This window comes from Centroberyx affinis, unplaced genomic scaffold (genome assembly GCF_046629955.1).
Source record: "Centroberyx affinis isolate AG114_WGS23_722 - 3 ecotype Tasmania unplaced genomic scaffold, CSIRO-AGI_Caff_v1 ptg005098l_1, whole genome shotgun sequence".
Classification (NCBI taxonomy): Eukaryota; Metazoa; Chordata; class Actinopteri; order Beryciformes; family Berycidae; genus Centroberyx; species Centroberyx affinis.
Window position 1 is genome coordinate 55,543 of NW_027282523.1, and position 68,913 is coordinate 124,455.

Here is a 68,913-nt window from a genome sequence, read left to right on the forward strand (position 1 = left end):
CTGGGCTACATCTGGGACTAATTTGGTGCTTTTAGACTGATTTGCACGAACTTAGCCTCATGTCCTAATAATAATAATCCTAATCCTGCATCCTGCATGGGAATTGCAATACAAGATTTTACATCGTACATATAACGCCTGTACCTAGACACAAGATGAATTCCAATTTGTGTAAATGTAGTAAATGTCCAAACTCAGAGGGAACCCTCATAACCTGCCTGTGGAACTGTGCTATAATCCAAGGTTTTACAGGAGACTGGTAGTATTTTCGGTTGCTTGGCCCAAAGGCAGGTATACTTGGAATTAGAGAAGCTCCCCCCTGATTGGGCATACTTACTAGAAATACTTTTACACTGTGCTTGCAAATGCATCTTATTATTATGGATAACCGACAAAGGACCTTCAGTCAGTCAGTGGAATCAAGTTATTAAGGGTTTCATTCCCAACAAAGCTTTTTCTGCATCTCTCAAAGACTAACCTTTATGTTCTTCAAATATATTTTAAAATATCTCAGTCCCGAACAAACGCACATTTTGACAGTAGGGCTGACAGGCTTGGCCTGGAAGGAGGATAGAGGTTGAAAGAGGTTGAATACACATTGACATATATATATATATATATATATATATATATATATATATATGTGTGTATTAGCTGTACCTGTATATTTGTGTTTGTTTGTTCTGTTTCTGTTTCTGATATTGTTTTTGTACTTTATGCTGGTATGTATGTGGTATGTATTTTTTTTAGGAACGTCATTTGACTATGATCTTATGTTACTTTTTGACCCTTTTAAGGCCATTAAAACGCAATAAAAAAAAACTGCTGGAGGGCAATATCTGTGCGCACAGAGCCATCATGCGACAGGCTAAACTGTGGTTGGTCTACCTGCACAGGAACACAGCCATTGTACAACAGGTTAAACTGTTGTGGGTAAATCTCCGTGGGCACAAAGCCATCATTCAACAGGCTAAACTGTGGTGGGTGAACATCCGTGGGCACAGAGCCATCATGCCATCGGACAAGTTAAATTATGGTTGGTCAACCTGCACAGGAGCACAGCCATTATGTCAGGCTAAACTATGATTGGTCAACATCCGTGGGCATAGAGCCATTATTCGACATGCTAACCTACACAGGGTCAACGTCTGTGGGCACAGAGCCATCATATGTCAGGCTAGACTGTGGTGGGTGAACGTCCATGGGCACAGAGCCACCATACAACATGTTGAACTGTTGTGGGTCAATCTCTGTGGGCACAGAGCCATCGTTCAACAGGCTAACTTGCATTGGGTCAACCTCCGTGGGCACAGAGCCATCATAGAACAGGTTAAACTGTTGCGGATCAATCTCGGTGGAACACAATAAATCAGTCCACCTCCAGAAATCTAAGTCTAGTCAGAGAGTATCCAGGCGCAGTGAGAGGTTTCACTCCTGCCTAATGCTGTCTTTGATTAAATCCCATTTAGAAACTTCTGTTAGGGTCTTGGAGTCAACAAGAGTGTTTTTGTTTTACTCCAATATCTTCTTTTATGCAATTTGATTTTGACAAAATCTTGTATTAGGTCTTAGAACTGATTGCAAGCTGAGATCTATATATTAAATGAATGAAAACAAGATTCTCTCATTTGACCCAGCCAGAGTGAATGGCAGCTGACAGCTCAGATTCTTCAACAGCTACTCCATTAAAGATAGGGCAACAACTTCATTAATGATTCCAGTGGGACGTAATACATAATCATTTTCACTATCAGACTCCCACCAAACACAACATTCATTGCTTTAGACAGTGAGTGAGATAGAAAGATAGATGGGTAGAGAGTGAGAGAGGCAGGAAGAGACAGGGAGAGAGAGAGAGTGAAGAGTGATGTGATTGGTTATTTACAGGGCCAGTAGCTGGCTTCCATTAGCCTGCAGCCATATTGGATTTGTCTCATCAAAGATTTCTCTCAAGGAGATCATGAGAAAATTCAAGATAAGTTTGTGAGAGACTTTGTACATCAGTGATGGCATTTCAAAATGTAAAATGTATTCATAGTATTCCCATGATGCCACATGCATTTCCTACCAATATGGTGCTTTACCATATCCACAGCTCATTGGCTGGTTGATGTAGGAGTCCTTTTCAAGATAAAATCAATAATTTTTATATCTATACTTTAGTTAAATTCACATCTGTTCTTGAAAAGTTTGTCTTCTAGATGAAAAACAGATTTTTGGGACTATCATAACCTATCAGATATCTCTACATATCAAATACATATCTCTGTGTTACTGCAGTGATTCCACATTACAAATGTAAACCAACATTTTCCAGCCTCTAAATCCGTGTCAAACTATTGTTTTGTTGTAACATACTGCAGAATTGAACATGGTAGATAAAGTTATCTGAGCCTATATTTCTGGAAATATTGTTATTGATACCTGGTAATGATAGCAGATTGTTTTAAAGTCATTCATTTTGGGTGGTTACTTTTACTTTTGCTTGGTGGTTTGATGTTATTTAGATGTCATTTTGGTTTGTGCTTGTACTTAACATGTCATTTTGATTGGGGCTTTTATTCCCCTGCCTCCCCTCTGCTACTGCCTGCAGGGTGTCCAGCCTTTTTCACCTCTTTCCCAATGTCTCAATGATATCTGTCTTTCTCTTTGTTCTGGACCCACCTTTTCCATCTAGCCTATTGGTTATATCCAGTGCAATGATTTCAACTCAGGAAAGGTTTGGTGTTGATTTGCTGGCTGTCTGACAGACTATGGGACACCTGATTAACTATGCATACCAGGGCATTCATTAAAATCTGGGCGTAGGTGACATCATTTATACTAGGAAGTAGATTGGAATTTTAAACCTGATTGAGTCTTTTGACAGCCAGAGGCAGAGTATTTCAAAGGGCACTAGTCAGATTTCACAGTTATAATATTTTGTGTAATTTTACATTAACAGGTCTTTTGTTAAATTATACCATGAAATTGAGAAATACAATTCTCATTGTACTGGACCTTTAAGGCGGAACTCTTCTACGGTGCTCTGTTGCAGAAGGGTGTGGTTATAAACCGGACACTCTTGGTTTTCGAGCAAAACAAAACACAACAACCCAGGTTTCTACATTTATATTTTAGGTAGTTAACGTAAACCTAAGGATAATGGGTAACGTTAGTCACTGAGCTATATGATATATATATATTGCTAAATGATACGTTGTAGTTGTTATACAGGAGTTATCAGTTTCTAGAAATAATTTTAGAATAACGTTATTCTTGCTAGCTAGCTAGCCAGCTAATGTTAGAAGCTAGTCACGCAACGTTACAAATTTAGCTTACAGTTGGTAGCGGTAGTAACGACGTTACATGAGGTAACGAAGTTAGGCTACGTGTAAGATCAAATGTCAGGTCGAAAATCACAACACTGCAGGTGACATTAGAATTACAGGCCGTACCTAACTAGTTAACCCACACACACATTGGCTGCTAGATAACTCTGCTTAACGTTAGCTTGTTAGCTGTTTCGACACCGTCAAGTAGAAATCATCAGAGCTGATCAGGAAACGTACGAAATCAAAATGTGACAGCAATGGCTAAGGCTCGTTGTTAGAGTAGTTTCTGTGTCAGGAAGTCATGCATATTGACTGGCTTGAAGTGGCCATTGCTCGAGAGAATCCTGTCGACTTTTTAGTGGCTAACCAGTTACATTACCATCAGTGAGGTAGATATTTTATCGGTTGGCTGTCAAAATGCCTGGGATGGTGGTGTTCGGTCGGCGTTGGGGAATCGCCAGTGATGACCTTGTTTTCCCCGGCGCCTTTGAACTCTTCGTCCGTATACTTTGGTATGTAATGTACACCCCCATATCTACACGAATCACTCAGGACCTTTGCAACCTACCTAAGTCAACAACCAATAGTTAATATATCATACAAAATCTGATATGCATTGTTGTCTTTCTTTGCTGCCCTGTTGTCCTCAGGTGGATTGGGACATTGATCCTGTACACTCTTCATAAGGGCAGTTTTGGTTGTAAAGGCGGAGGAATCCTCCACAGCTACCTGGTCGTACTGTTGGTCTTGCTAGCGCTGATCATCCTGTCACTATGTGCAATTGTCTATGTCAGTGCTCAAGGTAAATCACAGTTTGTTGTCCTTTAACTACAGTTTGTTAACATCTTTAGATAACAGGTGTTTAAAGATGACTTGGCATGATCAGTCACAGTGTGTTGCTGGATGTGGAAATTTTAGTAATTTAGCTGATGCTTTTCTCCAGAGCAACATATAATGAATGAGCACATAGGGGTTCAGTGCCTTGCTCAAGGATACTTTGACAGGACATGCAGCTTTTGATGGACAAGTAAACCTGAGACCAAGCTTACGGGACAGTATCTCTAACCATTAGACCACCCTGCCACCCCTTGTATCATTGTCTGTCACTGTCTGTTCTTCGCAAACGGCTTATATGAACATCCGTGGTGCTGGGCGCAGGTACAATTTCACTGATTTCAGGGATATCAATGATGTATTGTTTCCCAGGTACCATTACGAACCCTGGCCCTCGGCGCTCCATCCCTGCGCTGGTGTATCTGCGAGCGCTCCTGTACATCCCTGAGCTGGTGTGGGCCTGCCTGGGGGCTGTGTGGGTGTCTGATGACAGCCAGGGCTGTGATCCTGCCACGGTGGGTGCTGTCATCGCAGCAGTGGTTGCCAGGTGGGTTGATCAGGGATATGACTTTTATTTATTCATTTATTTTCATAATTTCAGGTTGTTCAGGTTCAATTTCTCACAGAGATTCTGTTTTTTTTCTGTTCTGTTCTGAGCTTGTTTACCTTCATGGTACATAATGCTGTCAAGGGTATGACTGCAGTTGAAGAGGTGCTTTAATCTAGTATCTTTCATTCTTTGCCACAACAGTTGGATCTTACTGCTCGCCACGGGCATAGGGGTGGTGTTTGTGTTCGACCCGTTGGGGAACCCCCGTCCTCAGCCGGCCGCCGTGGAGCAGTTGGGCGTGCGAGACCTGGAGAGCAGCGAGGGCTCCCAGTTCCTGTCCACGGCTCGCTCCCTGGCCGTCAAGGTGTGGGAGAGCAGGCTGCGGCTGCTGTGCTGCTGCCTGCCGCAGGACGAGAGCCACAGAGCAGCGTTCTCCAGCATCGCACAGCTCGTCAGCGGCTTCTTCTCTGTAAGGGAAACCCTGTCTCTCAGTGTCTGTGCCTGCCTTTGCAAATCACATAGAGTACATAGGGTGGAAAATCATTGTTGCACTGCTCTCTATCCCCCCTGTCCCATCACGGCCCCTAAACACTCTGCCTAGACACTAACCCTCAGATTTGCGCATTCAAGGGAGTCACCACTGTCTCATTACTAGGGTTGCAAAATTCCGGGAATTTTCAAAGTTGGAAACTTTCCATGGGAATTAACGGGAATTTATGGGAATTAACGGGAATTTATGGGAATAAACGGGAATAAACCAGGAATTTACTAAATTGAAGGTATGCTCTTAATAGGGAACTTAAATATAGTTGGGGAAAATATATTGTAGCATAATCCTGACTAAAACAACCAGATATCATGCAAGTACAGTTGAATATCTATGCTATTCCTCAATCACATGCACACATAGCACACTGCTTACTGCAGGGCTATTGAGACCACGCCCCCTACATGCACTGTGCAATCCTGTGCATTTTTGTTAATTTTTGAATGGGTTGGGTCGGGGGATGAGTAATATTTAACTCAACATTCATGTTTTTGTTCTTCAATTAAAGAATTGATTGTTCAATAAAATATTTAACACTTGATAAAGTTCTACTTACAAATAAATATTTTATTTTAATTGTATTATTTTGGATGGATGTCTGCTTATAACAAAACAAATATTTATGCTTGGATATGATACCTTTCCATTAAATTACCCTCAATTCCCAGTTAATTCCCATAAATTCCCATAAATTCCCATTAATTCCCATAAATTCCCATAATTCCCATGGAAAGTTTCCAATTTGGAATATTTCCAAAATTCCCCAGCTTAACTTCCCATGGAAATTTACTGGAAACTTTCCGGAAATTTACCGGAAATTTTCCACCCCTTTGCAACCCTACTCATTACCAAGTGAATGAAACTGATGCAATTTAAGTTCTGGCTTAAAAGCGAGGGTTGCTCCACAGGCATTGCGATACCATAACCAACAACTGTGGAAACTTCCCGCAAATTATAAAAAGGAGAACATGGTTACACAATGGAGAAAACAAATGAAAGGGTAACCTCTCAGAAGCATAGAAGCAATTCCACCATTAATTTAAATTAGGCCAGGCTGATTATTTTTTACTTATGTTTTAATATTTTGGTTGCTGCAGTACAGTCTAGTGGTGTGATACTGACACAAGACACATTGTAAGATGCTGTATGATTTGCTGTGTGTGTGTGTTGCAGGACACAGACCTGGTTGCCAGTGACATAGCGGCTGGCTTGGCTCTGCTTCACCAGGAGCAGGATAAGATGGAGCAGTGCAGAGACCCAGCTGACATCGTCATTCACAGCCCTTCTTCCCCCATTGTAAGTATAGGAGTCAGTCAGTCCTCTAGGTAGACACCTTCACAGAGGTGCAAGTTGGTAAACCAGCTGGTTTATTAACAGATTCTAGGATCCACCAGTGTTTCATTGGGAGGGAATTGTTCTTGACACTTATAACTTAGCCAAAGTTAGCCTCACTTTGTTCAGTCTTAGTATAGGTAAGAAGTCATTAGTCAATTGATACAGTCTTCTATTTTTCTAAATACTTGCTGTTTACTTGTGTGTCTTTTACTATTTGAAGGGTGAGGATTTGGAGACAGAGTTGGAGAAAGCAGCCCACTGTATGCAGTTTGCTGCAGCAGCCTATGGCTGGCCAATGTACATTTACTCCCACCTCCTTACTGGGCCCTGCAAACTCAGTGGAGACTGGTAAGATGTTCTCTTTGTTTCAGTCAAGTCATGAGGCCTGTCAGGTTGGGATGGCAGCAGACTACAGGTTGAAACAGGACTGCCCCAAAAGATTGAAATTGCACTATTAACTGCAGCAATTTCTAAATGGCTGGCTAAAATGGCTTTTTTGTCTTTGTAGAGAAAAGTGTTTCAAACGGCTTCCAAAGCAAAATATTCTAGTGACTGTGCAGATTGCTTGGCCTACAAGTCGGAAAATCTTATTTAAAGCTGAGCAACTCCTAACCATTAGAATTCTACCTTGGTAGTAACCATTAGTATCTCGTTGTTAGTAGTATTATTTTAGTCAATATCATGCAGCCATAGCTGACAAGCAGAAGCAGATTCAGGTAGTCTCTAAGTTAGCTTAGTTCATTTGCAGTTGGTAATAGGAAATCCTAAACTTTTCAGTGGGAAAAGTGTGGATGATGCTCAATTGTGAATGTGTTTGTGTGTCAGCTGTAGGAGCCAAACCGCTGAGTATGACATTGTAGGGGGAGACCACCTCGGCTGTCATTTTTCATCCATCCTACACAGCACTGGTCTGCAGTACAGAGACTTCATCTACGTCAGCTTCCACAACCAGGTAGAAACAAACCTCACTGCTTCCCCTTCTTCTTGTCATGAATGTTCAGTTTCCCTCAGTGTTATTATTTGGATGACAGCACCGGCCCTACACTGTCAGTGATTTGACTTGTCCATCCATATTGATCATTAAACAAGTATGTTTTGTTACAGATCTATGAGATCCCCTTCTTTGTGGCTCTGGATCATAAGAGGGAAGCTGTACTGGTGGCTGTCAGAGGAACGCTGTCACTCAAGGTGGGCTCCCAGCGGTCACAATTTTGTTTTGTTTTTTAATTAGGTGAATTCTAGAAAATCAAAGGTCTTTAAAAGATATTGCAAAAGATTGGGCAGCCTAGAAAGTGTTTGAATTTATGAATTCAATGTAAAATATCTCTATCAAGTTTGGCAGTTAAAACCATTAACTGGCACTCTTTTGTAGTGTTCATAAAATTACATTAAACAGAGCTATGATTTTTCAGTTTTTCTTCAGGATTATTATTTTTTTTTTTACTATACAACTCCTGTACACTAGCTGGTAAGTCTCCATCAGACTTCTCCAATCACAGCATCAACATGTCATATTCTGGAGAAAACAATACACCAATGATTTTATGTAGAAGCAGTGTTCAGTCCTGCAATTATTTATTTGTATAGTTGACAATATTAGGTTATGCCTTGTGTCAACCAATGAAACGCCTAGCCTTAAAATCTGCTCAATTTGAGCCTAGTTTAGTTTATTTATTTGCAGTGATGAAACATAGAAGTGAAATGAGGAAACACAGTGATACAATACAATGACAAAAACACAGAGACAAGAGAAAAAATGCATATCTTTTGCACCAAGGGGTGCATGAGAACATCAGATCCCAAAACAAAAGATAAAAGGATGAATGAAAATCACTGACAACACAGTACATGGTGGAAAATTCAGACAGCAGTAACAAAAGGTGAAAAATAACAAGGAAGGGAAACAAAAGGAATTAAACTAGCGTTGCAGAAAAAGAAGTCATAGTGGGAAGTTGGAGTGTGACAGTGAGTGGGAGGGTGTACATTTGTGCATAGGAGTGCATGTTGAAATAAAGAGTGAAGGAAGGAGAAAGAAAATTACAGTATTGACAAATTAAGGGAAAACGTAAAGTAGCTTGGTTCATTTTGGCTTTATTATAGATGTCATTAACTGGGTTCACAAGGAGCCTAATATTCCATTACTAATCAGAATAATAGTCTGATCAGAATAAAAATGCTAGAATAGACTGGCCTATTCTGAATATCTTGTTCTTTATTTAGTTTTTATATAAACAGTTACAATTTGGAATCTTAAATTGCAAGAGCATCATTCGGAATGATTAAAAATTATACATGGAACACTGAATTTGATGCGTGAGTAAGTGTGGGAACTCCAAATGTGGGTCATTCAATTGAACTACTTCTTTCAGTGGTTGCTATCCATTTGAAAGTGTGTTCTGGACTTTTCTCAATCAAATTCCCCCAGTTTTATTGTTTATTTTACACACTGTCTGTCCCGCAGGACGTCCTGACAGACCTGTCTGCTGAATGTGAGAACCTGCCTGTCGAGGGAGTGTCTGGAACCTGCTATGCTCACAAGGTGAACCGACATTCAAACATTTCTTTCCATCTATCCGTGTTTAACGTTTACACCGGTCTCAGGGGGAAAATTGTGTCGTATGATGTGTGTGATTCCCTAGAGAGTAATGCTGCTGTGTCTGTGACTCCTGCAGGGCATGTCTCAGGCGGCGGGATATATCTACAAGAAGCTGGTGAATGACGGCATCCTGAACCAGGCTTTCTCCATTGCACCGGTAAACTTATGATGAAAACAAATCCTAATCATCATTATCAAGATACAAAAAGTCAAGTTTTGGAAGGAACAAATTTCAGTCATGTGTTGGCATGGGCAAGAGACCATTTATTGTCATGAATGAAAAGAAGTTTTACAGAGGGAATAGATCATGAGTAGGGCTAGAAGTATGGACTGTGTCTGTGTGTTTGCAGGAGTATAAGCTGGTCATCACTGGTCACAGTCTGGGCGCCGGCACAGCTTCCCTGCTGGCCATCCTTCTGCGCAATTCCTTCCCCACCCTGCAGTGCTACTCGTTCTCTCCACCAGGGGGACTCATGAGGTAATGAATGACTAGGTTGGGACAAAGTGTACACTAGAGTAATGACTGTTTGGTGAATGTAGGCAGCTGGCATTGGCAGGTCCTGGTTCTCTGGGCTGAAAGCAGGAGCTTTCCTCCAAATGCAAAATGCTGCTGAGCTACCCAGTAATTATGAACAGTTAATTCAAATTCATTAAAATTTCCTCTATACATGATCAAAGATGTGCAATGAAGAAATTGATTTTGTTTGAGTTGTTAAATTCAAACAAATTCAAATTCAGTATTGCATTTTCAATAATTAGGCATGTTTCAGTCCACCTAATTCAAATATTTGAAAACAAAATCATGAAAACTGAATAATATGGGACCTTTTAATATTACATGTATGACTTTGCAGGTCTGAATGAAAGTCTACAGTGTTCACACACAGTTTTGCTTCATTTGCCCTGTTTAATATTGGACATGCATCCAACCTAACTGGGTTTTCCAACATTTTTGTTCTCTATTTTCTCTTTCTGCAGTAAAGCCTTGGCTGATTACTCCAAAGACTTTGTGATTTCTGTTGTGCTGGGAAAGGATCTGGTGCCCAGGTAAGACAAATAGGACTTTTTTTTTTTTTTACAATATACATTTCATTCTTTCCTTCCATTTATTTCATTAAAGTAACATTAATTACAATGAATAACTATGTTGATACTGGTGAGTTTCTTTATGCAGTTTCATTTATGCTGTCACTATTCACTGTGAGTCACTGATGGTAAACCTGTGTGTGTGTTTGTGTGTTAGGGACTCTAGAAAGTCCTCTATTCAGAGGGCCAATATGAATGTGCTGTGGCGTAGAGACTATTATAGACTCCTGAGTGATGGAGAGGCTATATTTGGCTCTGCCCTGTTATTACTGGCACAGAGAAAATTAGTGCGACTCACACTTTCCTTTTTTTTCTCTGTTCTTCTCTTACTTGAGTTTTTCATTTGCGATATACCATCCTCTTTCTCCTATTAATTGTCCTATCACTCTCACTTTTTGCGCAGATTGAGCATTCCCAATATGGAGGATTTGAAGAGACGGATACTGAAAATGGTCTCAAACTGCAATAAGCCAAAGGTGAGAACCATTCAAAGCACTTGACACTGGCACAGCTTGACTGGACAAAACAGAGAAGTCTCTTTACATCCATTAAATCTCCCAAGTCTTTCTCCGTCACCTTCAGTGTTTTGCTCTGTGCGTTCCAGTACCGCATCCTGCTGCAGGGATGCTGGTACGAGCTGTTCGGAGGAGACCCGGACGACTTCCCGACTGAGATGGACAACAGGAGGGAGGAGGAGCTCAGCCAGCCGCTGCTGGGGGAGGAGTCGCTGATAATTCGCCGCTCATCGTCCTATCAGAGCCTGGCCTCGGAGGACTCGCCCGCCCACACGGCCGCCCACCTACCCCTCTACCTGCCCGGCCGCGTCCTGCACATCACAGAGGACGGGCCGTCGCGGAGGTTTGTCCCCAACCCTTTAGTCTCACGTTGCGTTCACGTCATGCCAGATTTACCGTAAATACGAGCTGCCGACTGAGAAAAAAGTCAATGTAAACCTCCCAGTGGTAATTACACGTAGGCTGTGTACGTTTTTTTGTAGGCTCTGATATCTTCCACTTCCACTATCTTCCAGAAGTGTGTCAAAACAAGTGGCAAACACGGCAGCACATCCACCAGTGTCGACTGTCCAGATAAGAAAAATAAAAAATGATTAGTTATATTCATACTAATGCAATCAACTCTACTCAAGAAAAGTGACCAGTATCTGCTGCAAAATATACTACTATACTCCTGGATGGGGGAAAAAGCACGATGAAGTGTTTACTATCAGTTTATAAGGATTGAAATATTATCAGAAAAAGTCATGTGTATGGCAATCCATGTTTTGGCAAGGGAAAGAGAAACCAGATTTCCATTCCAGAGATGCATTTTAATGTTAACGGCAAGTGTAATAAAGCTCGCCCATATCTACACACAAGCTGGATACAAGACCCATGTCAATGCCAGGAGGAAAGAGGTTCTCAGATAACTCACTCATAGAGGTGGTGTGTCATTGTGAGTGGGACCCGTCGCCTTAATCTCTCCTCCCTCTCTCCTCCTCCCTCTCAGATCCTGTTTTTCCCAGGTCCGGTACCGCGCCGAGTGGTCCAGCGAGACGGCGTTCCGGAGCGTTCTGATCAGCCCCCGGATGCTCGCGGACCACATGCCCGACGCCGTGCTGCGCGCGCTCGGCAGCCTGACCGCCGACAGGCCCTTCTCCCTCTGCCCGTCGTCCACAAGCAACAGCCGCCGCGACGTTATCTGAAACGCACTAAAATAGACGGACCTCCTCATGCCTACGTCTCTTCTCCATATGTAAGCCACACTCTGCTGTCCTTCTCCATGCCTGGTCCAGGACTGTGTGAAGTACCGCACCCGTTTCAGTCCCGGGTCTGAATCCTTAATCCCTCTCTCGAAACCCAGACGTTTGGAAAATGATTGTCACCCTCCGTGGAAGAAATGAAGCCGTTCGTTTCTCTGAACGAACCGGACTCATTAGGACAAACGTGTTGAAGCAATGTCTCTCTTTTAAGGACGTGGGGGCGTTGGATTGCACTTTTAATTTTATTTAATACATATGATTTATCGATATTTTATTGCTTTCCGTGTTTTCGAATGACTCCATGAACATTATGCCATGATCATTGAATGTGCTTTGTGTACAAACTTTAGATAGTGATGCAGTTTTATTGTAATTTCAGTGTTATACATTTTTGGTTTGTGCGAGTGCTGTGTTGGCGGTAGAGGCTTCCCTCGGTCACTCATGCAGTGTCCGATATTGTCTTACTCATCCGTGGGAAGGACTTCAGAGCAGTCTGATCCAGGATGTGAGGATATAAGGGCATCTTCTACCTCAAAATGTTACGTCTTAGTAGCTGTGGTTCGTCTGTCTTGTATTTAATGTCTTGAGACTTTGAAAATCAGGGGGAATAGTGCCTATGCATCACAGAAGAACAAGTCAACAAAATTGCTTCACAGAAAAAAGAATATTTGGCGGCGAGTGCAGTGCATTGATAAGAACGTTTGTCCTGCAGTTTCTTTAATGCAGTTTGAATAGTGCATGATGTTTGTTTTTGGCATTAAAAACGATGGCTGTAAGAGGTAGAAAGATTTGCTGTACTTCAATACATTTTGTGGGAACCTGTTTACTTGCCATGGATATTACATGTCATTTTATCAGGTAATATATAAACTCTGCAAATAAAACACTTCATGAAGCACACCCTTCATCCTCTGTTTGGTTTTTGTCATAGGAAGAATCCAAGCAATGTTTTGGATGTCAGTGAACAACCTGTTGAATTGAGCACCAATAAACTGAATTTTGAGTGAATTCTGTAAGCCATAAGAAGATTATTCTCTTGACTCACAACCGCACATATGCAACTTGGTGGAGGAGAGGGGACAAATAATTACAAAATGTTTCCAATGAATAGATCGCTAAGGATTAGCTGCCAACTCTATACTGCTTGACAACTAATAGACATCAATGATTATAATTTAAACTTCAAAGAAAATTCAACTTGATGTGTTCAATTGAACACACACTTTATTTAGGAAAAAAATCTAAAAGAACATATTTAATACTACAGTATATCACAGAAAACATTAATTTATAACATTTGAGATAACATTGAAAAAGTGGGTGTCATCCAGTTTGAAATATTCATATAGTACTGCCAATAAGTAAAAGCACAATAGTTTATAAAATGTATATGTATGCATTACAGTACAGTATATCTGCATATGCTCAATACAATCTGTGCATTTTTAGAACAAATATTTACAAACTTTTGTGATGTAGTATTAATGTCATGATAATGCATTAGGAAATACAAAAATGTGACAAATGAAATTCACACATTTACAATGTACAATATTACATAATAGAATTACAATGTACAATATTACATAATAGGCTACAATGTACAATATTACATAAAGCCTAATCAATACAAGGAGAGGGAAAGAGGAATATGGGACATGGGGTGGGTTTGGTGAACATGATGCAAACCTCATCGCTGATTTTATCACACTCAGCGGAGTGCCAGAACATCAGATGCAACACACACTTACCCTGTTGATGTTGTCCCTGGCTGAGGAACAAGGTACGGGTCCATGTCCACCTCCTGACCCTGTCTGTACTCTGCATCCAGGTGGTCTTCTTCCTCCCCGTCCTGTCCCTCATGGTCCTCAATCTGCTCCACAATGAGCCTCAAATAATCCGCGCTCAACTGCTGCTCTTTACGAGGGAATGCATCAGATTAGTATAGCGATCTCCATTCATCTCTGTAATACAAAGACATGTACACACACAGTAAGTTACACACTGTGTAAATAGATAAGTCACAGTATTGAAACACTTAATTAGTTTAGCTTAGTAAAGCTTAGTTTACTTTCTTTCCATACCCCAAGCCCTCTTTAGCATGTGACGTAAGCGCGACGGTCCCGTCAACAACACACGCTGCCTTCAAGTGCTCCTCGTAAGATCCACCGCTACTCTTAATTCGGAAGTTGTAAATTCAAATGCATTTGTACGGATAAAAAAACAAAATAGACCCTGTGACAGAAGTTGCTTTTTTGGTGGCTATTTTAGTGGCACCGGGCTACTTTGTGCTGCAGCGGCAGAATGAAAGAGAGAGAATATGTATGAGGCATGTGATTGATGTTTTCATTTCTTAATTTGCCAGAAGTTGTTGTATATATGCGACAACTAAAGGTTAAACAAAGGATGAGAAGAAACATACAACAACGCAAATAATTTACACAGAATGGATAATAGTAACACATAATAAAATACATCACGTTTACCATCAATTGTTGACACCTCTTCCATGCTCTCCGCCCCTTAAACGTCAGCTCTCGGCAACTCCGTTATTAGAGAAAATCCTGACTTTCTCGGCAGTATTTACCACTTCGTTGAGTCGTTCAAGTGATCTCATCCCCATATTTCCGACAGCACCCGAAGGCACCAACGGGAGCTCATCTGTTGGACAGGGAAACTAAAAAGAGGAGCCAAGTGAAGACTTTTCACTACTGCTAGCTAGCAGGCTAGCTTTTAAAGTCAACCGTCCATTGACGTAAGGAACTAGAAGTTGTTTAGGAACTACAGTGTCTCTTCCGTAGCACACATAGCAGTCGAAATATGTTTTAGGGACGTAATTTTGTTGCGCTTAAAGTAATAAGGCGGACAGCTTCTGGCCAGCTGAAGCTTGTGGCTAGCTCGTTAGCTGGGAAAGAAGTGGAAGCAAGAAAATGGAGCTGGACGACGCAGTCCTGTACCAGGACGACCCGGGCTCCTCGGCTATGATGTCCGAGCGAGTGTCGGGTCTGGCCAGTTCAATATACCGTGAGTTTGAACGGCTAATCGGAAAATATGACGAAGACGTAGTGAAAGAGCTGATGCCGCTGGTCGTCGCCGTGCTGGAGAACTTGGACTCGGTGTTTGCTGTCAACCAGGAGCACGAAGTGGAACTGGAGCTGCTGAAGGAAGACAACGAGCAACTTGTTACCCAGTATGAGCGAGAGAAGGCACTGAGGAAACATGCAGAAGAGGTACGGTTGACCAGACAACTGCCTAACCAACTAACTAACTTAATGTCCAGTCCCAGATACGTTACGTCCTCTCTTGTATGGAGAGTGTATACCAAATTAATGTCGAAAATCTGGCAATTTCATGTTGCCTTGCTCACCGACAAAAGTATAACCCTCATGAAACCTGAATGAAGAACTTTTCTAAATTTGTAGGAGCCACTCTTCAATTCGGCATACATACAATCCACCAAGCCGCACTTTGTTTTCAGTAACATTTTAACATTTAGAACTGGTTCACACTACTGGCTACCGCTGATCATAGTTTATTTTAGTGGAAGAAGATAATTGGAACAACAGGCGAACCAATTTTATAAGTTGACATTTTATTGAAATAAGTACTACTTGGTGGATTGGATGTGTCCCTAAATGATGAGTGTCTCCTAACGATTCAGTGAAGGTCTTGACTCATATTTAATTAGGTACTGTTGCCAATAAGCGAGACAACACTAAAATTGCCAGATTTCTGAATGGATATGGCGTGTCGTTTTCTCCCCGCGAGAGAACGGCATTCATAGGGGCTAGGTCTGACTACACAACTGCTCAATTAACCGACAAATGCTTTCCCACCTGCAAACGTCTTAGTGTACTGCAAAGGTGATGGAGATGGCTGGCTTGCAGACCACAAGTTGAGCGCAAATAACACTTTACAAAGCACAAACTGTACTGTAGTCGCTCGCTCATGTCACCATGGATGCCACTCTTGGGACCTGTCGTTGCTGGTGGTGCTGTATGAAGCTTTTAGACATCTGCTGTAGTTTAGTTAGTTCACCATAACCCATTTTCCAGTCAAACATCAGATGCATGCAAACCAATCACTGATTTGTTTGTCTGATGGCTGCTGTCTGCTGCTGATCACATTCAGCCCCATATCTAATGAAATATCTCACTCAGGCAAAAGCATGTTCCCCTCATTTGATTTAACCAAATTACACACATATTTGCATACTCTTCAGCACTATTTACTTCTACTCAGCAGACTTATCAGTCTTCCCATTTCATAGTGTGTCATTTGTTTACAAGAGCTTCATTGTAGAGCATTGCCTTGTGATTTACACGTTATTCCCTCTTCTCCCTCTTTTCTCACAGTCATTTAGTTTTGACTCTTGTCTATTACTGTAGTAACATCGAGCATCAACTTTTCTCCTCACCAAGAGACCTGTCTTATCGACCTAAAGGCTCTGACACTTAATCAGCTGCAACAAGGCCTATGCTAAGTCCATGGTAGCAACAGGCACACTGATGAGCTGAAAGCATAAGCTGTATAACCCAAAGTCTTTGTTATGTATTTTGCTAGCTTATTGCCACTAAGTCTTAACTCCTGGCTGTACTCCTGTACAGACTTCCCGCACCGCTGTACAGTGTGCTCGTTTTTCCTCACACTGTCAATACCTCTAATATTGCTAATTCTGTAGCTCAAATGTGTCAGCGTGTCTAATCATTTGTCCTTTCAACACACTCACCACAGCAGCCACACAAATGTCTGTGTCTTGGATAACTGGTGGCAGCAATGTGATGAACAAATTGTACACTTGATCACTGTTCATTTTGTCGACACCAGTTATGACAAAAAGCAAGATGAAAACTAGAGTGATGCTGTGAATTTCAAACAGCCGTGACTACACTAAAATGATAATTCATTGTTGATGAAGAGGTGACATGACAAAACTGTATTAAGAGAGAGCCACTCCATTCAAAGCTGTTCTACACTGAATTCTATGCACTTGTGTGTTTTTTCACTATTTAAATCTCACAAACACACAGCATGCCTCCTTCTAACCCTCCCTGGTCTGCATGATATGGCATTATACACACAAGCAGTCCCTCACTCAGGGGGTTTGTAAACTTAATCTGCCTTATTACTCTTGCAGTCTCTACTTATTTGATTCCAGTAGAACGAGTAGAACAGTAGAATGCTGGCCAGTATGGTCTTGATTGGGAAAAATGATTAAAACATTTGCAAAAGTAAAAACTAAATCAAAGTAAATAACTAAACACAGAAAAACCTTTGAAGATGGAACACTACAAATAAATCTAAAACAGCCTTAGGATTTCTTGTCAAGATTTGTTTGGAAGGGTGGAGGAGGAGTTGTGAATCACATAATAATAGGTGTGTGTGGCACCACTCCTAAGATTTGTCCTATACTGTTGACATTAGACTTGACAGTGAAATGTTGAATGACAGGCTCTACAGGTCACAAAGCAGTCGGTTAATAATTTATTGGCGGTTCCTAACGTGTTGTCAAAACGTTTTGATCATCCCCAGGCCTGTGCACGTGGGAATTTTGCTTGGGTTTGTTGCTGTTTTAAGAAAAATGATTCTCACTCTCACTAATTGACTCAGTGCAGTCTTAACTGGATGACATGCTGCTGTAAGAAATGCCTGATCCCCTGAAGAGCCAGTCCTTTGCTCAGCCAGTCAGCTTGCCTGTTATTCTGATGACTCCCTATTTGCCTTGCAATATTTCTATCCTATAATGGTGTAATAAGCCTAATCATTTGACACAACTGCTCTATCAGAGAGAGAGTTTAGCTTCTGTACATGTCAGTGTAGCAGCTTGAATGGGCGGTAAGTCACAATTCAGGAATCAGCATGAATGGCCATAGGAAGTCATCATTGTGCCAGAATGAGGTCATATGGACAGGACTATTGGCTACACCATAGATTCAAACTTCTCTTGCCATGGTCTGGATAAAGTTGATATAATAGAGTTGCACTGAGGTGGAATCTGGATTAAGAAAGAACATGTTTGCTGTTCTGTAGGTGTGTTTTTTTTTTTTTTTGTTTGATAAAGGTTTAAAGTAGTAGCCTACTCTGCGAGAGTCATGTTTTTTTCTTATTTTGGCGACATCTTCGGTGCTATGCAGTGGTGTGGTGTTTCTGCACTACACTTCCCAGAGATTACTTGTCAGTCAAACAATGTGTCCACTACTATCCCTGCTCATGCCAGTTCTTCTTCTGTTTATTCCAACAGACTGCTGTTACTGCTGCCGGAAATGTAAAACGCGTGTGCCAGAGGATTTTTATACTGGGTGTTTGGAATGGCAAATGTAAAAGCTTTCATGAACTGGCTATAGGTTGAATCACTATTGTGTTATATCAATCAGCGATAGAGAGTAGCTAAATGGTTAGTTATATGAAAATGTTGTTGATTATTACTTTCAGTTGCCTAATTGTAAACTTCCTCTAATCTAATATCTGTGTTGGTAGGGAGTTAAAACAGTGATGCAGGTTTATGTATTTTTTGCTGTTTTGCGATGTGACTACCAAAAGCAGAACCCATGACTCGCTCCACAGGGTGCACACACACAGACACACACTCTCACACACACCCTCACACAACCTCTCCACATCTCATCATCACTCTGACCTCTCAGTGATGCTGCTACAGTAATGTGTGACTTGCTAACAGCTGTGACTAAGTTGAGAGCAGTTGTCTTTCATTAGAGACATTTCACACTAGAAAACCTCAAGTGTCACACAAATGAAGAAAATTGTCACACACTGAGATTGATTGGATGTGAAGTGTCCAAACACCAAAACAATTGCCTATGCAGTGGAGGCGAGTGAAAAGCATAGCTCGGTCTCAATTACTAAGCTGCTCATTTGGATGACAAGTCACTCTCACAATCAAAGAAGCAAATGAATCTTATCAAACAAACATGCTGCACAAGCTGGCAGTTTCTCCCTGCTCCAAGCCCAAGAGGCTTACCTCTTCCTAGTAGTTTGACTCAACAGACAGAGCGGAGGAAAAGGGCAGGGCAGGGCAGGAAATTCTCAGGGAAAAGCAGCACTTCCCTCGGTTCTTTTGTCCAGTCAGGGTTGTCAGGCTTGCCCCCCATAACCTGAACAATGTCTTGGGTTTGGAATACGCAGCAAGACGTCACACCCTGTGATGATGTAAGAGATCTGTAGGCTCAAGAAAGACCACAGCCTGCTCAGAAATGATGCCAGGCCATTGATCATCAAGGTGAAATCCAATGGGAGACAGGGCAACAGCATTGGTTTAGAAATGCAGAAAGTCAGAAAGAAATTTAGAAAGACTGTACCATAACTTAGAGGTCATGGATTCGATCCATCCAACAGCCAGAATGTTCATCAACAGCCATGAGTCTCGTCCTGTCCTTGAGTAATGGACCGAACCCATACCTGCTGACTCATTGTAAGTCGGCCTGGATAAGATATTAAACTTCAGGAGTAAAACAAAGCTGTAAACCTAAGCATTGTCTGTGCAATAAAGCAGTGGAATCTGGGATATCATATGAACACATATATTGATTGCAGCCATGACTGGAAGAAGTGTTATACCAACTGTCTTCATATTTATTTTATTCATATTTTCATCCTTGTCAATCATGTCATCCCAGCCACTGCAGATGAACTAATCTGAGCTAATCTGTGCTCGCATCTTTATGTTAAAGGCTGATTCTGATAATATTCATGAACCATGGAATTATCCTGCGAGACACAGTGCAATAGTTCTTTGCTCAATTTATTTTATTGAGTTGCTTGTGGTCGCCAAGTCCTTACACACCCCGGTTTTCCCAGATGCCCCAGTAACAACCCACAGCCAAGCCACTGAACACTGAGAGGAGTTTATTGCACTCTCTGTCAATTGAGTGCCAATACAGTGGTGCCCTGTGTGTGCGGTTGTGCATCCACTTGTGCTGGAGCCACATGCGTGCGTGTACGTATGTGTGCGTGCACGCTCGGTGGACAAAGGCAGCATTATACATGGAGCGTAGGGGGAAGAAGATCGCAGAGTGCACGTTAAAACGGTGGAACACTCATTCTCTAGAGCGCTGTCATATGCACACCCTCCTCGCTGGGTCATATGATAAGCAGCAGGGTGTGTGTGTGTGTGAGACAGATGTTAGGGGATTGTGTAAGTGTTAATAAATCTGTAGGCTGATGTGAGTGTGGGGGAGCGCGTGTCAGAGTGCGTCACCCATACGTTCATCTTTTTTTTTATTTATTTTTTTTAGGCATTTTATGCTCTATTTTTGATAGAGACAGTGTGAGAGAGAGACAGGAAGGCATGGGAGAGAGAGGGGAGGACATGCAGCAAATGACCGCGGGCCGGATTCAAACCCGGGTCGCTGCAGGAAGGACTGAGCCCCATGCGGCACGCGCTCCACTCGGCGAGCCACCGGGGCACCCCACGTTCATCTTTTAAAATTGGTGCAACTCAGTTGGTTCCACAACAGTTGTCTGCTTTCTTTATCTCGAGGAGGATTCTGCGTTTCCTTCTTGTCCAGTCAGCAGCACCTCCCAACTATTATTTCACCACATATGACAGGAATTGCTCATTTTAGACATGTAGCATGTGCCTAAGATATTTTTTTAATGCCTCCGCGCCGGCGACAGCCGTGGCCAGAGGCATTATGTTTTTGGGTTGTCCGTCCATACGTCCGTCCATCCCATTCTCGTGAACGCGATATCTCAGAAACGCCTTGAGGGAATTTCTTCAAATTTGGCACAAACTTCCACTTGGACTCAAGGATGAACTGATTAGAATTTGGTGGTCAAAGGTCAAGGTCACTGTGACCTCACAAAAGATGTTTTTGGCCATAACTCAAGAATTCATATGCTAATTATGACAAAATTTCACACAAATGTCTAATAGGATAAAATGATGAAGTGATGACATTTTATATCCAAAAGTTCAAAGGTCAACTTCACTGTGACATCATAATGTTTTGTTTACCACTGTAGCTGAGAAAGCGATCTTGGGTCATTCTACAAAAACGGTGGAAGTGCTGTCACTTACTTTTGCAGACACCAAAATCCTTTAAGTTGACCTAATAATCACATTAATTATATATGTTCAACAAATAAAAACTGTCCTTGCAATGATAAAACAAAGTTTATTGGCGGAGGCATACAACCGCGAGGCGGTTATTTCTAGTTTCATATTTAGCATGTCTGTATGTTGCATATGTGTGCTGTGTTTGAGCAGGACTATGCTGTGTGTGTGTATGTTTGTGTGTACGTGTGTACGTGTGTACGTTCAGATTATGGTTGTTTCCCCCCAACAAGCCCTGCCGTCTGTAGTCTAGCCCAGTGCAATGTTAATGCTCTTAGTAGATTTACATGGGAACTAGTGTCTTTGTTCTTTAGACGCTCCCTGGGCTATACTGGGCCCTCCCTAAATCTCTCACCACCCACCCTCCAATAATTCCTCCCATAAGTCTACAGCAAAAAGTACAGATTCTGTACAGTCCCATGATGCTTTTCTGATGATGACATAGAGCTATTTAATTATCAGTTTAGTAGAATGTGATCTCAGCTCTCTGGCTCCCTAGTTGATCAGTTGCCTTTATCTGTACTTTTAAGCACTCCTTATACAACAATGTGTTTATTACAGAGTGCCTATGTATGGTCTTGTGATCATAAAAAAAGATTTAGCTATATATATCACCATACATCACTGCATCACAGCAGTTCATGCAACAGATGAAGATATTCTCCGGTCGTGTGACATCATCTAAATTAATTTACATATGAAAATAAAATTAGGGAGACATGTGAAGAATAGCAGCTAAAATGTGAAGATTCATAGTTAAAGTAAAATTTTCACAATGCAAATTTTAGTTGGATAGCCTACAGGTATAGCACAGTGTCTTGCCCCTGATTGAATGGCCTGTGGTTTACCTCCGCCAAGGAAGTTATGTTTTCGGTGCCATTTGTTTGTTTGTCTGTTTGTTTGTCTGTTAGCAGGATTACGGAAAAACTACTGGCCCGATTTTCATAAAACTTGGTGGAGCATGGGCCAAGGAAGAACCCATTACATTTTGGAGCGGATCTGGATCCGACTCACGAACAAGCAATAATAGCACGAACCTTGGTGGAGGTCTGCGGTCTCCGAGTGCCCTTCTAGTTTTAAGAGAATTCACAAAGACATCTTGAAGAGACATCTTTGGCACACTCCATAGATCACTTCCATCTCACAGTCTTGCAGTCTTGGTGTGACGTCAGTATAAAGAACAGCCTGCTTGTTGCTCCATAGGCTGGAGGCGGAGCAGGGTACTCAGGTGACCCCCCCCGCCCGCCCGCCACATCTCCTGCTGAGGGGCAGACCGCTGGGCTTCTCATCCATACTGAATGCCCACATCACAAGACGTGCTTACAGGCAAAGCACACTCTCCCTGTCGCCAGACACCTGACTTAACTGATCAGCTGAGGTATCAATAAATGGGACACTCACTGAGAGGACCAACCAACAAAAAGGGCAACAAAACCATAATTTGTTTTCCTCTTATCACTTGGAGTAAAGGGGTCTCACTGTTCTAGGCTATGACCAGTCGTGTGACTACACCGCTTTCAATGTCACTGTCAAAATCTTCCTCTGCTTCTATAAGTCAATGGACAAATGTCTTGGAGCAAATATGCATGTGGGAAATGGGACCCAGTAACTATATTGCATATATCTTTATATCTTTATTTATTTTCACATGCGTATATTTTCATATCATATTTTCATTCTTTTTTTGCTTCAGTATATTATACTGCTGTTGCACACCCTGCATAATATGCTGTAAATTCATATCTCCATAATTTTTTATTCATTTTTTTTAATTTGATATGTGCCAACAGTGTTCTAGGTTATGTTTTATATCCCCATTTGCTCTGTTTTTATTTATACCCTTATTTTCTTTGCTCTATCCTATTATTTGCTCCTGCAGACCCAGATCACTAAAGTTTAATTTAATCTAATCTATCTGCGAAGTGTTTGTAAATTGCCACTGGCGCGGAATGGGGTGACCCAGCGTTAACAGGATTATATTTGGGCAGCAGGGTGGTTTAGTGGTTAGAGGAACTATCTGAGGCCCCTGTGTCACCAGGCATTCGCCCTGCTGAAGTGTTCCTGAGCAAGGAACCGAATCCACCGGTGCTGCTCTGTAGTTGACCCTGACCTCTGACCTCCTTGTAGAAAGAGAAAAGACAAATCTCCCTACAGGGATCAGTTAGCCTAAGTATCACATTATTATCATCATAGTGATTTATTTTGTGTCTTGGTCTTCAAGAGTGGAGGATTCAGATGTTTCAAGGTTCTACAGTTGTTGATGCTCATGGTACAAGAAAGTGTCCAAAACACTGTAAAACTGTACTGCATTAGCATTGGTAGTTACAACACACACAAACATGAACAGCTACAGTCACACGGTTCTTAGTGGTAGACGCCCTGAGAGAAAGAATGAGGTTGGCGGCAGCTGCTGCTGTGAAAATCAAAAACACAACCTTGACATCAACTGTTACCAACTTGCTGTGTGTGTGTGTGTGTGTGTGTCCTTAGAGAGAGGGGATGAGCTCACTGTTTCAACTTTTAATCTCAGGGTCAATTTGGGCTCTGAATGATGCACTGTCTTCCTCCCACCGCAGACGTGACAACTGTGAAGGAGCAGACACACACACACACACACACACACACATGCAGGCTGTACCGTGGCTGCTAGTGCGTGTGCCAAGAAGCTGGCGCTGTGCACCTGTTGTGCAGAGAGGTTAAGTAACATTCACAATGGAGCTGAAGACAGATATGCTGTGTCCCTTTTTTCCAGTAGTGTCAGCACTGTGTTTGCACGGTTAGACCTTTATCACACGCACACACACACACACACACACACACACACACACACACACACACAATGGCAAGACCACACAAGGTCTCCATTTCACTCCTGTCTCTTTTTCATACACACTCAAAGGGTTTGATGTGGTCGATGGTGGTGATTGTAAGGTCATTCAGAGCGGGGCCGATGTCAGACTGGCTTTGACCCACAGGACAAAGAGGAACTGACTTAATGACCCTCACTTGTATGTGTGAGATTCCTCTCTCTTGTTGCAGCCATAAACAAATCATCGAGCCCTCACTTGAAACTGCGCTCCACAAGTCCGCAACGCTAACGCCGGGTTCAGCGCATTGATGATTAAATGTCATATTCTTCTCCCTCTTTATCTGCAGAGGTACATTGTCTTTGAGGACTCCCAGGAGGGTGAGAAGAAGGATCTCCAGGGTCGACTGGTGACGCTGGAGTCACACACACGCCAGCTGGAGCTAAAAACGAAAAACTATGCAGACCAGAGTAAGTCCTGTGCCTAAATACACACGAACACACACACTTGTCTTTTTGTTTGTCTCTCTCACATACATAGGTTCACTGTAGCAGCTTTATCCTCTCCCAAGTCTAACACACACACACAAACACACACACACACACGCACACCAGTGATACCCCCCGAGCGGCATCGACTGTTTGCAGGTCTTGTGACTGTTTGTTAGCCTGATGCGCCAGAAGGCAGATGGACTCCCCTGTCCCTAATGAATAAAGACCATCAGTATCACACTGTGAGAGCCGGGCTGCCAAGTCTACCAAATGAGCCGTAATGGGATAGACTGCACGATACAAGGAAGGAACAACAGATTTCATTGAGAATAAAGGCATAGATATAGGAAAAAAATCCCTTTGATCTGCCTCCTCAGCTCTTATTCTATTCCGTTTCTTTTGCTATAGCTTCGTTCTTGCATGATCATTCTATGGTCTCAGGAATATTTTAGGGCACTAAGACATATTATGTTTGGTTGCTTATAATTTTTTCTGATTTAGGGATTGAAGCTTATTCTACTATAGCACTCATCGGAAGTCTCACTGGATAAGAGTGCCAGTTAAATGCCTAAGATATAAATGTAAAAATAAATTGACCATTAGTGGTGTTGGTCTTGTTTTGAAGTAGGAAAGGCCTTTTAATGTGTATCAGAATGATGTAGTCTGGCCTCAGAGTGTACCACAGAGAGTATGTTGGGTTTCACAGGACATCAGAAGAAACCCACATGATATGCGTATGACTGTGCTGTGTTTGACAGAGTGTGACTGGCTGTTTGTTCCACTGCAGGATCATAATATCAGCCTTGTATACGCTTGGGGAAATGTTGAGTTCTCAGCGAAGATGTCACACTTCCCCTTTTTTTGAGTCATTCGCAGAGTTTCATTGGTGTCTGCATTTAGTTCTGTGGACCGAAATGGTAACAATGTGACTTAAGTAAGCTGGGTGGGATCATGCCAGTGGAGCATGAGTGAGACCACACTCACAGTGAGAACATACTCACAATTTTACCTTATATTCGCCAACATACTCAGCTGAATGTGATTTTCTGGTCAGCTTTGCTCTCACTCATCACTCTCTCAGATATTTATATTTTTCTCTTTTTCAATACCCAAATGATCTATCTATATATCTAGATAAGGCCAAAACAACTTTCTTTCAAAAGTTTAATGATATTTGTTGGTCTTAGTTTTTTCATTATAAACTATGCTTTGATATGACAACTTTTCGATTACCTTGTTTTTTGGAACCAAATTGTCATAATGCATCTTTCCTGTTCTCAACCAGTTTTTCTGCTGTTGTGTGTAATTTAGATAAGAAGCAAAAACTGTAACCTTTGACAATGGTGTTGTGAAAACATACTTTTGTGTGGATCCATACCTTCAACTAGGGCTGAAAGATATTGACAAAAAATTAAATTGCGTTTTTCTTGTCATACATTTTTTAGAACTTTAAAATTGTTTCAAGAGATGTCAGTGTGCAGGATTTACTGAGTTTGAGTATGAAAAGTTTTCACCAATATTGTACGGACCAAAGATTACCTGCAGCTTTAAAACACCTTGTTCAGAAATTAGAAATCCATTTTGAACGCCACTCTCTTAATTGCAATTAATTGCAGCTTGTAAATTGCAATTTGTGAATTACAGAAGTTCATATTGCCATTTCATTTTTTTTTTTAAATTAATTGTTCAAACTCAGCTCTACCTTCACTCTAACCCTAACCCAACACGGTATGGGCCTACCTCCTAGCCCTACTAAATGTGTAAACATAACCTAAATCTTAACTGTGCTTGCACAGCTCACCATTAACCATAATATAATATAATATAATATAATATAATATAATATAATATGATATATAATAAAATATAATATAATATAATTTACACAGTAGCAGTAGTGATTTTCAGGCTTTGCATGTGGGGCTTTCCTTTAGGGTCACTTCCTTGTACTCTCCACACACCTCTGTATCTGACCTAGGTTATTTCTGTTCTACTCCTCTACTGCTAGTTCCTCTATCACTCTTCTCATAACCACACTGAATCACAGTTTGCATCATGCCATGCAGCTGCTGTCTGAACGGTCACTCTCCGTTGATTGCGTAGGCATTGGGTTCTTCCAAATTCTCTACCTGAGCCTCGTTTAACACCTGAGAAGAGGACTATTTTGGATTTTGAAACCTGTGCTGTGAAGCATGAAGCATTTAGTACTGAATGTTCTGTGAATTAGCTGTATCAACTCTCGACTGGCGCTTGGTGCACAGCCATTGTAACTAAGCAGATGGGAAATTTTAGTGCCTCCACTGTCGGCCTTTGTGAGAGGGCATTTGAATACAAGTGCACGAAGACTGTCGGGCTGTTTTGACTACAAACAACCAGTGCCAGCCAAGAGCCGCTCACACAATGGAATAGCTAAGTTGTGGTCCGTGGGCTGGATATAACTGGGACGGATGGTTGCTGCATAGATGGGTCTGTAGTTCATATGTGTTGGACCTGTATGTGTGTGTGTGTGTGTGTGTGGCCCTTTCATAGTAACACTGAGAAGTAGTAGTAGCCTGTGGTTCTTAACTTGATTATAACAGATTAGGTTTTATAGGAGAGAGTGTCGTGCGTATTCTATCCTTTGAACTTCCTTGGAGTTTTATGATTACAGACCACATAAAATGCACCAATGCTGGTTACTTTTTCAGTCCTACATAATCAGAGACGGAAGGAGCTGATGTGTCAGGCCACACAGATTAAAAGATGCTTATGTGATGTGGTTCTGAAAATCAGCTCTGCTGTTTCTGAGTTGAGTGGCTGAGCTCTTTCAGCCTCAGAGCCTTTATTCCTGATTACTGTAAGAGTTTGATTTTATGGATGACCCTGTGATCCAGAGTTGTGGAAAAGGCAGATCTAGGCTTTCTGTTTGGAAGTTGGGCAGGGCTTTCTAGGTGCACTGAGGACCTCTTGTGGCTCTGAGGTGGTATTACAACTACAACTCTAAACAACTGCTTTTATTTTACCGAGATAATCATACCACCACATCCAATAACACTGACTGAACTGAATGATGTAAAATGCTAGACTTCACAATGGTAGATAATTTCTCAGTGGAATAGTTTGATGAGTGAAATCTCATCAATCAGATCACATATTATTTGAAATTATGCAATTTTACAGGTGGCTAATGACTCTTTTGACAGTGTTCCTTATTGCTCTCAGTGAATTCCATGGCCTGTTTTATCATATGTACTTCAAGTCATTTTTTTTCCTCTTTCTCATCCAGTTAGCAGATTGGAGGAGAGAGAAGCAGAGCTCAAGAAGGAGTACAATTCCCTCCATCAGAGACACACAGAGGTATGCTGCACTGGAATAAAGATGTGTGTGTGTGTGTGCATGAGTGAGCAAGTTGAGTAAACATATGTCCATGTATGTGCTTGCACATTCTTGCGTGCAGTGATTACACACATACAGTGCCTTCTGAAAGTATTCAACCCTGTTGACCTTTTCCACATTTTGTTTTTCAAAATAGATAGTTAGGATTTTTGGTCAAAATGGGTAAAGTTAGGATTTTGGTCACTGTTTCACACACAACAACCCATAATGTCAAAGTTGATTTATTTTATTTACAAATTGATTAAAAATGAAAGGCTGAAATGTTTTGAGTCATTAAGTATTTAGCCCCACAGTGTACAATGTCAGTGACACTCCAGATTGAGTTAAGGCGCATCCAAATTCTTTTGAATGCCCTTTACATGTCTCAGCTTGAGTCCATCTGTTACAGCTTGAGTCCACCTGTGGCCAATTAAACGGATTGGCCATGATACAGTAAAATAGGGGGGATGTTAGAGAGCCAAGGATAGAGGGAACAATGAATGGAGCCACACACAAGCAAATTACAGAAGCTGCTTAGATTGGGGCAGCAATTGATGTTCGAACAGGGCAGTGACCCTAAGCATACAGCCACGTTAACACTGGAATGGCTTCAGAACAAGGATGTAATAATGCCTTAGCTGTTCACAGACTCCCCATCCAACTTAACCAAGGTTGAGCAAATCTGCATGGAATAATGGGAGAAAAGTCAAAGGTGCTTCTACACTGTATAAACTAAGTGGTTTGAATATGGTAAATAAATTATTGCTGTATTTAATTTTCACTATATTGGCAAACATTTCTAAAAACATACTTTAACTTTGTCAATATGGGGTATTTTGCACAAAAATCTCATTTGATTCCATTTTGAATTCATGCTGAAATACCACAAAATATGGAAACAGCCAAGGGGTTTGAATACAGTTTCTGAATGTACTGTACATTGTCTTACACATGGAAGCAAAATACAATCATCCGAAATTCTTTCATTGATGTAGACAAACAAGACATTGCTATTTTCAGCCTTTGGCAAGGGAAAACAGAATACAGTTAGGATGAAAGGAAGAGAGTAGAGAATTAGAGATAGAGGGATGACCTTTAATAGGTAGAAAGGCAAAGGTACTTTATCAGATGGAGCGGAGAACATGAAGCATCCAAGCATAAAGTATGTTGTCTGTCGAGCCTTTGGCCTGCCAAGGTCTGTTATCCATAATGCATCACTAACAGATGCCCCAATGCCGAAACAAACCACTCGGGCTGTAGCAGCCAACTGTTGATCTGAATAATACTGAATAGAAAACATGGAAGTCTTAATAAAACCTGTCACATACACGCTGTCGGTACATCTACATGGTGTATTGTGAGCCTGACTGTCACAGCTGTGCTTAGACACTATGTAGCTAATATGTGACAGCTAAGTTCAGTTTTGCAGCCTTTTATTATTGCATTGTAGCAGAACCTTGTTTTTCCGACTGCCGTGGGAATTGGAGGCTTTCGGGAGAGTTGAATACAATGAATTCGCTCATCAGAGAAGATTTCAATATATAAAACACCCACTCTCTGTGTGTTATATACCTTCCAGATGATCCACAGCTACATGGAGCACCTGGAGCGAAGTAAACACCAACATGCAACGACGGTATCAGAGCCTTCAGACACGGGCACATCAGCCAGAGTGCGGTGAGGCAACCCAACCCAACTACATCATGTTTTTTACTCACGCATTCACACTGTGTTTGTTCATTCACATTTTGCTCCCTGTCAATATGAGAGGAGCTTGAGAATCAATAAGTGTCATTTCCCAAGTCGCTGGCCTTGACCCTCACATAGAGGGAGCTCTGATCTTGGACCACTCCTCAGTTCTCCTTGAACATATTCTCCATTGTGATCTTTAATGGCAGAAACACTGAAGCACACTAAACATTTGCCTGACACTGGCACTTTCAATCTGAGTTCACTGCAGGAAATACCAATCTTAACAAGTTATTTAATCTAGTATTGAGACTTGAAATTTTATTTTTTAAGTGCCATTCCTTGATACTAGTGGAGTGATCTGCCTTTAAGATATTGGCACTTATTTCTAGAAAATTCCTGAAATAAGTGAAACTGCATTGGAATGGAGTGGAATTATCTCAACCCCTTTGGCAGAATTTTTCACTCAAGAAAAATATCTTATAAAATAACTTATCTTAATCTTATATAATATCTTGTCTTTCAAGACTTGTGAAGATGGACACTTGTAGTGTTTTTTGGCTGGACCGCAACAGCGGGGCCAGCCCTACAAACGCGAATGTCTGTCACTGAGTGACTGACTGACTGACTGACTGAGTGACTGACTGAGTGACTGAGTGATCAAGTTACACCATTGATGTAACGCCATTGGCGGCCAGTGCCGCTAGCTGGGCGCCGACGGACCCATCGGGACCCGAAAACAGCGTTTTCGGCACCGATGGGTACTAGAACGCCTGCCGCTTGGATCGGGAAGATCAATGCGGGCCGTGGGCGCGGTGGAGACGACAGCGGCGGACAGAGGAGATGGGACGCGCTGGAACGGAGATCAGTATGGATGTATGGACTATTATTCTGTATTAGCAGTCTACAGCAGAGTTAGTTACACCATTGGTCAGCCGTGGCACGTGGCACACTCATACACGGTCCAGCCATATACTAGGTTTTGACCTAGTCTTGTTTATGTAGTTATCTATGTGGGTGATTATATACTGTATGTGTGCGCCTGTAGTGGAGTACTTGGATTCAGTGTTTTCACCTCTGCAGGCTCCACTCCTACACACACTGTCTCCCCTACAGGCGAGCTCTGCAGAAGTAGGTCAGGGAACCTGTCTCAGCAAAAACAAAACCAAAAAAAAACATCAAGCCAGGAGCGGATGGAGAATTGGAAAGCAGCATCAGTTAAATGCAAGAAAAGAACCTCATAAAATAAAGATAGTAGGAGTTGTTGGTAGGTAAAGGTTGATGTTATGAGAGGATTTGGACAGAAAATATGGAGAAGAAAGACTGTCATGAGCTACTGTAGGAAGTGGTGAAAGTGGAATGTGGCGGGATGGATAGAGGATGCTGTGGATGTGTAAATCAGAGCAGTTGTTTGGCTGTTGTCAGAGTACTCTCCTGCGATGGGATGATGTGCTTTGTGGTTCAATGCTCTAATCACTAGCAGAGCAGATTATGGCAGCGAGGCCGAAGGTCATAGAACTAGAACCCCCTAGTGAAAATGAACATTCATTTCCAGAACATGGAGTTTAACCACTAATTCAGGGTTCTTTCCCCATGTCGATCAGTAAAGTATACATTATAATGACATTATTTTGTTTAGCATTTAGGGGAGGTTCGATTAGACTATTAAGTTGTTTAGTGTACCTTTGGACCGTGTGTGTCTGTGCATTTAGGCAGCACCCTGTATTCCCCACACTATTCCTCCACTTAATGCAGACACACTGCCAGTTCCCACAGGCTTCCCCCCCCCCTCCTTTGCTTGGTCTCCCCCTTTTACAGCCAATAAGCTACAGGCTGAGAGGGGGCATATGGAACGAGCTGCCTCAGCATCAGAGAGAGAGAGAGAGCGAGAGGGAGAGAGAGAGAGAGAGAGAGAGAGAGAGAGAGAGAGAGAGAAAAGAAGAGAGGGAGGGGTGGTGGGTGCCATCGGAGTGAGAGAGGGAGAGCGTCAGAGTATTCTAGACTGCACAGCGGCAGCGGTGTCGCAGCTCGGCAGAGGAAGGAAGAAGCGGAGGAGGAGGAAGGAAGGAAGAATCACCTGCCGTAGGAGGATTCACTAGAGGAGAGGAGCCGCTGTTGCCGCTCTGCTAACCAGCCAGAGCTCTGCTAACCAGCCTCCCATCTTTCTCTCTCCCCTCTCTGCGGATGATCTGCTCTGCTGTCTCTGGCACCGCTCCGCTCTAATCAATCACTGCTGCTACCGCCGCCGAAGCCACCGGGATTACGGTTGTTGTGACTGCTGCCGGGAGATCGCTCTGACCTCTCTGTCTGCCTCTCCGCCGAGCTGCAGCATTCACCTCCCACTCCTCCATAGCGCTGGCACCCCGCTCACCACCCAGCTAGTCGGATACAGCGTCTCTCGCCTCATCTCTAGGCGTAATTACAGTCATTTGGGCTCCAATTAACAACAGCAGAGGTCCGCCGGGGTTATTTCGGTGCTTCAGCGACCCCTCCTGCTCTGCTTTCACCGGCTGCGCCCCCCCTACCCCCTGGTCCCTGGTGGGGCACTGGGCCATGATCTGGGGGGGCCATGAGCCCCGGGTGTATGCTGCTGTTTGTGTTTGGCTTCGTGGGGGGAGCGGTTGTCATCAACTCTGCTGTACTGGTGTCTCTGTCAGTGCTGCTGCTGGTTCACTACTCCGTCTCTACCGGCGGCTTACCTGCCCTGCCCTCCTTACCCTCCTTACCCAGACCCAGCAGGTACAGCTGTGTGTGTGTGTGTATGTGTATCTTAGTGCATAGGTGTTTGAGAGTGATACTCTATCTTAATTTATCTCTCCAGTCCACTATAATCTCCATCTCCGTACTGCCAGTTTGGTAGCCATGCAGTCACTATGTTGTTGCCATGTGGGGGCTGTTGTAGTCAGACAGTATGAGACTGCCTGCTGAAAGTGGGTCAATAGAGAGAGATGGTAGAGAGCCAAATAGAGAAAACTGTACCACCTTAGACAATCCCATCTCAGAATATCTATGCAGCAGAGTCGATAGCTGTTGTTTATGTATTCTGAGTTTATTAAACATCTAATTTAGCCTTTTTGATCGTTAGACTAAGACTAAACAGGAGCTGGAGAACTGTCACTGAGCACATGATTTTTTACCTCCGCCACTCACTCCAGCTAACAAAAGGCGGCATTGGTCACCACTATCACTGGCCTGCATGTGACCTCTGCCTCTCTCAATATGGTGGTGTGTCTATTGTTTAGCGTCTGCTGCTTTTCATTGCTGCTTGCCGCCTGCTCTTTTCACCATGGCAGCCATTGTTCTGGTCCCACTGTACCTTTTGATACCTAGTAATGCGAATGGGGGCTGTTGTACCAGTTCCCTTGAAGTGGGAGCTCTAAAAGTTGATCATGGTTAGGCAGAAAGGTTTTTATTTCAAAGGTTTGATGTACTGGATATTGTTGGTCTGAAAGTGCTTACAGTTTATGCGGTTATGTGGAAGTTTGAGTGTGCGTACGTATTTACTCCATGTGAGTGTGTGCTACTAAATGTTTGTGTGAGTTTTATTATGAGGGTTGGTGAAGCTAACAGGTGTTTCTTGTTGCCGATGTGCCCCCACTACTGTATGAAGTCCTTCAGCTGACCTCCTTCCAATTACAAAGATAGCAGAATACAGCTCCATCATAGAGACAGATACAAATGGATTTGCATTATTGCTTCAGCTAATAGGCTGGAGGTAATGGAGCTTATGATGCACCCGGCCTGATATCACCACCCACCACTTCGGTGCAAAACTATCTCCAGGGAAGACTTCGCCAAAACACCTCTCTGTGAAATCTCGACTTAATCATGTCTTCCAATTTGTTTTTTTGTGGCTCCGTAATGAATATCAGTTATGTTCATCTGCTACCACTGCAGTGGGAAATGGACTAATTTAAATGCAGGCTGAGTAATCTAACTTGTGCAGTGGAAACTTCTGTCTGAAGTCTAACTGAAGTCTGACACTTCCTCTGCATATCAAGGTGGCTGAGTTTGCATTTTTACTTGGCTGTTATGAAAAAAAACAATGTTGGCATTGCTTTGACTAGATATGGGCCAACCAATATTGTTTTGGTGAAGTAAATAGAATGTTTAACCTGTTATGCAAGAGACCTCAGGCTTAGTTAAGTAGCTGTTATAAAAAAAAATCCTTATTCATCACCCCACACTATAACCCATTCTACGAATGTCACACTCTCTATAGAGACCTCATCACACCATGAAGAGGGAAGGCCAAAACATTCGGACTCTAATGAAAAGATGTCCGACTGGGTTTATATGGTGTGGAATGCATTCTATACCTTTCACTGGATATTGCAAACTATAAATTGTATGTTAACTTAAGCACCATGCTTCAGAGCAGCAATCCCCTCTCCTACCAAAAGAATTCTTTACAAGAATACGAAAGTTTTTGGGAGATTGACCCATTGGTCACCTTCCACCTTCACTTACTATGTGAACAGAGAATACTGTATAGTCCCTGGCAAGTACATGATTTTTTTTATATCATATTTTATCTAAAATTAACCAAATCCCTTCAGAAAACTGCCAGACTTGGCTGCACATCAAGATTACATTTAGCTTTAGAGCTGCTACAACTTCTCATCAACATAGTGTATGCTAAAGTGTTAGCATGGAGCACCAGAGCACATGATCTACCGGGGACACATGGATGATTTTAGTGTCCATGTTCCCATCACTTAACAGGTAAATTGACCAATCGGACAATCTCCCAAAACTTGGTGTATCCCTTTAATTCAGAATTGCTCTTATCTTTTTGAATCATTGTTCTTCCATCTCTTTTTCTGGTTGTAACCAGGAAGGAGCGTCCCATCTCCATGGGCATATTCCCACTTCCTGGGACTGATGGTATGACCCCTGAGCTCCAGAGGGAACCCGTGGAAACCCCGTCTGAACCCTGGAAATTCAACGACCTTAGCCACCCGCGGTCCAACACTAGCCTCAAGGTATGACACATACATACACACACATACACACAGGTCCTGCTTTGAAGTCTTGATTCAGTTGGAAAGTGTAAAGTTACTCTTGTAAATTGGCTACTAGTGCTTCCCAGGGACCTGAGTGATGACATCATTGCTAGTTCACTTCAGACTGTGTGTGGAAACAAAATGTGAACACTCGATGCCAGGGAGGGCCAAGGAAGGAGTACAATTCTATTCAGAGAGGAAGGATTGGTCAGTGTGTCCAGAATTTATAAGCAGCTTGTGTGTGTGTGTGTGTGTGTGTGTGTGTGTGTGTAATGGGGTGGCTTGGGGCCCTGGAAACCAGAGGAAGTGGTACCATTCGGGGGCCTGCCTTAACCTCAAGGGAGGGGGAAAGGACAGAGTGTCTTCACATTGTTGCTGTTGGAAACCATGCTGTGAGCGAGGCTCCATCATGAATATTAATGACTACCTATTAAGTATTCATTTGTTGTTATTACAACAAAGTCGGGGGTCATAAGATCATAAGACGGAGGAAGTGTTTTGGCTTTTGGTAACCCAAATTTTACTCAGGTTAACAGAGGCAGTGTCAGATTCCTTCATAACTGGCAGTCGAGGTGCTTGGGGATTCATAAAAATAGCATGGTTAAGTATTTACCAAATTCACTCGTTCTTCTCAAATTCTTAGGTTTTGATCCTTTTGAGGAATAGAATTAGCCTTTTGTTAGATGTGAGCAAGGACACAACTGCCATCATGTGTTTTTGTTCTAAATATATATATAATGCCTGCTTTTAGCCCCAAAGCAGGGTTATTTTAATCTCTATTATTAGAATCTCTTGTCCGGTAGTCCTGCTGTGAATGTCTCCCTTCTTTTTGTTGAACTTCTTTTTTTTGAGCACCTAGCCCAGAGTCTTACAGTACAATAGAGGTGTCAGAGTGAATCTTTCACACACTCAGACTCTGCACACACACACACACAGACCCACACACACACAGTTTTACCAGGCTCCCGCAGTACAGATACACAGGGATGCCTTTGTGTTATGGCCTCTGACTTGACATTTTCCAAAGATTTACAGTTAATGATCCCTCTCACTCTCTGGAGGTTATGGGGGGTTAGTGGAGTGGTTTCAAGGTTTTTGTTAGGGATAGCTATTATCAGAGTGGCAGAGGAGTGAAGCTTGCCTCGGATTGGCTGGCCAGTGCTACTATAGCAACACTAGAGAGTGACGCCAGCATGCAGACAAGGGATGTGAGAGGAGATACTCCCATCAGGCCAGAAAGAGGGGGAGAGAGAGACGAATGGATAGGGGTAGAAAGAGGAGGAGAGATGAACAGGAAAACAAGAAAAGGAAACGAAAAACTTTGAATGAGAGAATACACACTGAAAATGAGAGAATACACACTGAAAAAACAGTACAGAGAGAGTTCATTGTGTATGACTTGAATTGATGTAACCAACACTTGCCTTAGGGAAGAAGAGCTTACCGTATGTTAATTAAGTGCTGCAACCTCCCCTGCTCTTCAAGGTGACAGAGAGATCCCTATGGGTGTTTTGTTGTTGTGCTGATTGACTGTTTTTTTTTTTTTCTCCATCAGTTATTGTGCTATTTATAGGACTGAAGCCGCTGGTATTAATGGATCAAACCCAAACAGGGTTGGAAAATGAGCATGCCGCATCATTCAAAGGGCTTAGATGAAATGCCTCATAATAATCTCAGAGTATGTCTCACCTTCAAGCAGAAAGCTCCATACAACATGCCATTGCTATAAACTGATGAAACCTTAGAGTGTTTGATCGACCTTGTAAATGCCAGTTCATCATTTCGAGGGAAAGCCTTCGCCCACCAGGTCACCTTCTGTATCAGAGGAAGCCATAAATACTGCTCACTACAGAGATGTGATTTTTCAAGGTTTTTCCCCCCTTGAGGTATCTCCCGAGGGTTTTGGGCCACACACCTTCCATTCATTTCTAATGGAAGATTATTGTTTTCCTGCTCTTTTGTGTTCCAGCCACATCCCTGTTTAATGTAAAGGGACCACACAACTTACCCAACAATTGTACAGTGTCTTTCTAGATTACTTTGTTAGTCTTTCTTTTTATAAGCCTCTGCTTTATGCAGCTTCATATTCATTTCTCTCCTATTCACCTGTATTATCACACATCCCCCCCATGGCTTATTTTTCAGTCATGATCCTTTTTAACTGATGAATTTTTATAATAATGATTTGAGTCCATTGTGAGCTACGTGAGGTCTTAATTGTAATACCTCTCTTGATCAGTTGGAGGCACAAGTCTCCCCAGTCAGAGTGGAAGGTGAAAGTCCGCAGGAGAATTTGCCCAATCAGGAGGCTGAACAGGACCAGGTAGACCTGTCTGTCAGTTGTACAGAAACTATAACCCCGGCATCTACCAAACTACCAAGTTTTGTTCTGTATGTTTCATAGTAGCTGTGGTGTAGACATTGCTGTGATGCCAACATATACAGGCGATATCTAATATCTCACTGACAACTGCATGCTACTGACCTGCCACCTCTATATTTTGAGCTGTCCTCAAAGTTGATCTTTGAGAGCAGCAGAATGACACATTTTTACAGTATGAGATGAGTCAATAGCTTGTAGCTTCCAGTATCAATGAGAACTGATATCAGGATTCACTTGCACATCACGAGATTATATTGCCATTTAAAACATTGTTTTGATTGCAGTACTTCTGCCAGAATGGATTAGATTTATGAGGAGGTGGAGGGTCCTGGTTGCATGTGGTGTTTTGGTCATATTGTTGTGTTTTTGGTGGGTATGACTGCATGGCAACGTGCACACTGTTTGACGTGGTTGGTGTGAACATCCATTAATATGGCCCAATTTTAACTGATGGAGTGTTGATTTCTTTGCTAACGTAGTGCTAATGTAGTGCTCTACTGGTTACAGTGTAAAGAATTTTAAGAGTGGTTTTCATTTTTATATGTGATTTTTTTTTATTATGAGTTTGCCTTGTGAATGGAGTGATATTATTGTTATGTTATTTTTAGCTTGTTCCATTGTGTTTGGTTTGCATATTACCATCATTGTTGAGATGCACTGCATTCACAGCTGAAAAGAAGGGCAGTTCATAATGTTCATAATGTTACATAATGTAAATGAACAAGCAAGGCTGACCTCATGACAATCATATCTTTCCTCTCTTCCATCCTTTGTTGTCTACTTCCTGCCTTTCCTTTCTTCCTCCTGCACTTCCTCTTCCTCCATCTTTAAGGATGAAATGTCGAATGCGAGCCGCGGAGGCTCCAAGTCCGGCACCCCGACCAAGCAGGGAAGCGGCTCTAAAACTGGATCCAAATCCAACACCCCGCTGTCCTCTCAGGGTGGTACCTCCAAATCCAACACCCCCACGTCTACACGCAGCGGTAGCTCCCAGTCCACCACACCGATGTCTCCTCATGACAGAGCATCCAACGCGGTGACTCCCACGTCTGCTGCTGCCTCCGATGTTGCCATGGAATCTGTGGACACGCCCCTCCGGGACCAGGAGGGTTCAGACGGTCTCAACAAGAACCTGGACTGGAACAGCGGAAAGCCGGACAGCAGCAAGAACATCTCAACAGTGCAAGATGGTCAGCAGGGTCAGCTTGGACAGGGCGGTCACCTTGCCACTACACCACTCACAGGCGATGGTTAGTACTGCAGCTACAACAGTTTGTCAGTGATGTTTAAAGGGGTTTTATGTAATCTATGACCTCTATACAACCAGTAAAAATTCCAACAACATTGAAGTCTCTGTGTGTCTTGAAATGCCGATGGGCAGGGAGTTGTTCCAACAAAAAAGAGAATAAAATTCGGAAAATTTTGAAAGCCAGAAATCTAGTAATCATTGAATCGTTGGCATTGATGAATAGCTCTATCAATCTATCATTTTATGGTGTGGGACAGTTAAAAATGTACTTATTTCCCCTTTAAGTTTGGTGTTTTGTACAGACGGAAGGATGAGAATCAGACTTGTATGTGTTTGTATTCTCACTGAAAGATACTCATCTTATTTATCTCTCTTCTAGTCGTACTAGATGGAACAGACAACCTGGAGAAGTCTGAGGTGCAGGCCATCATAGAGTCCACTCCTGAGCTGGACATGGTCCTTGGTGGCTGCAGAGGAACAAGGTAGGGGACAGATTATTAGATTTATTATCATCATTAGGGCCGCACAATTGGTGGAAAAATGTTGCATTGTGCAAGTGGCTGCAATTCTTTGTCATAAGAGGAAAAGACTATAAATCAAGTTGAACATTGAAAAAAAAACTTTCATTGTATTCAAACTAAGCCAAGTCCAGCCGGTATCATCCCATTGTTCACATTCAGTGAAATAGTTTTACAATAGTTTACAGTGAAGTGCTGTAAAAACAAACTTTAGTTGTAAAAGCTGTGTTCACATGTATCCTAATTGCTGCATTCAGCAAAAGAATCGCATCGATATACATTTCATCTCCCATCTTCCAGATTTTCTTCCCCTGCTCATCTGTCCATCTTTTTTTTTTGTTTTCTTCCTTTAGCACGCCAACTAAAGGTGGCATAGAGAACATGGCGTTTGACCGTAACACTGAATCTCTGTTTGAGGAGCTGTCTTCAGCAGGAAACGACCTTATAGGAGACGTGGACGAAGGGGCCGACCTGCTGGGTAAGAAGCCTCACTCTTCTAGGACTTGGCATTACGATGTAGCCACAATCTCTATTTTTACACAGAACCACCAACGAGCTGTTAAATCATCCACATGCTATCATCTTCTCTTAACTGTCTTTTCTTTGGCTGCCTGGCCCGCTTGATTTTTCATCCTCATAGATGAGTTCTCTGGTGTGTATCATTACCTTCCCTCTAGATCGCTTCACTGGCTCCTCGTTTCATCTGTTCCCCTGATTCTCTATTCTGTTTCAGTTCCCTCTGTGACTCTCTATGGATGCATTGGAATAGATTAGAATGGTGCTGCTGTGCTGTGAAGGGTAGTCCTGTAATAGACTAGAGAAGTCCAAATGAGACCATTTAGCCTACAGGAATGTTGTTCAGTGTGTTGTTCTGTAGCTATTCAGTCTCATGAACCTCTGTCTAATCTGCATCATCCCTTGCGTGACTCTCAGACTACAACTTCCTAGGTAAGAATGAGAAAACATCATGTCAGTTTAGGACAGACATGAGAAACACCTGTTAATTGCCATGATTTTGTCACAGATTTTTACATTTTTCCCCTTTTATGATAACATGTTGGTGCGTGTGAGAAGATGAAACATTTATTTTGTGTTCATATTATTGCTGACGTTTCAGGTATGGGTCGGGAGGTGGAACATCTTATCCAAGAGAATTCCCAGCTGCTGGAGACCAAGTGAGTGCTCTGCCATTATAACTGTACTGTAGAGGTTTCACTTTCATCTTTTCAAAGCCAAGGGAGCTGAGATCAAATGGCTGGTATCATAAGACTCAGCAAAAGAAAAATGCTGGTTCTTCAGTTCTACTTCTTGTTAAGTTACCAAGTACTGTTTGACAGTGCCCAATATTGCCCATGTGCCCCTGAGGTGGGTTTGAGTGCTACAAATAGTACAATGCTGCCACCTTCTGCTCAATGTAGAGATCACATGATAATTTGTGTGCGTGTGTGTGTATTCGTGTTCAGAAACGCTTTGAACGTGGTGAAGAACGACCTGATAGCGCGGGTGGACGAGCTGTCATGTGAGAAGGAGGGTCTGCAAGGCGAGCTGGACGCCGTCAATCAGGCCAAGACAAAACTGGAGGAGAAGAACAAAGAATTGGAGGAGGAACTCAAGAAGTGAGTTGTTTGGGTCCTGGGCTCGATCACAGGAAATGCAAAGCTGTCTGTCCCCCTGTTTACGTGTTGTAATTTGAGCGTGCGTAGACATGGATGTTGAAGACTCATAATCTGTGTGCTCACTTGCAGGTTGCGAGCAGAGCTGGAGGAGGCCAAACACAAGACCAAGAACGAGAATGAGGACGATGTGAGTGTTTGCGTTGTCTATGTGGGTTATGTTTATGCAAGGGTTCGACAAATATGGGTTTCTGAAGGCTCATGCCAATATCTTGAGCTGACTTTCAACCTCTTTAGGCTGGAGCCTGGGGCGCATGGGTTTTAAAATGCCAAAATGACACCAATTTGGGAGCATTTTACCATGAATGAACTTGTATATACAGTACATTCATAGACTGTGAATAGTGGTTTAGAAGTATCATTGTGCCCGCAGAGTGACGTGCCCACAGCGCAGAGGAAGCGCTTCACCCGGGTGGAGATGGCCAGAGTCCTGATGGAGAGGAACCAGTACAAGGAGAGGCTGATGGAGCTGCAGGAGGCCGTCAGATGGACAGAGATGATCCGGTGAGGACAGGGCAGGAGCGGAGGGATGTACTGGTGCATATTACAATTATCAAACACACAACTCAATACACAGTGTGGACATACAGCTGCAAGACCACACGCATATCCATCCATACGTATGAACACATCAGAATAGACCGATTTGTAATGTCACCATGGTTAAACATAAGCTATTCCTCAGCTGTGCAGAGAGTGTATTGTATTGTATTGTATTGTATTGTATTGTACTGTACTTTGTTATGGCCACACCCCGTCTAAGCAGCTTGTGATTTAAAGTGACTTTTCTCTCTCAGGGCATCAAGGGAGAACCCAGCTCTCACAGAGAAGAAGAAATCCAGTCTCTGGCAGTTGTAAGCTCCTCTCCTCTTTTTACATGACCTCTTTAATGCCATCAACTGTGTGATTACTGTGTGATTTATGTTTTTCATATTGCTTTTCTCTCTTTATTTCATGTTGTATGGTTGTTTTCTCCAGGATGTAGGTAACTCTTTGACATGTTAGCGGTGCCTATCTTGACTGGCTACTGATCCTCTCATCTTGACATCAAACTCTTAACAAAGGAGAGCCAGAGCCAGGGAATGGCGGCTTTGATCTTAGATCTGAGCCGCCTCGCTGTCAGATTCGCCTTTTGTTTCCTCATTAAGAGTCACAGCAAGTTGTAAACATCAAGCATGGTGAAACCTCTCAGGGCGGGTGGGGGGGTTGGGACAGGCTTCGCAGCCTACCTAAAGACACGTTTAAAACAATTCATCCAAAGACAAAAAGCCTTTTTAAGCTTGTCTGCTGCTCACAGTAGGGCAGAATCTGAAAGACTGTCAAGTGCCGTCTCCTGATCTAGGCTCTCCTTTGTTGAGTTTCATTGGGAATGACTTTGTTTTGGGTTGAAGGAGGACAGTATCTGAGGCCGGTTTGTGGCAAAGGGATTTGGAAATGGGTGCATAGGAGAGAAGCAAAAACAATCTCTCTGATAAATCCATGTTCTCTCCTGCCCTGTTTCTCTGTGTCCCTCTATATCCTGCCTGATGTTGTGATGTTGTGGTGTCTGTGTGCAGAAGGTGTGTTGGTATGGAGAGGGGAGGGAAGGGAGGAATATGGGGAGAAAAGGGGTTTCTTACAGTGTGATGGTCAGGAATGAAGTCAGATTAGCTATAAGAGAGATGACTTGCTTTATCAATTTACAGATATAGCCGCTATCAAATTGAAATAGACATGTTATACCTCTGATGCTGTATGATGAATTTTCAAGTGAAGCATGATGAATACCTTATGCACTTGCTGTAGAGTTAAGGGGGGAGTGAGAAGTGTTAGGATTCAGGCCTGTTCTGCTCTGTGTTGTTGACTAACTGCCTAGTCAGCGTACAATATTAACCCTGCACTCCCTGCTCTCCATCTCTCTGAGTGGAGACCTGCTCTGATGCCCGGCTCTTAGGGGAGGGGGGCGAGCTCTAATCCAGCTAACGGATACGGTGGAATAAGCATATAGGTGGGATTGCTGCCCGAGTGCAAGTAGGCATGGTGTGCTGGCACGGGAAGGGATTAGGGAACCTTTTTCATGACCTTTGACCCTTGACTGTTGAACCCTACCTCTTCCGCTGGAGCTGTTGCTTGTGTCCACCCCTCTATACGTTTTGTCTCTGTGTGCTCTTTTTTTTCTCTTTCCCTCCCCACTTCCCCGGCCTTACACCTCCAGTTTCAGCCGTTTGTTCAGCTCGTCGGGCGGAGCCGCCAAGAAGCCGCCGACGGAGGCCCCGGTGAACGTGAAGTACAACGCGCCCACCTCTCAGATCCAGCCGTCCGTCAAGAAGAGGAGCAGCACCCTGCAGCAGCTGCCCAGCGACAAGAGCAAAGCCTTCGACTTCCTCAACGAGGAGTGAGTCATGCAGCGGGGACTGTGAATAAAAGCATTTGATACTGCACCTGTGTTGACTACGGCACTAGTGATTATTTCGGGTGCATTGGCTCAAAAGCATAGACAAAAACACCATCGAAAGGGAACAGGATCCTGCGCACCAGCTAGTTAGGGCATCAAACGTAAAAAAAGAAGCTAAGATAAAAAAGGTTCTTTTTATTTGAGCAAACGTTTCAGTCCATCTGAGAGCATTATGGTTTTGTTCGTCTTCGTTTTTCATTTTTTGCTCCATGTCAAATTAAAGGAACCTTTATTTATTTATGTTGTTTATTTTACTATTCTACCTTATTTATGCCCTTTTCTTCGGATTGATGCCATAACTGGCTGTTCGGCATGCTCCTTTTGATGGTGTTTGTCATTCATGCAGTAGGGAGACATAAGATTATGGGTCATTTGGTCATGCACTATTACCTGTGGTTTTAGAGTAAACTTTTGGCAGTAGAAATGTGAACAAGATAGTAACTGTTTTAGGATACTTTATAGAATAGGGTTGTCATTTCTTTGTTCGAAGTTATATTGAATCTGCTAACAGAACAGATGTTCAGTAATGGGAAATTAGATTTGATACTGTAATGCCTCTGTCCCCCTCTTAGACAAAGCTTTAGATCAACTTGCACAATCAGATTTCCAATATAATCCAATGCATAGCCAGTAAATTACAATTTTTATTTTCACTCATGTATACAGCACTGGTTTGATATTACTTGCAGGAAGTTGTACCACAATATTGTCATTTAACTTGTAAGCTTTATTTTGTAGACTGTGTTTTTGGCAGCAGTCACCACTCTGTATACATCCTGTTAAGAACGGTTAATCAAACCAAATGCCTGAATTGAGTTGAACAAAATCAAATAAGTCATGGTCTTGTTCAACCATCCAGTCATTTTTGGGGGAAAACCTGACCGCCCAACAATAGATGTCTTTGTTAACAACCTGTTGTTCTGTCCCCAGATCGGTGGCTGATAGCGTGGTGTCCAGGCGAGAGCAGAAGAGGGCGCAGTACCAGCAGGTCAAAGACCATGTCCAGAAGGAGGACGGCAGGGTGCAGGCTTACGGCTGGAGCCTGCCCAAGAAGTACAAAGTATGGAGACAGGGACAACAACCACTATAATAGCACTTACTGTATACTCAGTCTGCTGTTGTAATTACTGTAATGCAAGAGCTGCTGTGAGTTCCCTCTGTTGTAATGATGTTTCAGGTGGCCAACGGTGGTCAGACAGAGAGCAAGATGAAGAATCTACCTGTACCTGTCTACCTCAGACCGCTGGATGAGAAAGATGCTTCTATGAAGGTACTGGCACTTGCTTTGGTGGTGTGCACTCATTGTACTGTTTGTATATAGAATCTCTTGTTAGCTTTCATCTTCAACATTAAGTAGTCATATTGTTATGTTGCTAGTGTCTGACCAATATGGGTTTATGAAGAGTGATACTGGTAGTTTTGAATTAAAGCTGCTGATAGCCGATAATTTTTACCGATATACAACGTCTTTAAATTTGACCATTTTCATGCAAGAAAAATACAAGTATTCAGTGTTTCCCCCAGAATTTTATTCTTGTTACGGTGGTAATGCCTCTGAAACAGCATTTAGGCTATCATGGGATATTAAATCTCTCCATTGAAACCCAGACTAATGAAATCCGTTTAGGTACCTTAGTAGTTCCCTTATGGCAGGGAGATCCACCACACTTATTCGATGGGCGGAGAAACTCAGGGATACATTACTAGCTTTTTAAATGAAGAATTCATTCTCAAAAAAGTGTTGTGAAAAAAAAAAAGTGATGTTGACAGACTGTTATTATGTAGCTGTTGTCAGGGATACAATAGTAGTTCATTGTATGGATATCACATTGTATTTGACTGTGGTAACTGTGTGTCTGTGCTGCAGCTGTGGTGCGCTGCGGGTGTGAACCTGTCTGGTGGGAAAACCCGAGACGGAGGTTCAATCGTCGGAGCCAGTGTGTTTTACAGCGATGTGCCTGGACCAGCGAGCCCTCAAAGGAAGATAGGATCTCAGAGCAGCCTGGAGAAACTGGATCAGGAACTTAAGGTACAGACACACAGGCTATGGTTATGCGTATAATTTCAGTGAAACTTATATCATCCAGTCACGCCAGAATGCATTAAGTGACAGGTCTGGACACCCAAAAATCTGATTTTGCTCACATTTCTATTGGATCTTCATAACCAGAGATGGAAGTTGTGCAGACTCACTATCGGGGGGGGATACTATAAATAATGAATAAATACAGCCACAGGAGACTCATAACAGCTGTACAGGTCAGCTGTGGACGTACAGCAATATAAAAAAATGAAATCTCAGAAATCATGTTGAAAGTGTAACTGTTGCCACAAAACACAGACATAATCACATACACATAATGTTTCATGTTAACACGTGTACCGAACACTCCTTTCTCATCTCTTCCTTCGTCTGTGTGTGTGTGTGTGTGTGTGCAGGAGCAGCAGAAGGAGTTGCGGCAGCAGGAGGAGCTGTCGTCGCTGGTGTGGATTTGCACCAGCACCCAAGCCACCACTAAAGTCGTCGTCATTGACGCCAACCAGCCTGGAAACATCCTGGAGAGCTTCTTTGTTTGCAACTCCCACGTCCTTTGCATCGCCAGCGTACCAGGTCAGTGGATGACTGTGTGCATCAGTGTCCCTGCAAATCCACATTGGGGAAGGTTGGATGTTATTTTATGAAGGGGCTATCTCTGTGATTTATTTATATTTACATCAGATTAGATTAAACTTCAATGATCCCTTTGCGGAAATTGGGTCGTCACAGCAGCAGAGAATGAGAGATAGATAAGATTAAGGCAAGTAAGAGAGTACTGAAGATGATACGATAAGGAACCAATTGAAAGTAACACAGCAAATAAATAAAGATGCAGCGCCTTCACTGATGGATTTACAGATTGAAACAGATTGTCATCATGTGTACAAATGGGAGAACAAACAACCAGAACTCTGTCCATATTATAAGCTTTTTGCATTATTAAATTTACAGATGGAGGGAACGTGCAGAGCGTGCCGATGTGCATTGTTAGCTATCACCTTGTGAAATTTACAGATGGAGGTATAAGCTACATACAGAAATGAGTCTGGATATGCAAATGTGCCTTAGCAGCATGAACCCATTCCATTTTCTTTGACCCTCGCAAATGAAATCAGGGTGACAACTATGAATCTGTCTCCTTATCTTTTGTTTGTTTGTCAGTGTGTCACATATCTCAGACACCACTGATCACATTTTGACTAAACTTGGAGATATGATGCAGCTTAGCAAAATTACAGGTCAAAACAAGGTGATGTATTTGTTACTGATTGGCCCAGAGAGGGACTGCATCATTCATGAGGGACAACATGATTCCTGTTATGTCATGATTTTGTTTATGTTTGTTTTTATACACATATTATTATTCAGGTGCAAGAGAGACGGACTACCCAGCTGGCGAGGAGGTGTCGCAGAACTCGGAGGCGGGACCAGCGGGAGATGGCAGCACGTCAACAACCAGCTCGGCCAATAGCGGCTCAGCAGGCGGGGACGGCATGCTTGGAGGCATCACTGTGGTTGGCTGTACCGCTGAGGGGGCAGCAGCCGTTCCTCAGACAGCAGACAGTCCGTCAGAGGCAGACGAAGAAACAGGTAGGAAATGACGGTTTCACTAATGACCCACTATCTGCACTATCTGACCCCCTGTCAGGTTAAGTTGTCTAAGTACACCACTATCTGCACTATCTGACCCCCTTTCAGGCTAAGTTGTCTAAGTACACCAAACTGGCTTTCAGATACTTTCCTGTGATTATCTAAACGTTCTTGTACTCATTGTCCTGGCAAACTCCACCCAGCTGGCACCTACAGTAATGAGGTCAAAACAAGCCATAAATATTACCTGAAAATATTATTCGCCCCAGTTTGCTAAGAAGTCATCTTCTCATTGTGTCTCCTACAGAATCTAGGCCAGCAGAGGAAGCAACTGAGGCGACAGAGGCCAGCGCCGGGCCTGCTGACCAGAGAGAAGGCCTGAGGGGAGTCTATACCGAACACGTCTTCACTGATCCACTGGGAGCCCAGCAGCCAGCAGAGACTCCAGCCAACTACACACAGAGGTAACATCACAAGGTCCATTATCCATTGTTCAATGCTAGATGTCTAGCTGCTACCTTATAGGCATACACTCAGCACATAGATATGTACACACCCATAAATTCTGATAATAATGCTCAGTATTATTTCATGTTGCCTCTGATCATCAGGGAGTGTGATCTTGTAAAAGACGGTGTAAGTTCAAACTCCAACTCAGAGGAGCAGGACCTGATGAGAGAAGAGGCCCAGAAGATGAGCAGCGTTCTGCCCACAATGTGGCTGGGGGCGCAGAATGGATGGTAAGTTTTTTTCTGTCCAGTCCACTACTTTATATGACCAGAATTCAAGAAATCCAACCACTAACTAGATACTCCTTGTCTCATTCCCAGTGTGTATGTGCACTCCTCTGTGGCTCAGTGGAAGAAGTGTCTCCATTCTATAAAGCTGAAGGACTCCATCCTCGGCATAGTGTGAGTACATTCATCTAAATGACATCTTTAGGTTTTAATCATATGGACCGTTAGTTCCCTGTCACCTTTTCTTATTACCCCCTCATTTTCCAGACAGAAGCAGTATTTCCCTACTCCCAGACACTCAGTACCTGGCTTGTGATAATGGCATTGCTATTCTCTCCTATAGGCATGTTAAAGGGCGAGTACTGGTCGGCCTTTCTGATGGCACTTTAGCCATCTTCCACAGAGGAGTAGGTGAGAGGACACAAGCTTTGCGACCTGCTTCTACAAATAAAGTAATATGTATTTAATATGGGATTTATCCAGCAGTATGAGCAAGGCTCTTGTCTTTCCTTTGTTTCTCAGACGGACAGTGGGACCTGACCAACTACCATCTGTTAGACTTGGGGAGACCCCACCACTCCATCCGCTGCATGACCGTAGTGCATGACAAGGTGTGGTGCGGCTACAGGAACAAGATCTATGTGGTGCAGCCCAAAGCCATGAGGATAGAGGTACAGTAAGACTCTGACCCCAATCCTTGTGTCAGTAGCTGGGTGTCTAACCAAATATTTTGATGCAAATTATGATGTATCGAATTAGAAAGACTGAATGGAAAAAGTAAAGTTCAATATAGTGATTTTTCTGACTCTGTTTTAAGTTCAGGAAGATTATTTAATCATTTCGACCCAGCTCATGGAAACGTACATTCACTTGCTTTGACTAAAACATTTTTTTCTGCCCCCTGCAGAAGTCATTCGACGCCCACCCCCGTAAGGAGAGCCAGGTACGTCAGCTGGCCTGGGACGGTGACGGTATCTGGGTGTCCATCAGACTGGACTCCACTCTCAGGCTGTTCCACGCCCACACCTACCAGCACCTGCAGGACGTCGACATCGAGCCCTATGTCAGCAAGATGCTGGGTCAGTTCAGCACATGTTCAGTCTCTCCATTAGGCTTCTACTATTGATCTGTCCTCTGTGAAACAATAGAAACATGCCTTAAACCTATTTGTGAATGAGTGGCTCAGGGTTTGACAAAGATTTTTATGATTCAACAGCTCAGATTTGGTTTGGAACATTTTCTCTGTGTTTCTCTCAGGTACGGGGAAGCTGGGCTTCTCGTTTGTGCGGATCACGGCTCTCACGGTGTCGTGTAACCGTCTCTGGATCGGCACCGGCAACGGAGTCATCATCTCCATCCCTCTGACAGACAGTGAGTGAAAGTTAAGCTTGATTTTCAGGTGCCAAAAATTTCTGCTGGACTCAGCCTCCAAGAAACTACTTAACAATCAATTCTCACACTGCGCAGTTCTCTCTCTGCTGCCTGTATATCTGCACTTCTTCATCGTGATGCATGTACTCACGTTGCACACATAATACCAGAGATTGCTTCACTTTTTTTTATTAGTTTCTACAAGCTAAGAATATTTTTCCCATGACGCAGACACTCACCACAGGCAACTAATGCTAAATTAATACTGCGTTGTCATGGTATTTTTCTCACCAACATGAGCCCCACTTGGTCACTCATAGACCTATTTTTGAAATTATTCACCTTTTTAATATTTCATACTGCAAGTAAACCCGCTGGAGTGACTGGCTGGTTTCACATCAGTGTTGTCAGGTTCCTGAATGACATCCTCTATACATTATTTATCCGTACTAGGGCTCGAACAGTATTCATATTTCAAGTCTGTTACTGATATTTTTGGCTTGAAGCTGCTGCTAGATATTTTGTGTCAATATTGAAGCTTTAAATTTCATAGTGTTAATACCAAAAAATTCCAAGTATTCAGTGTTTCCCCCAGATTTATATTCTTGTCAGGGTGGAGAAGCCTGTGAAACGGCATTTTTGACCACAGGACACTAAAACTCATACCTTGTTTCTTTTTGTGTTCTCTCCTCCATTTCCCCCCCCCTCCCCTCTCTCATATTTCCCATTCCTTCAGCAGCCAACAAGCTAACCGCAGGAGCAGGAAACCATCCAGGAAGTGTAGTTCGCGTCTACGGCGACGACAACAGCGACAAAGTGACAGCCGGGACTTTTGTTCCCTACTGCTCCATGGCTCACGCTCAGCTCTGCTTCCACGGTCACCGGGACGCTGTCAAGTTCTTCACCGCCGTCCCAGGTAACCACAAACCTGTCCACACGTCTATGACTTTGTTCTTATTGGTTTGTGTGACTTTTGTTTTTCTTATTTACTCTGCTATCAAACTTTGTGGTATAAAACATTTTAGACAAATCAAATCAGTTCTTCATTTCTTTCTTCATTTTTCACATTTTCGCTGCAATTTTTGGCACAACTCCTCCGAATCCTCTTTTCAAATGCAAATGTATTTTGATGGAATCACCCATTTGGACAACGTAATTCTGGGTTCTTCTATTAGTTTGCAAGGACTGTTGTTGGCTAAAACTATACATGCTTAAAATTAGTGTATTCTACGTAGAAGTGTTCAAGGCAGCTGAGCAACTGGAGAGGCAGAGAGCTGAGACACATTCAAGTAAACAAACAATTAATTAGGTGTACATGTCAGCAGCACCACAAAGGTAAGACTGTAAGACTGGACACAATCTGTACTTGTTTGGAAAGTGTTATTTACTGTTTGCGGCCCTGTGTATTCAGGTCATGCGATCCCGTCAGGCGGAGGTGAGGCAGCGGGTGACAAGGCGACAGATGCCCCCTCTCAGGAGGGGACCAGGTCCGTGTTGGTAATGAGCGGAGGAGAAGGCTACATCGACTTCCGGATGGGTGAGTATGTGAAATGAAACGGATAAAATCACTCGTTACGGCTACAGTAAATCCAAAAATGAACACGGCGTTTTTGTGTGTAGGCGACGAGGCAGGCGAGCCGGAGGAGGTGGCGGAGCCCCCCATGAAGCTGCAGCCCTTCCTGGCCAAAGCCGAGCGCAGCCACCTCATCGTCTGGCAGGTCCTGGTCAACGACGACTGAACTCTCGACACCCTCCGACCCGCACCGCGCTCCGACTTGGCCTTTTCCCCTCAAGCGCGCTAGCTACCGCGGAGGAGGAGCTCAGGTAGACGGTTCCCCCACCCCACCCCCCCCACCCCCACCCCCACCCCCGCAGAAGGCACAAGTCTAAGATCGGCACTTTTCTCCTCAAGCACTCACCCGAAGCGTAAGGGTGAAGTAAGCAAAAACTGATCTTTCTCAGCGGTAAACTCGACTGGAGGAGCAGACAGATTCACACAACTGCATGTTTATTTTGTTTTATTTACTTGTTTTCTCCTATTTTTTTTTTTTAAATCTTTGTTTTGTTTATTGTTTTCCCTTTTTTTAATTTCATGGATTGGAATTGAAATCCATTATTATGCCTCTTGCTTTTTTTAATATTATTTGAAGCAATGCTATTATTGAATACAAAACCATTACTTTTTTGTTTGTTTGTTTTATTTGCTCAGATCATATTCCAACTGACAATTTCAGGTTACCTCCCCTAGTCCAGATACTGTGCGCTGATGCTGGACTCACCTGCATCATCAATCACCTGTATGTCCCCCAGTGTCCAATAATAATGTACAGATGGGGCAATCGCATGTGGGAGCCAATCGAAAAAAGACAAATCCCCGATCCCATTTCAATTCAATTTTTTTTTTTTCCTTGAGAACTTGGCTTTTGATTGTATGCAAGAGGTTTAATCGATCGCCAGTTGTCTCCGGGTCTGGATCTTGTTTAAGACAAATGCAATACATCACAGACTTATCTTGTTAGCAGCTGCTGGAGCAGAGGACGGCCCTGTTGAAAGACTCGTCTTCGTGTCCGACCCATCCTTGAGGTAGCGGTTATCTTTTTTTTTAGGTTAGAGACTGACAATGCCGTTGACAAAACCCCTAATTATGTAGTGAAAACAGCTACCTCTGCATCTACTACTACTCTACATATATCCTCCCTTCCTTGAAGTAAGAAGAGATCTGTTTTGGTTGGAATGGTGGAAGATTCTTAGACCATTGTTTGACTTTAATTAGATATTGTACGAGTTGTTACCTCAAGGAAGGAAGGAAGGAAGGAAGGGCGTGTTGTCGCAGTATTTGAACAGTCTCCGGTCCTCTGCTCCCCGGTCTCCCCTCCCACCAGCTAGAGCTAGTAGACACTTTACAAATATCTACGACTGCCTTAGGTATCGAGGTTTGACAGAGCTAAGTTATAGACTTTTCAAGTGTGACAAAGTATTTATTCTTTTGTGAAAGAATGTTACATGTTTGCTACCAAAGGAAAATGAATTAAAGATTGATAGATCGCGACATGCTGAAATAATTGTCTCATCTCCCCCCCCCCGTAACACGGCACCTTTCAGCAGCATGTTTGATTCTGCCTCCCTGTAGATAACAAGCAAGTCTTTGTAACAGAAACCCTGGTGTATAGATAGATATATTTTTAGACTTTAATATTTGCAAAATGATGGCAAATATTCTTTGGGTATGAGAGAAGAGAACATGCTGGACCTATTGCTATGAGAAATGTACTATGAGACGATAAACAAGCAGGAACATTGAGGATCGCCTAAACTTCCTCAAATTCTTATCTTGACATTTAGAGGTCAAAAACTCAAGGCTGACATTTTTGGTTTCGCAGCGCCGTTCAAGCCCCTTTTTGTACATTTTACGATGCTGATTAACTGAAGTTCTCAGCGAGATTCCCTCCTGACGTCTGGCAAACATCAATTCTTTCAGAAAATGTTTTAAGCCTATTTTTATGAACTTTTTGTATGTCTTGTCTTTTAGACCGCTTTCTCTCAAATGGCAGCCTGACTCTCATCTAGCGCACGCCGTCTGGCCTGGCCGGGACGGGTGCACCAGATGTCGCGCAGGGTGTCATTTGAGACGCGCCCTGTCTGTCTTGCCTCTGTGTACCAGTAGACTGTACTGGTATCTGTTCTGTTTTATTTCTCTGTATTGTATGAGAGGAAGCCTGTCCTCATGCGAGCGAGTGTATGTGTGTGCATGTCTCTTCTCTCCAGGAGAGGAGAGAAACGTATTGCAGTTTAGCCATTTCAGTATTTATTTCAATGAATGAGCCTTTGCAATTCAGAATGTAACTTTGTACATTGAATATGAATATATATATGATTATATGTGTGTATGAAACACAGAAATGGCTTGGGTTTATTGTTTTGACAATGGTTGTTGCTGTTGAAATGAATTTGAATTTGATTGGGAGGGGGGTCACTTTACTGAGCTATGCACTATCTCTAGGGGAGCGGAGGTGAATGAGGGGGGGTTTGTCTTTTGTATGTAGAGCGCCCCGGGTAGAGCTCGCCCTCACACACTGACACAACCAGTTTTCAATCTCTAAGTGGGAAAAAGTCTGGTAAAACTGGGAGGGGGGGGGGGGGCAACTTCCATCCCAATATAGCCGATTTCAGGAAACATGCCCTCAAACGTCAGGAAGTCCCGCCCTCCTCTGTCAAAACCCACCCACACATGCTTGTCACTGACTCGGCGGTGACTCCCATCCCGACCCGAGTTAGCAGTACGCGCACCACCTTGTACTTCCACAGCATCTCTAGCCTTACTTATTTTTAACAATCAAATAAACCGACTTTTTGTGGGCAAACTCCTCGGCGTGTTTTGTTGTTGTTTGTTATGTTTCCGGTCTTGAGATGCAGCGATGCGCAGAGGAGCCGGGGCTTGCTTTCATCCTGGTAGAAGTTTGTTTACCTGTGGGCTGGGGGCGCTGCAAGGTGAAAGTCAAGGGCGGTAACACAAACACACATCTCCCTGCCCCGCCCGATGCTATGCGCCGCCACAATATTGATTTTTTTCTGTAGCGGGGGAAGATACAAAAAATTTAGAAGGCGTCTCATATTGCTGTGAAATTGTGTCCCTTATGACTACAGCGGTGTGTGTAGGTAGCCCAGGTTCAGTCTACAGTATCGGGTCAACAGTATGAGCCGGTGGTTATAATGAAACCTTTGCATTATGCACAGCGTGTGCTTGGGGTCGTCCCACAACTCATCTGCTTGGTAAACACATTTGCAGCCACATTACCTGAATTCAGCCCAGACACTTCTCTTCACAGACACTAGGTGGTGCGGTCGAGCTACCAGTCCAAAAAGTGCTTTCCCAGTGACTTTATTAGAAAGACAGGAGCACCCCTCCCCTGCCTGTGATTGGCCTGCCACCGCTCTATTCAAGGCCTTGGTTCCAGCCCATTGAGCGAGGCTGAAGTGGAGCTTAGCAGGCTGAAAGACAGATAGAGAGGCTTTAATCTCTTCCCAAGCTCTTAGGAGAACGCCTGGCTGTCATGGATCACAGTAATGATAGTGTAGTAGGAGAGTAAGGAGTGGATGTACAGTACCATGGATGCATACAGTATGCCTGGTGTCAGTTTGCATGTCGTCATTGTCAAGTGAAAATTCTTGTATCTCTAAAATGTCATCTTTTCAGAAACTAGGGAAAACAACCTTGTGTTTAGCTTGATGCATTTTTGAGTTTATCCAATGGGTTTTGACAACTTTCTCAACCCATCAAGAACCATGTAATCCTTCAACTGAAGATAAAACATGAGTTGCAAGGTTTTCACATAAAAACAATATGCTCTTTTCTCTTTACCTCTCCGGCTGTCTGCTCAGCCTTGTTCTTACAAGAGGATGGATACTGACAGCACACACACACACACACACACAACTGCGCTATGACCTTCAGTCGGTGATGATCAAAAGGCAACACAACCACAAATATGAACAAAAATCAATTATATTTTCAGATAAGAATTCATGAACACTTTTTAAACAGTGGTTCTTAGCATGCTTTCCTGAAAATATCATTGATTTTTTGTCATATAACTATGACAAAAATCCTATCGTCATATAACTTGCATCAGTCTGACACTCCTTACCATGATTCATACTAATGTAGGTCATGAAGATTCACCCCAGCCTTAAAAAAGACGTGTAAACTCTCTATTCCGTAAATAAAAAGCTTGGAACTTACTGTACCGCACCAATGCATTTGCCTTTTCCCCACTTTCACCTCCCTGTTACAGTGTGTTACTCTGCAGTTATGTAAGGTAGCCAGCTGGTGGCTCCGGGGGGAGGGGGGGGTTATCCAGGTCCCGTTGTGGTATTGTATCGTCCCGACCGCTGCCCGGGATGCTCCAGGCCTATCGACTCACTAATAGCACTCTCTTTACAGTAAAGCTCAGTATACTGTCCAATGAGATTTTTATTCCACGTTCTCTTACAGGCTTAAGGTGTGTGCGTGTGTGTGTGTGTGGTCCCCTATGTTTCACGGCGGGCCAGATGGGTGTAATGAGGTGGATGCTGACTCGGCGGATGATCTGGTTTTTTTTTTTTTTTTACCAGAAGAAGAAAAACGCACCAGGTATAAATCAGTGTCGTCTTCAGGCTCGCAGAAATGTACCCACTTCTCAGACAAATTCCTTCTGTTGCATCTATTCAGCATGAATCATGAGCACTTCTGTACACACACACACACACACACACACACACGCACAAGCACCTCCCGAAGAGCAATAACACACACCTTTGAGTGTGTGTTGTTGATGCGGTGCGGCGCCAGCGTTGCATGTCACAGTCATCATCTGCTCTGTCATCTCAGCTGGCTTGTCGCTGTCTCCCCCGGTGCAGGATAAACACACAGCTGGAGTCCCCCCCACATCACACACACACACACACACACACAATCTATTTCTGTCTCTCTTCATTTCTCACTCCTCTTTTCGCACTCTGCCCTCTCTGTCTTCTTCCTTCTCTTATGTGATATGAGTGTTCCCTCCCTGTGACAGTCAGCCCTGTAACCAAAGGGATTTCTCTCACTCTCTTTCTCTCTGTTTGTGTGTGTGTGTGTGTGTGTGTGTGTGTGTGTGGACGTCTGGACCAGGGCTGCACAGCCACTTACTGTGTGTGAAGCTACCAAGAGTTTTAAAAATTCAGTAAAACTTCAATTTCCGCATTCATCAAATTCAACATTTTCCCATCAAATATTAAGAGTGCAAAGTAAGCATATTGTGTAAAATGATATCTAACTGCAGATTCAGATCGATGTGTAATCTTATATCACATGCATGTATATAATTATAAACAGCTCTGCTTTTCGTAGTAGCTTCGCCCTGATCAAGCAGCCCACTCTGAGGCCCAGACACAGTCTCTGGCAGACCCTTTCATCTGCTGTGTCTGGGCTACACACACACACACACACACACACACATACATACACACTCACACATGGCGTATGAATACACACCCTGCGATTATATACACACTCGTCTCCCTTGCACCAGGCAAGGGCCCGAGGCAAAGACAAAGGAGATGATCTCTCAAGCCTGCTGTTTTTCATTTTTCAAAGCCCCCCCGTCGGTCCCAGGCAAGCCCCCTCGTCTGAACATCAGAGCCGTGGAAAGCTACGGAAGCCCCCGGGGGACCAGAAGCTAGCGTGGGCTCCCACTGATGTGACGTTCAGCAAAGCCCACCATTCAGACAGCGCTGCGAGGGAGAGAGTGTTTATTATATCACTTTGTTTACCGTCTGATATGTGCACTGTGAATGAATGAGCGTCAGAGTCATTTTGTTTGATGGTTTTCTTTTGAATCCCTCTCCTCAGAGTGGGTGAACACACTTCTTCATACTTCCGCATGTGCTGATGTGGCTAAGAGACTGTAGGATTTTCATTAGGTCCTTGTTGAAAAGCCTGTGGTAATAACCTTAATCCAGCTGATGGGATATGAGTTACCGCTCCTGCTGACGCTAGTTTTACTGCAGTTGCACTGGAAGAAACATTTTGATGTTGAAGAGATATGGCAGCCTGTACCAACATTGAAAACCTGTGTAAATACAGTGGCAAAATGAAAGTTGAGGCAACGTCTGTAGTCGTCCATAAGTGCTACCTGTATCGCTTTGTTGAATCAGGACCCAGTTATCATTCTGATAGCAGTTCGAAACAGTTTGTAAAGCTGTTTAATGTGTTTTTTTTACTGTGCCATATGGTGGTTTTTCATTTTGTTTGTTGGACTTCCTTGTAAGTCAGCTTGTTGAGGATGTAGGCTAACATTATAGCACTGCTAACCTACACTGGGTAAGTAAGTTGTAGTAATGAACTACTATTGGTGACTTTAATTTATTTGCCAAGACACTCACAACTGGTGAGCATGTAACTTGTGCTAAGCTAGTTTTCACTTGTTACAAAGACAGATACCACAGTGGCTTACTGAAACTAGTATTTAGTTAGCATTAGCTAGTTTTCAGTACCTGTTCCTCAAAGCAATTCAGTACATATACCTTGGGGTTAAATGACAACACCGACTTTTGTTTATGATTGATACTAAACTCTGTGTCTCTGGTAGATAGCTCTGTATAGTGTGCATGCTAATGCTTTAGCATACAGTATGTTAAGTAAGGCGATTAGCATTATCCTAAAAGTGAGAAAATGAGAACTTGTAGCAGGTCTCAGACTGGATGGTTGACACACATCTAAAATTGCCAAGCTTGTTTACAGGATTGGTAAAATTGCTCTACAATTTGACAAGAAGAATGCACTTTAAATAGCAGAAGACCTTGCTTCCCGTGATGCTAGTCGCCTACAATTGCTTTACATACTATATGCTAAAACGTTAGCATGTGCACAGGACAGAACTACCAGAGACACAGAGATGATTTTGGTGCCAATCGATCACATATTGGGTAAGCTGACCAATGGGACAAACTCCCAAAATGTCAGTGTAGTCCTTTAACTGCCCTTGGTCAGAGGGTCCTGATATGATCAAACTATAAAAACAACAAGAAGGAGGGGATGCAGGAAAGCGAGTACGGACCATCTGTCTGTCAGTGGTCTGTGTGTCCTCCCTCTGTCTTTTGGACGCCCTGACTGATGCCATGAAATCTGTCAAGATGAATGAGTCTTAGCATTTGCTCTGTTCTCTGCTCCTGCTGCTGTTTGTCTGTCAGCTTGTCCGCCTGTCTCTCTCACTCTCCGTCATCCCCCCCCATCCACCCCCCCCCCCTTTCTTTCTCAGAAAATGTGAAGATCGATACATGCCGTGGCGAGGTGAAAAGATGAGCGCTACATATCAAATTGGTTTTGTGATAATGTCGTCTGAAGTTGGCTGAAGGTGGAGAAAAAAAGAGAGAGAGAGAGAGAACTGAGACGAACAGACAGAAACAAGGTGAGAAAGGAAGAGCGAGAGAGAGAGAGAGAAAGAGTGGTGTATTTTGAGAAGCAGAGCCGGAGGGTGAGATGAGTCACGCCCCCCCCCCCCCTCCGCCCGCTCCTAAACACATTGGGCTCAATGGGGTCTCACACAGCCTGCAGACACACACACACACACACACACACACATTCCTCCAGCCTCTCCCACACACTACCCCTCTCTTTGCACTCACTCAAACTTTCATCCACGCATGGACGCACACACTCTCAGCTGCACTCAACCTGTCAGCTGCACAAAGTGTTATTGTGGTGCTTTCCCCTGAAACGTCACTGGGCAGCGAGACCAGATGTAATCTAATGATGCTTCACATGACCCCGCTGCACAAAAATATGTCTGCCCAACTTTCCTTTTATTCCCCTTCTCCTCCTTTTCATTTTCAGGCCACACTGACTGTATGTTTTATTTTTTTTAATATAAATCTACAAATATCATGCGATGCTGTGCTGTCATCCCTCGCAAAGGGCCCCCGGGCGCTCTGATCTGCACAGTGCACGGCTGCCCAAAAACCCCTGCAGTGACTCTCTCTCTCTCTCTCTCTCTCTCTCTCCCTGGACTGTGGAGGTGGAGCGAGGCTACGGATGTACCGAGCCGCTTTGCCGCTCCCCGGGCCGGGCCTGTCCCAGTTCAGCGGGCGAGTCACTAACGCGGTCCGGCCCCGATATGAACCCCGGGCATATCTCCTCTGTGGCGGTGGATGTCGTCACCGCGGCGACGGACCGTTCCCTGACCTGTCCTCCGGGCCGCCGCGGACACACAGAGGAGGCAGCGGACTGGTCAAGAGAGAGAGAGAGAGAGAGAGAGAGAGAGAGAGAGAGAAAGAGTGCGACGACCCACAGCGGCGTGCCCTTCAAAAAAACGCTGAGCGGCTCATGAGACACCTGGCTTTATAGCTGCTGTTCAAACCTCCCCAAAAAAGAAAAAAAATGCTCCCCTCTCTCTCTCTCTCTCTCTACTTCTTTGTATTCAGTGCCTGCCAGCTCCACTGTGGCCGGTGTGTGTTTTGCTCTTTGCCTTTGCACTGAGGTGTGGCTGCGGCCTGCAGGGAGCAGTGGTGCGTTGGAAGTCGGGCGCATGGAGGAGAACAAAAACAACTTCTCTTTTTTACCTCGGCCCCTGCAGCGGCGGCAGGGGGGGGGGCCTGCATGGAGAAACACTCCTCCCCTCCAGATAGTGTGTGTGTGTGTACCTCGCGTTCCCCCCCTTCTCCTCCTCCTCCTCCTCCTCCTCCTCCTCCTCTAGACTTCCGGTGTCCTTGTTGAGTCTCCTTTAGTGGGTCAGTGAATATTGCAGGCACACTGGGTATGGATGTGAAGGCTGTCAATCTGCCTGACTGAGTCATCAATGGTGATATTTGTTGAATAGGTCCCAGCTAGTCCTTGTGATACATACTTGATGATTCAGTCGGAGGATCAGTAGATTACCATGCAGCCTCGGGAAATCTCAGTTGACTGGATTGATCATTTCAGACCGAACGGTTGCACTGAAGCGGGATTTCTTATTTACAGACTCTACTCCTTGTTACCAGAACCCATCTAAAATTCACTTTCAGCCTGCCATGTTTTTTTCGTTCCTGCCCGGTTTGCCAAATAGAAGATTTTCAAGGAACTCTCTTGGTTGTGAAATGGACTCTGCAGGTAAAAGGTGAGCGCTGTAAGGATCAGGATTAACATAATCGGAACAATTCCTCCCCCGGTTTCCATTTTCGGGCCGGGCCGTTCTTCAATCTCAAGGTCAGACGCAATGCATTTTGTTTAGAAAACAATGTGCAACCTTTTGAATAAATATTCCGCGCGTGTCATCAGAGACAGATATTTGAAAGGTTGTATAAGGTAACCTTTTGCTTCTCCACTGTCTGGGCCTGTAAATGCCAAGTATACAGTCTCTATCTCTCATGACTGTTTCCTGTTAGACTGATAAAACTGGTATTAGAGTATAGATGCTCCAACTCAACAGACTAGTAGAAACTCAGAACCGTGCTTTAAATGTGGGTGTGTTGTGTGTTTTTTTTTTAGCTTGCTGTTGTAGTATGGCCAGGGGGAGCAGAGCATGAGCACATATCTGCATAAATAAAGAGATAAGATAAGGGAGGCTTTGAGATTAATCGTTGAGAGCAACCTTTGATTTTACACAACACTTCTTCCTAAAATAGTGTAAACAAACAGAGAGAGGAGAGACTAAGAATATCCAGAGTTGAGATAATATATATTTTCACATGGTTCAATTGCATGGTTGGAGTCACAATGATGCCTCGGTTTACCAAATAGACAATATTAAGAGACCAATCACTTTATTTAAAGCAACATTATGGGCTTCCAGTTAGAGTGTGAGCCACTTAAACATGAACGTCTGCAGCATTCCATATGCACTATTGCAGTGCTTTAAAGTTTGTGAGACAATGTGGCATATTACTCCCTGAAACTGTCTAGTGAACACATACAGTGATAGCAAGGTAAATTCATTCATTTATTCATTCATTCATTTACCCACTTATTCCTATTCAGGGTGGCGGCGGGCTGGAGTCTATCCCAGCATGCACTGGAAGGGAAACACCCTGGACAGGCCAGTCACAGAGCACAACAACTGTATCAAGCTTTAAAGGAGCGTTAAGTAATCAATGGCCTTTATCGACCTCCATTGGTGACCAGTAGGAATTGCAACAACATCAACCAAATTTATCTCCTCCTACACAAGTCTGGCACATGATGATTGCAGTGCTTCACATAACATATTAATATATTCACATGCAAATTAGCATATGACGTCACCTGTCAACTTCTAGTGCCTTTTCTGGTCTCAAAACTGCAGTTTTTGTTCCAAAGCAGAGTCAGAAAGTGAGTTTTTAAAGCCAGAAATGTCAGCACCTGACCATGCAGGATTGTTGACTCATTGGTATTGATCAATAATCCTATCAGCCTCCTGCAGATATATTATGCTCTTTTTGTGCTATGGGGCAATAAAAGTCGTACTTATTGCCCCTTTAAATCCATCATTAATAGAGCATCTACTGCCCAGAGCAAATGCTTTGCACCACTATGACCCACATAAATGTCCTGAACTGTGCTGAAAGTGAACAAATCAGCACTTCTAGCCGGAATAGCCCAATCACTTGTGTGTTATTGACCCATCAGTGGGTCCGAGCTCATCGTTTAGCAGAGTCTGCTCAGAGAGAGGAGGACGCTCGTTAGGCCGTAGACGGCGTTCCGAGCCGAACCCCCGAGCCTGACGTACCAATCCCATTCAAGGCCTCGGGCCGCTGACCCGGCTGCCATAGTAACGGGAGCCGCCGGCCTCAGGTTCGCCCTGACCCAGTTCTGTCTGCTCCTCACCCCTCCGACACTCCCGGACGCTGCTGCGGGAGAGGTGGAGGGGATGGAGGGGTGACATAAGAGAAGCAGAGGAGAGGGAGGAGGTTGATTGGTCAGAGTCGCCCATCCCTGTAGCCGCAGCACACCTCTGTAAAGAATGTAAACCATGCTGTGAACTACAGAACAAAAGAAAGAATTAAGGAAGTGAGGAATAGATGGATGGGGCAGGGAGGGACAAAAATGTTATATATTACTCATTATTTGTTGCTTATTTCAAAAGCAATACTATCATTATTAGTATTCGTTTCACTACTCATGATATCACTTTTCCATTATGCCCCCAAAATTGGCAACTGCATCCTCTCTTACCTTCAGAAATCAGGATAACTCAGTTTCCTCTCCTGCAAATCATCAGAGAAGCTAAACAGCGTTGACGTCCAATGTTCTTGTCATCTTTTTCCTCGCCGAAATCAAAGCAGAGGGAATTCTTCCACCCGGAGAATCTAAACTTTCTGTCACTTCTCATCTAAACCAGCTTAGTGTGACAGAGACGACGACTAATTATGAGCAAAATGAATCAGGGGGGATGGAGATAATCATATTCAGATATTTAGAGGAGGTGATAAAAGTATTGACATTATTTTTAATGTGGTGCATTTAATGTTATTGCTTAAGATTACTGCGGTTGTGATGAGGCTTATTTCTGCAGCTGATACAGTTTTAACAGTGCATCCTTACATAGAAAAGTACATTAAAATGAACACAATTTCATACTTTGGCCTTGTTTGGGTATAGAATCCATTCCAATATTATGAAATAAATGCATTCAAAATAATAGATATAGAAAATTTCAGTTGCATTTGTCAACCTTGCACCTGGCTCGGCTGTTGCCAAATTGTGACCCATATCACTGAGCCCATTAGGCAGCTGGTCTCTCCTGGGTTAACTCTCTGTCTGTCCGTTGGTCTGGATCCCTCGTTCATTTGCATGATAAGGGAGAAGTGCATGATGGGCCTGAGATTGTTGCTGTGACGACGCTGAGGAGACATATGGCTCTTTCAGCGGATCCTCAGGGTGTCAGGAGAGGTGGAAGCTCTCGCTGTGTGCGCGCGCGTGGGTGTGTGTGTGCGTGTGCGTGTGTGTGTCTCCTGTCTGTGCTGGGAGGGGAAAAAAGCAAGAAAAAAAAACAGAGAAAAGAAAGAGAGAAGCGTCTTTCTCTTTTTATGTGGCTTCCTGACATATTAGAAATGTTTGTGTTTTTTGTCAACAGTGCCCCCCCCCCCCTCCTCCCTCCCCCCATCCCCCCCAATCTGTATGAGCAAACAGCCGCCTACGAATTTATGATCAAGGATGCTACTCTGTGAAAAAAAAAAAAATAAATCCCGAACAATAGCAAAGGAAGGCTGCAGCAAAAAAACAAAAACAATAACAAAAAAAAAACGCACAATAACACAGTCCGGGTGATTTGTGTGGGAGGGGAAAAGTTGCCCACACTTCATTTGTGCAAAAAAGATTCTTGAAATGACTGAGGCGGCGTTCGCTTGCAGGCCAAACAATGACTTTTCTCTATGCTGAGGACGGCCCGGCTCGACAAAAACCCCTCCTCCTCCTCCTCCCGAAAGTGTGTTTTTAGCGTGTGACACATGCAATAACACACACGCGTGCTGTTGTGTTTTTGAAGTCCGATGAGGGGCAAAAAAAACAAAAAAAAAACAATGCCGGGCCTGTGTTTCTGAGCGAGGAACACGTGCCGCCCTCAGACTTAGAGAGCAGCTGGCAGCACCATCAAACATTCATGAGAGAGACGGAAAAGACTATGAAGGACAATGTGGACCCAGGGATACAGAGGGAGGGAGAGAGAGATGGAGAGAGACAGAGAGTGAGCTCACAAAGGTTAATGGGACTTATCTACATTAACTCGGAGCTGTTGTTGCTTTTATGGGCCTTTTGTTTGTTGTGTGTGTGAGGTGGGGTTTGAGGTGAGCTGCAATTGAGCTTCTGTCATCAGTGTTCTGTCCCAGTCTGCAGCAGCTGCTCGACTCAATATAACCGAGAGACACCGGCCACCTTACTGTGTGTAGTGTATTACTCCTGCTTTCACCAGCAGACGTTATTGAGAAGTGCACAAGTGAAAGTGCTGCACATTAAAGGAAACATCAACCCTCGGAATCCACTTAAGGACACCTGTAATTCCGGTCGTTTTGTTTGTCGAGTCAGAAAGCATTACTATGCGCATATAAATGAGCGGGAGCGATTTCCACAGAGGCTATATAGGCTTTAGAGCAGAAAAAAAAAACCACATTGCAATTGGTTCCAATTGGAGGGCGGGGATGGCAGCAGAAAAAGACACATGACCTGACTCGACATCGGCCGCGATGGAGAGAGAGAGAGAATGCAAAGAATTCCTCCGAAAGCGTGATTGACATTGGAATGGAAAATAGATCTCTCTCTCTCTCTCTCTCTCTGTGTGAATCCAGCCTTTGATAGCCCGCGCCTTATAAATTATTTGGATTGATTTATCAAGGTTACGCATAACGAGCAGATGAAGCCCGCATTGGCGCCGAAGAAACCGGTGCGTCTGCAGTCTTTTTTTTTTTTTTTCTTTCTTTTTCGAGAATGGGAGATGGATTTGGCGGCTTGTTGCGGCTTTGAAGGGATGATCGGCTGCTGTATTAACAGTGATGCAGCGGTGTAAATGCTGTAATTAAGTGCACACACACACACACACACACCCCGCTGTGCATTTACCGAAGTACATTTTGTGATTGCACAAACACAAATGGAGCCCTTCCCCTTTAAGAAAGTTTGCTCACATATTGTAAATATTCCGGAAAATATATTTGTCAAAGAAAAAGTACTTCACATCCAGGATTCGGCTCAGCGGCGTCTTACTGCATTTCACACTGATCAGTTCTTCTCCTCTCTCTCTCCTCCCTGCATACTTTTCTCATATAAAGATTTAGATGTTTTGTGTCTATTTTTGTGCTGAAGTGAGGGAAAACAGACTTGCATTATGCTACTGTTTTGTATGGAAGAATTCTGAATTTATATCTCAGAATTCTGACTTAATGTCTCAGAATTCTGAATTCATGATTCTGAGTTTATATCTCGGAATTCAGACTTTTTTTTCATGATTCTGAGTTTATATCTCAGAATACTGACTTTTTTTTGGTTAGGGTTACGGTTAGTCAGAATTGTGAGATATAAAGTCAGAATTGAGTCATTTTTTACTTTATTGAGTGGCGGGAATGGGTTTTGCCCACAGTGTGTCAGTGTGACTTGCTGCCCCAGAGTCTGATCCAGACCGCGTTGAAGTGAAACCTGCGCCCTTGGATCCACAGGCCCAGCGAAGGAGGATTGAGGTCAGCTAAGCCGGCTGCTTGTGTGTGTGTGTGTGTGTGTGTGTGTGTGTGTGTGTGTGTACATGTCCACAGCGGGGAAGGAGAACATCTTAGAAAGTTAGAGCGATTAGCCGCGTTAGTGTCTGTGCTAATACTGGCCCATATCTGCCATTGATCCTCATCAGCCCATATGTTCCCAGAAAGGGAAGCGGGCCGGCACAGCGGTTACGTACGCTGACCAGGTTAAGGCCCTGTGTATTTACAGCAGCACAGGGCTATTTCCAGTGTAGACCGCTTTATCCAGCAACTCACGTACGCTACGGTCCAGTAATAGGCCTAATACTGATAGTGGGCCTTGTTGCGTCAAGCTTACGGCAGTGTATGTACTGTAGGATAAGGCCGGTGTTTTTTAATGCGTTGCTTTCCGTCAACAAATCCTATGAAAATAACAAAATCAACAATGATTTGCGATCCAGGAAAGTAGTTCCGTAGCACTGAAAATAGTCCCCGGCGTAATGAAGAATTTGTTCCCATTTGAATTTGATAATAACTACAACAACCTGATTTTTCATGGTAACAGTTAGCGATTTTTAAAATTGAAATGATGTCTTTGTGAGCTGTATTTCAAGGTTTTTAGCTTACAATTGGAGCCAGTGACTCCCGGGTTGACGGCTAAAAACGATACGTGGGAAGTCAGGAAGTAACGGGAGTAGAGCAAACGCATTGTTGATTTGTTATTTTCATAGGATTTGTTGACGGTAAGCAATGCATTAAAAAACCACCGGCCTTGTCCTTTAATAACAAGGGCGTCTTTAGCGGAGGTGTATGGGGTGATGACGATGACAAATGTCCTTACAAATCAGCTGTGACTGGGAACGGGGTGTAGCATGGCCGGTGTTATTACAAAAAATAAAGTGTGTGTGTGTGTGTGTGCGAGCCTCGGTTTGCATACGAGTCCAGATGGTCAAGAAAGGCCTAGTTGAGCCCTGTCTGGCTGTGAAGCTGAGTGGTTCTCTCTCTCTCTCTCTCTCTCTCTCTCTCTCCATCTGCTCGCGCTCGGTGGAGTTTCCAGTGCAGTGGGAGGGCAGTTATTAGCCGGCCGGGTCTGAGGGACGACAGTAATTAAGAGATGAGATGGACTGTCGCCGTCCTCCAGGACTCGGCACACTGCTGCTGCTGCTGCTGGTGTCCCGACTCGCCCTCCGGCATGAGGGACCCGCCTCGCCTCCGACAGGCACTCTGTTGATATAAGCGTTCGGGGGAAACATGGCAAAACAAAGTGGCTGTACAGGCCCACTCTGCGACCTTCCTTTGCCTTTTTTTCACTGCACTGTCCCCATGTTTTCCTTTAAACTCCGGCAGAGTTCATATCATTCACAGCCAAGCCATTGTCACTTTTGCACTGTCCTCATTTTCTTTGCTTTCTTTGATAAACCATGGAGCAAACGTGATGATTTACAATACAATAGACTTACAATAGAATACGCTTCAGTTCCTAGATCATCCAACATTACAAGCAACCACTGTAGAAGGTAAAGGTCATGGTCTTAGTGCCCTAAAACAGTGGTTCTCAACGTGGGGTCCGGGGACCACTAGCGGTCCTTGAGGGGGTTCCAGGGGGTCCCCAGCAAATTGATGATTTGTTAAACTCCACCATTATTTCATTTACAAGAAGTGAACACAATAAGAGAATGTAGTAGAATGACTGTTTTGATCATATTTTCTCTGTTATCTCTCTACCTACAATACAGATAGTCATGGAATTCTGGACAAAATCTTATGTGACAACAAAAATATTTTCAGATCTCATCAAATTGGGGGTCCGTGGCTCTAATGTGGACTAAATTAGGGGTCCTTGATATGAATATGGTTGAGAATCACTGCCCGAAAAATGTTCCCGACACCGTAGAGCGACCGTGTAAGAGTGAAGCGGCAGGACAGAAAAATAGAATAAGAGCTAAAGAGAGAGATTTTTCATCAAGTCGAGTGAGTCAAGTGAGCGGAGAGAGAGGAATCAGTCAGAGCGGGGAAAGAGGGCAACGTGAGGGATTTCTCCGGGAGACGAGTTTTCGGCGTGTGACGGAATGACTGTAGCGAGCAAAGGTGAACGCAGTAAATCACGGAGACGGCGGTGTGGAAAGTGCAGAGTAGATTTTACTTCGTCGCCCGAGACCGGAGAGTTGGAGGCGCGATCCTGAGAGCGGCTCTTCATCCGGCCAGGAGTCAGCTGACCGTACAAGACACACATGGAATCACATCTAATCAGGCCGTCTCTTTATGCTTCACTTTGGTCAAAGACAGAGAGGGAAAAGAGGACGGTTCTGAGTAGGAACTGGTGCTGAGTACACAAGCAGATATCAAGCACTGTAAAGACCCGGAGAACAAAAGCTGCAATCAATCCCCTATCACCTTAGACAAGGCCTATTCTCTACTCTTAAGTTTATTAACACATGGTGATAAGCAGCGTGATAAGATCATCTGTGTGTGTGTATGTGTGTGTGTCACCAGTGGGACGAGGTCAGCTCAGTAGAAGATCAGGTGCTTGTTTATGACCCGCAGCTGTTGAGGGGTGAGTGGGGGAAGAGGGGGTTTGGGGTGGGGGTGGGGTGGGGTGGGGGGTGTCCTGTGGTTGGGGGGCTTCTCTTGTACCGTTGACCTTTAAGCCGCTGCCTCCACCTGACTTCCCCTGCCCGCTGCCTCCATCCGAGCCGCCTCATGTCAGGAAACCCTGTCCGCATTCCAGCATCCATGACGGCTGCCTTTTGCTGTGACGATACCTAATCTGTGTGTGTGCGCGTGTGTGTGTGTGTGTGTGTGTGTGTGTGTGTGCCCTAACGGACTTGTGTAAGAGGCTCAGAGCGTCACTAGTCTGCCGTGTTAAGCAACATATAACACCCCCCCCCCAGACATACAGGTCCAGGGTAGAGAGGGTGGGGAGGAAAGTTGGGAAAGAGAGGTAGAGAGAGACAGAGGTGGCAAGAGAGAGAGAGAGAGAGAGAGAATGAAGGAGCTACAGGAGCCAAGTGGCAGCTAATTGTAGTGCCATTTTCTGGTCAAGGAAGTTAAATGACTATATAATGGGTATCCATTTTTTTATCTCAGTTTTCTAATATACAGTATATATATATATATATTGTTTGAATAAATGAAAATTTAAATATTGGTCTCTTAGCTGGGGTATTTTGTGGGAAAGTGGGTGGGACAAGGGGCCCCACCGACCAATAGCAATCAAGTCCAGCTACGTCTCAGGTCTCCCCCATGCCAATCAACTCCCACTGTTGAAACAAAAAATAGGCCATTTTTGTGTCAAGGAACAATATTTCAGTTTTTATTTATTCAAACAAAAAAAGTAAAAATATCTAAGTTGATACCAAAAAAAATAAAATAACATTTTGCATTTATCCAAGGGGCAACAAATGGAGATTTTAGATATTTGCATTAACGTTTCAATTTTTCGGTTTCTGATGTTGAATTTGGATATTAAACTGTTGTACTGTGAATCTCTTCAAGGTTCTGACCTGACCTTTCTCTGCGCTGCAGGTCCCACACACTCTGTGCATGTACGAGTGTGTGTGCGCGTGTGTGTGTGAGAGAGAGAGAGAGAGAGGGAGACAGTGATTGTGTGATAGTGGGATTGCGTGTATGTCCGTTTATCTCTTACATAACCTCTGACTTAATATTTCCACATGGACAGAATCATCTCTCTCTGGCTCTGGTTGGCTGTCAGTGTGTATCTAAATACAGATTCCAGCGGGATTACCTTAACCCCCCCCCCCCCACACACACACACACACACACACACACACCCCTCCCCCGGCCTCTCGCACACATTATCCCCCCCCTACAACACACACACACACTTTAATCCCAAATCCCCCCGCGGAGGTCAATCAAAAAGTTCCAGGTCACAAAGTTATGATGCTGGAGCGCAGCATGCTACTCTTCCCACTGGCTGAGGATTACGCCGGCTGACGGGGGGAGGGCACTTGTCTCTGGTGGGGACAGTCGCTAAGGGTCAGATATGGTTGACAGAATTACCCTTACACACACACACACACACACACACGCACACACACACACACACGCTTCCATCTCTCCCCCATCCTCGCTCTGCTGCCTCGTTCTGCCCTCCATTTCACTGATCCCTCTCCTTCTGTCTTTATCTTTCTGGCCTCACCACCCCCTCTCTCTCTCTCTCTCCCTGCCCCTCTCTCTCTCTCTCTCTCTCTCTCTCTCTCTCTTTCTGTCAGGCTTTGAGATCCCCAATCTTCCCGCAGAGGTCAGACTCGGCCTGGCCTATTATTGTAGAAGGAAAAAAAAAAAAAAAAAAACACTCTCGATTCTGATGATACGCTCCCTATCATGTAGCTCTTCCGCGACCAATGACCGCGCGCTAAGTTGCTGATGGTAAGATTCGGAGCATAATTCTGCTTACTGACTCATATGTCTCATTCAGATGATTTATGTTCTCATTTACCACGCTCCCTTGCCTCCCCAAAAACCCTCCCCCTCCTCCTCTCCTCTGTAGCTCTCCCTTGCTGTTGTGTTTTTTTTTTTTCCCTTTCTCCGCCGAACGCCGCAAGGCCGAGGCAATAAACGCTCCCGCCATTGTTAAGAACGAGAGCAAGAAAGCAAAAAGCAAAAAAAAAAAAAAAAATCCGCCGAAGCGACACCTGTGACGCACGGCCACGACGAGAGTTTGCGCCCTCCTCTAGTCTGACAGGAATAGCGCTCGCTCTTCCCCTTCATCCCGGTCCCTTTCATCCCTTCATCTCGCAAAGAAAGAGAGAAGGGGCGGGGGGGGGGGGGGGGGGGGGGGCCTCGAGTTTATGGATAGAAGAGATAGCGGGGGAAGAGAGGA

At 43.6% G+C, this 68,913-nt stretch overlaps 2 protein-coding genes across 2 annotated transcripts; both read left to right on the forward strand.

Moving 5' to 3' along the window:
- The first annotated feature begins 3,080 nt into the window (after window positions 1-3,080).
- On the forward strand, window positions 3,081-12,914 carry daglb (diacylglycerol lipase, beta). Its single transcript, XM_071546047.1, has 15 exons — window positions 3,081-3,826; window positions 3,965-4,116; window positions 4,521-4,695; window positions 4,900-5,167; window positions 6,419-6,541; window positions 6,801-6,928; window positions 7,406-7,532; window positions 7,685-7,768; window positions 9,042-9,119; window positions 9,253-9,333; window positions 9,527-9,654; window positions 10,155-10,223; window positions 10,666-10,738; window positions 10,867-11,120; window positions 11,769-12,914. Exons 1-15 carry the CDS (start codon window positions 3,732-3,734, stop codon window positions 11,962-11,964), a joined length of 2,031 nt encoding a protein of 676 aa, XP_071402148.1. The 5' UTR covers window positions 3,081-3,731; the 3' UTR covers window positions 11,965-12,914.
- Window positions 12,915-14,620: 1,706 nt separating this feature from the next.
- Window positions 14,621-53,096, forward strand: spag9b (sperm associated antigen 9b). Its single transcript, XM_071546045.1, has 29 exons — window positions 14,621-15,251; window positions 24,251-24,371; window positions 27,658-27,728; window positions 29,326-29,423; window positions 34,273-34,420; window positions 37,657-38,074; window positions 38,453-38,555; window positions 38,945-39,069; window positions 39,709-39,766; window positions 40,055-40,207; window positions 40,337-40,394; window positions 40,638-40,768; window positions 41,062-41,118; window positions 42,459-42,638; window positions 43,629-43,758; window positions 43,876-43,968; window positions 44,566-44,727; window positions 45,138-45,309; window positions 46,105-46,326; window positions 46,646-46,790; window positions 46,938-47,066; window positions 47,157-47,237; window positions 47,407-47,474; window positions 47,586-47,734; window positions 47,971-48,142; window positions 48,321-48,434; window positions 49,174-49,350; window positions 49,846-49,971; window positions 50,055-53,096. Exons 1-29 carry the CDS (start codon window positions 14,952-14,954, stop codon window positions 50,171-50,173), a joined length of 4,080 nt encoding a protein of 1,359 aa, XP_071402146.1. The 5' UTR covers window positions 14,621-14,951; the 3' UTR covers window positions 50,174-53,096.
- Window positions 53,097-68,913: the final 15,817 nt, after the last annotated feature.

Excerpts from the sequence above, each read along its gene's own strand:
- daglb (XM_071546047.1), top strand. The coding sequence starts at position 3,732 with ATGCCTGGGATGGTGGTGTTCGGTCGGCGTTGGGGAATCGCCAGTGAT. Across the intron at positions 6,542-6,800 it reads ACAGCCCTTCTTCCCCCATT|GGTGAGGATTTGGAGACAGA; the intron begins GTAAGTATAGGA and ends TACTATTTGAAG. Across the intron at positions 11,121-11,768 it reads GAGGACGGGCCGTCGCGGAG|ATCCTGTTTTTCCCAGGTCC; the intron begins GTTTGTCCCCAA and ends CCTCCCTCTCAG.
- spag9b (XM_071546045.1), top strand. The coding sequence starts at position 14,952 with ATGGAGCTGGACGACGCAGTCCTGTACCAGGACGACCCGGGCTCCTCG. Across the intron at positions 46,327-46,645 it reads AGAGGCAGACGAAGAAACAG|CAGAGGAAGCAACTGAGGCG; the intron begins GTAGGAAATGAC and ends AATCTAGGCCAG. Across the intron at positions 47,238-47,406 it reads GACTCCATCCTCGGCATAGT|GCATGTTAAAGGGCGAGTAC; the intron begins GTGAGTACATTC and ends TCTCTCCTATAG.